This window comes from Vanessa cardui, chromosome 19, assembly GCF_905220365.1.
Source record: "Vanessa cardui chromosome 19, ilVanCard2.1, whole genome shotgun sequence".
Taxonomy (NCBI): Eukaryota; Metazoa; Arthropoda; class Insecta; order Lepidoptera; family Nymphalidae; genus Vanessa; species Vanessa cardui.
In genome coordinates this window covers 11,092,714-11,164,802 of record NC_061141.1, presented here as the reverse complement: position 1 = coordinate 11,164,802, position 72,089 = coordinate 11,092,714, and the positions used below count along the sequence as shown (strand labels likewise).

At 35.8% G+C, this 72,089-nt stretch overlaps 1 protein-coding gene across 1 annotated transcript; it reads left to right on the top strand.

The window, feature by feature from the left end:
* The first annotated feature begins 45,930 nt into the window (after positions 1 to 45,930).
* LOC124537769 lies at positions 45,931 to 48,907 on the top strand. The gene is made up of 3 exons (XM_047114658.1): positions 45,931 to 47,657; positions 48,317 to 48,648; positions 48,885 to 48,907. Exons 1-3 carry the CDS (start codon positions 45,931 to 45,933, stop codon positions 48,905 to 48,907), a joined length of 2,082 nt encoding a protein of 693 aa, XP_046970614.1.
* The last annotated feature ends 23,182 nt before the right edge of the window (positions 48,908 to 72,089 follow it).

Below are 72,089 nucleotides of genomic sequence, written 5' to 3'. Positions count from 1 at the left end.
TTAGTCGGACATCATTAACACATCACAACCACAAATGCCAAGCGATGTAGTTCACTGGCCTAAAGTGGAGCGTGAGCTTACAATTGCCGAGTTTAGATGACATTATAACTATGCAATTAGAACATAATATATGTTACAAGTCTAACGATTTTAAAATTTAAAACAAGAACAAATTCTTTTATAGAGCCATATTTGGATTTCTTCCGCCGGTTCATTTCAGGTCATTCATCGAACCAGTTGTAGTCTTACTAGACTATCAAAAAATTCGTGTTATGACTGTACATTGAACAAATGGCTTTCAATTAATTTAAATATCGAAATTTGAGTTCAATGAACTTTCACAGTATAATTTGGAATTACTATAAATCTGGCACCTATTTTGTCAGTATAGCAGTTTTGAAAGCATGGTCATAAGTTAGAATATCGTGAACTAAAATATTGCGATGAGGGCTTAGGCCGGCAAACAACAAAAGTGATTTAACTTTGTACGGAACCATGGCTCGTTCAGTTGTTTATTACGAGTTCTTGATAGAAGTTCTAAATCCTGGGAGCTTATTAAATATGGAAATATTCTGAGTGATATCTTAATATGTGATTTCTTATTAGACTTAAGACAAGAATCTCTTACATTACTACAAGCGACATTAATGACAGAAGTACCGCTGTGTTTTATATATTAAATGGTTTTTGGTGTAAATTTTATGTATATTAGCTTAGTCATTTTAACAGCATTGATAAAATTGAAATAGAAAAAAGAAAATGTTACTAGTAATACAGTACGAAGAATTATACTATAGAGCAGTTGCAACATAGAAATAAATTATAATATTCTTAGGGCAGAAGTGAAATACCAGTTAAAAACACTAATTACAATATTAAAAACTACTGATCCGACCTTGCTTCGCACGGGTGCAATGCTGATACAAAATATAGTAGATAATGTCTAAATTATCTGTGTTTCTTTATTATATTTTCCATATATTCTATACAAAAAACAAATGATACGAATTGATAAATTCCTCCCTTTTTGAAGTCCGTTGAAAACATTCCTCTCAAATCACTGTCTATTCAAAAAAAACAGCATCAAAATCCGTTGTTTAATTTTAAAGATCCAAGCATAAATAGAGACAGACAGCAGTAAGCGACTTTGTTTTATTACTTATGTAGACGACTTTGTTTTATTACGATTACTATTTATTCTTGACCTTGCAATAACTCGATCTAATATCTTCTGATATTTTTATTACCACTAGCTCTACCGACGTATCATCCATATTTTCATCGACTTTAGAAAAACACACACGAATCTATTAAAACAATTTAATTGATTAAAATAAAATTATTTCATAATCAAAATCGAATGAATGTTTAATAAATAATGAACTTCAAAATTTATGGAGCAAGATTTCAATTTCTAAATTTAATATTAAAACTTCCGACACATACACAGAAGTTAACTGCCACAGATTCAATATAAATAGTTCAATCTCGTACCGGCTTCAGTTAATCCCGAAGGAATAGTCGATAGCGGGAACAACTTGCAAAAGTTGCATCGACTTGCCCGAGTTCTTGCAAATGAGATCGATATTAAAACTTTTATTTCAATTTACTTATTAAAAATTTATATCTTATTTGATAATGGGTAACTATTACTTAATTTTAAATGCCTTTCTCTATTTTGTTCGATAGTGACAAATTATGACACCAACAAGGCAGTCAAAGTATTAGATTATCAGTACAGTACATCAAATATGGTTTATTGATATATTTGACGTATTATGTTTGTTTTTTATGTTCTTTTTATTTATTAAAATCGTCAATATAATGGGCCACGAGATTGTAAGTGGTACCGTAAATAATGCCGTAAGAAATTTTAACCGTTTGCCTTGCATCAAACTTGGAAACTAAGACGTTATATCCCTTATGCATAAGCTACATTAGGTCACACACTCTTCAAACAGAAGAAACCAATACTAAATAATGTTGTTAAAAAACGGGTAAATGACAAGTGGGTGATTCCTACTAAAACATTTCAAGATTAGTCATTGATTGTGACAAAAGTTATACTAAAAAGGTTGAAAAGAATTTGGCTTGAAATAATAGCGTTACGTATTTATTGCGTTACAAATTAATTATATTTTTTTAACACTTTCAAATATTCAGAGACGTGTGTTCGGACCTTTACTGTATCTTTTTTTTAATTGAGTTCAGTAGTAAGATTTGATCCGATTTTAACAAAACATTGTCTAATTTATATGATTAACGTACAAAAGAAATTATTGAGTGTAGAAGACTGAAAATTGGAACAAATGTTTATTTTATAGCGTCGGTTACGTTAGCTAAATAAGAATGTTTGGTAAATTTCTACTTTGGGAATTTGAGGAGTGACTTTGTGTGAATTACGCGTGTAAAAAGTACATATTTAGAATAATTCATCGTAATATAATAAATGTATTTCGTACACCTGTCCCCATTCTCAAGTATCATCCTAGCTGTGAATAAAATGAAAAAAATAGGTGTTGCGCTGAGGAAAAAAATACTAAAAACTTCGCCGAAAAAATACGAGGCGGTGTCGAGCATGCCTACAGTGCGGAATTTTGTTTTGCGTTTTTCCACTTTTATGCGAAAAGTCTGATATATTTACAGCTTTATTCGGTTCGTAAATTCATATTTCTTTCTAGACTTTTTGGATGATAACGTTACTAGGTCGTAAAGTTATTCTTTTTTTGCTGTTTTCCAATTTTTTGAAAGGTGCTTATTTTTTGAGTGATGCCGTACCTCAGAAGTGACCACGCATCGGCTGGTCTGACCGGTGTTCGGTTAATATTATGCAGCGAATTTTACCTCAACTTCCTTTTTGGACATTTGAGATAGAGAAACTTTTTATACGTAAGTGCATTGCTTACCGTACTTTTGGAATGAGTTTTCATATTTCGGTTTCGCAAATGCATACGACATTTTTGAAATTTTCCAGACTAAATATTAAATACCTTTTTTGATTACAAAAACCTGTTAAAAGTAACAAAATTAATTTATTACTAAGCGTGATATGCTCTAACGTAACTCTTTTTTTACTACCACAAAATTAACTGCCGAAGCGAATTAAGTTAAAACATTTTATTTTGAAACGATTTAAAAAAAATGCATTTATTTCTTATTTCAAGCCTGTTTAGCGTTATTCTGTAACACGAAACTCACAGCACAACACGAATGTGAAATATGAAAGAGTAATTATACAGTTTTTTGTTTATAATAAATTGGAACCTTGGCAAATGGTCACCTGATTATATAAAGACTCCATCGGCCATAGATATTGACACAATAATAAGTATCTAGTGGGTCTACCGTGAAACTTCACATTTATTTAACAGACAGACAATTTTCTTTAGAGTTTACGTTTCTCAATTTTTCTTATACTATTGTTGTAGTTCCGCTCTCTAGCCGGCCAGTAACTCTTTCCATTCTCTGATATTAATAAAACTTTGTTAAATCACAAAGATATAGCAATTCGCAATTAAGAATGTTTTATATTCTGCACATCTATGGCTACATCTCTTCAAAATGAGACCACAACTAATTTTCTGTGTGCAGCTATCGTCCTATAATCAGTAGGACAAATCGGCTTACGATATTAATATTTAATATTACCGTTTTTACACCAACGCGTTGTCTGTCTTCGTAACTAAAATACTATGACTCCTGTGACTCCTATGCTTCCAGTTGCACTGATTTATTCACCTTTAAATCTGGAACACGATAATACTAAGAATTACTTTTTAGCAGTAGGCTGGCTTGCAGAAGCCTTATATCAACGCAGAGTAAGATAATTAAAATAGCGTATTATTTCATAATTACAAAAAAAAACTAGCTGCGCCCGCGACCGCGTTTGATTTTAACAAAAAAAATAAATTATTGGTGCCTAAGTTACTACTTATTATATCAGTTATCTGCCAGTTAAAGTCTTGTCAAAATCAGTCCAGCCGTTCCAGAGATTAACCAGAACAAACTGACAGACAGACAGACAAAAATTCTAAAAAAAAAACGTGTATACATACATATTCATTGTGTAAAAAAGGCTATTTTAATATTACAAACAAACACTCCAAATTTGTTGTATACATAGATGTTTAGCAGATACATAGACACTACACTACAAATAAAAGATTTCACCCTTATCATGTCGAAATCCAAAGTGGATACAATAACGAACTTAATCTTTATTTAGAAATGCTGTTAGTCGATTTTAAATATTTCACGATTTCCAAATGAGTTCTCACAGAATAACGCCGCTGATTCAAGCGATGCGATTTGTTCCTGTCGCAAATTAGATTTAAAAAACCCAATAAAGTCGCATTACTCAAATATCGTTACGATTCGCTTTGCTCTCTCGAGCCGAACTCGCTTGAAAAATGTTTTGTATAAAGTAACCGCCTGTAAATGTCCCACTGCCGAGCTTAAATGTCCTCTCCTTTCGAGCTTTAGGATTATTCCACCACGCTGCTCTAATGCAAGTTGATGGATACAATTTGGCAGGTTTTCAAACACGTAAAGGTATCCTTCCAAAAGCATGTTCGATTTCAAAGCAATAATCATCACTTGAGATTAATCATTTCTAACTGGACCAATTCGGCTCAAATGCTTTGTAAACAGCTTCATCATTTTCTTTCAGAGACACATTTTATAATTAATATTGTAATTATAAATGTCATTTCGATGTTCATAATAATGATCTTTAGCCATATTGATTTATATGAAATACACAACGTATTTAAGGTGCTTTATTGAATAAGGATTAACAATGTATTGCTTAAAATTGCATCGTAAATAAGCCATTATTGCTCGTAAAAGAGAAGGATAAAAAATGGTTATTACTATTTATATATATATATATATATATATATATATATATATATATATATATATATATATATATATATATATATATATATATATATATACTAAGAAACAATTATATACTATCGTGGAGATTTTTGAGGTGTACAATACTGTACTACATTTTTTTGATCTTACTCGTAGGGTTACACTCGCGTCTGCAATGTAAACGCAAAAAATTAAAATTCAGATGTGTTTGCCTGGGTATTAACATGTTCATCAGTTAAGATGTACGCACTCTTACCACTGGGTCATCTCCGCTCTTAAGAATTCAATAACAGACAAATATTAATTCAATTATGTACGACTCATTGTAATTCTTAGGGTGTTGTACATGTTATTTTTTTTCATTGTCTCATTGTCAATGAAACATAAAATTTAAAATAACATTAAAATGTTACAGTTATTTAATATCGGATATTTACCATATTTTTTTATTTTTAGTCGGAGGAGCTCGATATTTCGACATTAAGTACAAATGTCTTGTTCACGACAAAAAAGAAACATTATAATTGTCCAAAAGATTCAATCGAATGTGAAACCAGGAAGCACTGTAGCTTGCGAAAAAACATCACAAATGGAGACACTTTTTTTTAAATTTGGTTACAGTAATTCCAGATCGTCAGTTTGACGATGATAACAAACTTCCTTCCTATTATATATTTTGGTATCTCAATTTAAAGTTACATTTCTCCTTATTCAAATTCTGATATTTATTCTCACAAACAACTGTGTTACTGCATACGTTCTTTGGAAATCCTGTTGCCTGAAGCGTTACTCTTTTCAGCTTTTAACCTCTGACAGTTTACAATAGAATTTATTTTCTGTAAAAAGAATAACTATAAATCATACTCCTGTAAACAATTTTGATGATCATTATGTATTTATTTTAAACAGGTATCATTTTGTTTTAAAATTTAAATTCTTGGCCTCTACAACTACATATACTTTACAGAAAAGAACGCCTGGTTTAGGCTCGGGTTCCGTTACAGGACAATTACTGTAAAAACAGCTTTGTAAATCTGTTCATTTGAAAAGAGCAACTATGCCATTTTGGTCGTTTCTTCTCACTGCAGGCTGCTTTCCAAAACGGTGGTGTTGTTTAAATATTGACGATTCAAAAATGCTTCATTAGGAAGTTTACTTGAATAAAACTAATTTGATTTATTTTATAAATAATGAAAAAAGTAAGTTGCAAATTCACTCGCAAATAAAATAAGACAATTTATAAATAACTTAACTATAACCTATTTGAGTGACCGGCACGTCAATCTTAATATAACCAGTGATCTTGAGGTTCCGAGTTCAAGCTCAAAAAACATAGGCTGTCGTGTTGAAAAAATCACAAACCGCAATCTCTCTTTCTCTTCACTTCTCTTTCCGAGGCCAGGAGTGTACTACCTGGCCTCGGAATAAAACCGTTCGTATTATGAAAATGAGAGAATAGAGTGCACTATAATTTGTTCTGTTGTTGACTGATTTCTCATGAGATGGGTCGTAACTAAAATTGGCCAGGACGACATCATCATCAACAAGATTATTGTATCATCATATTATTAACACTCATTCACCCATCTTAAAAAGGAATCTCGAATTATTAAATAAAATAAAATTCAATATTTCTCAACCAAGTCAATACTTGTTGAGTTAGCTATTAGAAAAATTATTAAAATCAATCTACGAGTAAGTACACGGGAAAATGTTCCATAATGCATTAAATATATTAGGTTCTTCAGCTTGATCTTGCTTGCATAAATTCAGCGTAAAATCGTGCACAATTTAAATCCACCCACATTAACCTTCCTGAAAATATTTCTGCATCTCAAGAGAGGTTCAACTTTCGGAACGCTTACCTTAGAGGCATTTTATCATACGAAGAGAATGGCACCACTAGGAACAGTTACTTTGATGTATGGAAACATTATTGCATGGACCGATGCCTTGCACTTTAATGGAATATCTTGAAGTTCCTTTCCTAATATAATGTAATTAATATTCTGATCGCATTCAAGAAATACGCTTCTTACTGTTAACATTCAGCTAAGTCATAAAATAATACTTTTAACCTAAGATGCACCAGAGAGTTACATTACAGTAAACGAAATAAAGTGAAATAAACAAGAAAACCACTTGAAAAATATCACACATGAAAATCTACAGATATATAATCACAAAAAAAAACTTAATAATAAACGTTCATGTCTTCACTTATGACATCTCTTACTGAATATGTATAATATGTATATTATATTGTTAAATGACGATTCAAAAGTGCTTGTAAAAGCCTACTTGAATAAAGTATATTTTGATTTACACTTTTTTGATTTGGAATTATTCGAATTGGAAGTAAGCTTAAGCAAATACACATTATAACTTTTTATATCTTGGTGGTACTCTGTACTAGCCCGTCTCGGTCGGAGACACACAGTCATCGTGACATATTCTACTACAAAAACTACCATATTTACCACTGCTGTATTCCTAAAGGAGAATGAACTGTACAATTACAGGCACAAAAGATTCAACAATTTAGTTCCTAAATTAAATTAATGGCGCTTTGACGGTGTAAGGACTGGTTGATATTTCTTACAGTACTATTGGCGATGGTGATGAAATTGTTCTTAAGCCCATCCACCTACATATTTAAAATATATACCATTATTCAAGACCAAGTATTAAAAACGTGGTAAATAAATCATTGATCAGAGTCGAGATGGCCCAGTGGTTAGAACGCATGCATCTTAACCGATGATAGCGGGTTCAAACCCAGGCAAGCACCTCTGATTCATGTGCTTAATTTGTCTTTATAATTCATCTCGTGCTCAGCGGTGAAGGAAAACATCGTGAGGAAACCTGTATGTGACAAATTTCATAGAAATTCTGCCACATGTATATTCCACCAACCCGCATTGGAACAGCGTGGTGGAATATGTTCCAAACCTTCTCTCAAAGGGAGAGGAGGCCTTTAGCCCAGCAGTGGGAATTCACAGGCTGTTGTTGTTGTTGTTGTAAATAAATCATTAAAAATATATTTTATTGAAGTAGACTTTTACAAGAACTTTTGAAACCTTTAACGACTATATTAAGTGAAGCTACAACCGGTACGAAATGAAGATTCTACCGAGAAATACCGCCAAGAAACTCATTTAAAAATACAAAATCTTGTTTCGGAATAGTTTATGAATGAGGCAGAAAAGCTGTCGCTATTACACGTGGTCATAATTTGCGCAATAGTTATTTGAATTATGCTTTAAATGTATTTATTTAAACAATTATAACTATATATAAATGTTATTAATAATTATTAATGTAACTGGACATAGTAACTTTATAATATTTACGCATATCTTCAGGAGGATACATTATTTTTTAAACCTTTTAGACCTCATATACTTAGTTTTTGTGCGATTTTGTTCCAGATTCAGTATTCATCAGACTGACGCAGAAGGCGATGATGGCAGTAGCCGGCAAGAAATCTAAAAGATTGTGTAGAACAAACAGATCGCGAGCGAATGCCTCAAGGAAGTGACTCCATTGACCCAGTGCGTCGGAGAATCCACGTGCTACAAACTATTGAATCCCACATAACAACACATGAGGGGGGGAAAACACCCCATCCTCCCTCGCCTAATATGGGGGAAATCTGCCGAAGCGCTTTTCCAACGTAAAAAAAAATCATTGATAAATGTATTAACGTTGTTAAAGTAACATAAGTCCTATACAATTTTATTAAAAAAATAAAGATCTTTCTTGGTATATATAAAATAATATAGCTTTTTAATAATATCACATATTAAAATATTTTATATATAATATATTTGTTTCAGTAAAAAGTTTTATGTAAACCCTTATTCCAGACGTGAGCAGCTGTAATGGATAGCTTGGGTAAAAAAAATGTAAATACAATAAAATTAAATTGAAACACAAATACATACAAGAAAAAGACTAAAAGGATAAGATAGAAAATTCTTTGACGCAATAAATTCCTAGATTGAAGCAATTTAATTTATATTCATTGAAATGTTACTAGTGAGACTCAATGGGATGATATACGATCTTGCAATAAAGTTGGTTCAATTGATTTAACTTTGTCTGGGTTGCAATTTTGTGAACATGGCTGTAATAATTTCCCGATTTAAATTGATAAGACAGTGAGTTCAGTTTCAAAAAGGCCTAAGTGCAAATAGATCACCTGCTTATAAGTCATTCTGATCTTAGACTATGGCATTGTAAAAAGCCTAGTTTATGAGTCTTTGTTCATCGCTTCTAAATTGATTAGTGTTGTACTGAAGATATTGTAATTTCTGATAGTGATACCTGTACGGATACTATATGGTTAAAGATTTAACCAAAATATATCATTATGTCTTGACCATTCCACTTGAATAACATTTTAAATAGTTAAAACGTGTGCATGTTAAATTATATATATGCTAGCAACACTGATTTTCCAAGTGCTCATTTTTTTAATAAGGACGCTTCATGTATCGTATGAAAATCTTCCCCGTGCGTAGATGAGGCCTTAGCAACGCAGTAGAACATTTACAAGCCGATACTTGTGAATTACAGTGGGTTCTATTAGCTTTGACAGTACTATTAACTGTTCGATCAAGTACTGAGACTCAACGCTCGGTAAGCTGAGCATCTAGACTTTAGCGGTCGGTCACATGTCACCGACTTTCTTAGAAAATGTCTTTAGTATATTACCATTAAAGCATTTATGCACTCCTTGCGTTTAACAGAGTCTTATTTGTAGCTCTATTCAATTCTACAAGACACTAAAGGACATAAACCCGCTTACGAATATAAACCTTGAAACCTAAGTGTGAAGAGTTAAAATCAATAATATCTACTTATTCACTCAAGTAGTTAAAATCAACTATCAGCAGAATTTTAAACAACAACAATCAATATCACTGGATATTCCAACCACGGTACAAAACTAACATAAATAGTTCCTTGCAGCGTCAGTGTTTCCCCTAGGATCGTGCGATAATAAGATCGAAACTTGCACAAGTTGCACGAACTTGCACAAACTTGCACGAATTTGTCCAATCCAATGACGTTGATGGATGACATCTTCTGCTTAATTTGAAATTTGTTTTAAGTTTACAATCTAAAAGGGAAATTTATTGCTGGCACGTATTTTTTAATAAAAATTGTAGGTGTTACTTTGCGAGAATTAATTGAAATAGGTTGTCTACTTGCACTGGCAGGTGAATGAGTCACCTGCTGGTAAGTGGTGTCTGTGAGGTATATTTATCATCAATTACACCGTCAAAGCGCTACCAACCTTGGGAGCTAATGTGGTATGTCTCATGTTATGGTAAAGTTAAGGTAATAAGCCAGTGTATCTATGGAGCGTATATATGGAGAGGGTTTGGAAAATATTCCACCACTATGTTTCAATGCGGGTTGGTGGAATGCACATGTGGAAGAATATCGATGAAATTAGAAACGTGCAGTATTCCTCAAGAAGTTTTCCTTCACCGCCGACCATGGGATAAATTATAAACACAAATTAAGCACATGTACATAGTTGAGCTTGCCTGGTGTGAACCCGCAATCATCGGTTAAAATGCACGCGAAACAAAACGATTCTAAGTAATGTTTGAGGCCTGAAAATGTAATAGAGAAGTGCATATCCAAGCAGTCCTGCCATCATCGTCTGCAGAGGTTTTATTTAAATTTTGGAATCATAAAAAAGTACGACGATCAATTCTATGGTATTGTATTATGAAGGAATACTATCTTGATAAAGTTATTACGTTGTTTTTTTTTTAATTTGAACGTGAAACTTCGATCTTAGGTAATATCTTAAAAATAAATTAGCTTTCAAAATATATGGCGTAAAATTCTTTACCTGTTCAACAAAGCTTATTCTAAAAATATTCCATTTTCACCGTATTTTCATGAATATGAAAATGTAATGTCAATTTTAGATCCTTTGCATGATTTTGTGAAAATTGATCTAATTGAGCAGTTTGAACCGGAAATATGAACGTACCTTTTTATTTGAATCAATTTAAAAGCTTCCATTTATGAAATTTTAAAATTACAGATTTAATATTATTCAATTTGTGACTTTTGGCATAATATTTAGTCTATTAATAAAATTTTATAAAATATTTATTATCTATGCTAATCTTGTTATATTAAGTACATTTGTTTTTTTTTTTTTAAATATTTTCCGTCTTAAATACTTTCAAAGATGAATGAACTATTCTTAATTTATTAAAATACTTTTGATAACTTTATTTACGCCTGACACTGACTTATGATGGCCCAAGAAAGTCTTTTGTCTCTAAAATTTTCCAAGGAAAGTAATATATTTGAACAAACAATGGCTTTCTCTGTAAGCCAGCAGCCTTTGTAGATTCGTATGCATCTCAACATACACCTGGATTTTATTCGAATATATTCCGAGACAAATTTTCACCGAACATATTTTGCGCAATAATAAAAATTTACTAAACATTTTAACATCTTCGAATAAATTGTTTGGATATTTTTATTAAATGTCTTAATCAACTAAACTGTACCAACGAAGTTGAGATCAGTATTTAGATTACATATTAACGAAGATTGCGGGTTAAAATCCAGGTAAACAACGCTTAGTTATAATAATTTCATTTGTATTTAAAAATATTATGTGGTCGGTGGTTCATTGTGAAGGAGCATGCATGTATCCACCACTCCATCACCACCTGCCATGGCAGATTTCATTTTTTCATATAAACGTTGGGTTATTTTTCTTTTCCTCAAGAGGAAATGAAAAAAGATTATGATCTTTACATAGGATTTATAAATCATCATATTTTTTCCTGCATATTTAAAGGACGAGAATAGATGGCACAGTGGTTAGAACGCGTGCAATTGATGATTGCGAGTTAAAACAGGCAAGCACCACTGAATTCATCTGCTTAATTTGTGTTATCATTTAACCCGTGCTCGGCAATGAAGGAAAATATCGTGAGAGAACCTGCACGTGACTAATTTCATAAAAATTGTGCCACATGTATTGGAACACCGTGGAATATGTTCCAAACCTTCTTCTCAAGGGGAAAGAAGACCTTAGTTCAGCAGTGACAAATTTACAGGCTGTTGTTATTGTTGTTTGTTTCACAGGATATAAGTAGTAAATACTTGTTGCCTTTGTATATAGCACGTCTTGTCATTGTCTATGGGTGGATACAAATTAAAAAAAAATATTAAATAAAAAAAGCAACTTCTACTGGTCTAATCGATTTGAAGTATATATAGTAAGAATACCTATATAACGATAAAATACCAAATATCATACCATAACAATATAATTATTTTTTCATCTCTCACGCTATATAAAAATTTCTAAAGGACTCGATCTTATATTATAATATTTACTTACGTATAGAATATAATATTACAAAGTATAAGGCTGATAAAAAATATCCAATACGTACCGTAATATAACTGTTCCTGAAGTTGCTACTTTAGATTCTGTCGTTCACAAGACTAATACCTCTAAATGCCAATATGCATAGAGAAGCTTACTTGAACTGACGTTACTTTGTTCAAAGGAAAAGACATAAATTAGAATTCCAGATTTAAATCTAGATCTTTCGTTTGCTTAGTGAACTTTATTTGGCGTCATATGTGATTGTAGATTGAACTGGCTGATTTAAAAATCGAATCCCAATCTAGCAAGGAAATATGAAATTAGCATTGTACAGTCACATTAAAAAAACCTTTTTCAGCTTTCAAATTAATTCCTTTGCCAAGTCTTAAACTCTCAGTACCTTTTGAATCTAAACATCAAATCATTGCGACGCAATATGTCATTCTCGATCGGTAAAGAAGATCTTAAGGTGATGATCCTTTTCTTACCCCGACTGTACATTCTAAAACGATATAGTTTATTTTGGGTACAGGAATATAACGCTTCGATTTTTGTTTTTGTTTTTGTTTTTATGGAATAGATTGGCGGACGAGCATATGGGCCACCTGATGGTAAGTGGTCACCATCACCCATAGACAATGACGCTGTAAGAAATATTTACTATTCCTTAAATCGTCAATGTGCCATCAACCTTGGGAACTAAGATGTTATGTCCCTTGTGCCTGTAGTTACACTGGCTCACTCACCCTTCAAACCGGAACACAACAATACTGAGTACTGTTATTTGGCGGTAGAATAACTGGTGAGTGGGTGGTACCTACCCAGACGGGCTTGCACCACCAAGTGAACGAACTTCGTTAGTCGAAGTTGACTATTGGAAAAACTCAAGCATTTGTCAATCTGACCCGTAATTTAAAGCATTGACCCCAAGTATTGTAAAGACTATTAGACAAGCTATTGAAACCAAGGCAGAGCTGCAACATGATGACTTATAATTTTCATTCTGATGCTGTACATTTTATGAGGTGGACAACAATACTTATATCATTAAAAAATCGCTTTTATCTACAATTGATTTTTATCAATTGTATTCCATGCAAGTTTCGGTATGAAAATAATCCGGTACACGTAATTGAACTGCCTAAATGTATCCAAATATCAAGCAAACTTCAACACCCTACTCAATAATCTCGAGTTTTTAAGGTTAACCGACCATTACAGCGACCTGACCTGAATGACTTGGATTTTAACGACTTTATTTCGATAGCTGTACCGCTAATCCATAAGCATTCTGTTACACTCTTTCAGATATGTGTCAATATATTTTATGTTACTTTATTTTTAAAATTTAAATATGAGAAAGTCAAGCCTTTTTAAACCTTTGTGGAACGTTCGGAAACAATAATACAAGCGCAGCCTCAGGACTAACACAGGTATATCTCCAAGAAGGATTTATCCTAAAGATCAAACTCCGGACGATATCCCAATACTGCACTTCAAAACTTCTTTTACGAGCTGTATACATTTTTGTTTTGTATATCTTGACCTCGTCTGTATATTTGTTATATAATATGAGATTTTAATTTATTGATAGGAAAATAAGAAAATTAAAAAATATGTATTATATCGATCGTGTATGAGTAAACATACAGATAACCACAAGTATTTTTCAACTTAAATTAATGTATTAAGCCCTTAGAGTAATGATGCAAAAAGCTTCACCAAAAGTATAACACCTCGCCTCATTACCTCCACTGGTGACACCAGGGGTGGTTCGTCTTTTTCCTTTGGATCGGAATTACGATTCAACGGGGAAATACTGCTAGCATCCTTGCCACCATTCCACGCGATCAAGATTCATACAGTAATTTAAGCATTTAATGTTTTTAATTCTCATGTTAATAAAGATTTAGTGTCAGGCTAAAATAAAAAACCTTAATTAGCAAGGCACCATTTTAGAGGAAGTTCTACGTCAATGGTGAAAAAAATTTAGTGAATATAATTAAATTTACAAAAACGCGTGATCGCGTAATGTAAGCTCCTGTATAATTTTGTGCCGACAGATATACCAGCGTACAGGTTCATTACCGCTGGTGATGACGCGACGTTGTGCGAATTGCGCGCGGATAATTTTATATTTATTTTATCCCGTCGTGTGATTTGAAACCCCGCATATGTTATATCACTCGATTTTAAAAATGGTGCTGAAAATGGAACCTGTAATTTTACGTCAACAAACACTTCGCTATAGTTGCGAATTATGTAACAAGTAACGCCAGATATATTATTTCATTAAGCATTTACAAGAATGTACAAAAGTTGTCATGTCACGCTGGTGACATAGCCGTTGGAACAGACGAGTCCAATAGTAAACTCCATGGACCAGCAAATACAGTGAAAGACACTCCCCAGCCATGTAGATCGATGACTTGACTCACATGACATCTATATCCAGCCGTTACTTGTGTTTGACTAATGATAAAAAGCTGAGGTGGCCAAGTTACAATTCGTAACACCTTAAACCAATGATTGTGAGTTCAAACCCAGTTTTGAATTCACCTCGAGCTCGTCGGCGAAAAAACATAGTGGATAATGTATGCGTCCAATTTTAACGAAAGTCTGCATGTGACTCCACCACACCCGTATTGGATCAGCGTGGTAGAATAAGCTGCTAACTTCACCTCAAGTGGACGAGGAGACCACTTGAGGTGAAGTTAGGAGCTAGGCAGATGTTGATGATGATTGAAAATTACTATCTACATATAAATTAAACTGAAGATGGATGAGAGTAGCCGGAGAAAGACCACAGTGGCGTGCACTTAGAGAGGCCTATGTACAGCAGTGGACAAAAATGGGCTGACGATGTGATGTGATGTGATGTGATAAATTAAACTGTCGTGAAATTCCATGAAATTTGTTCCTACAATCTAAAATGTTTATTGAATTTTAACCAACTTGCGACCTTGCCCTTATATATCTTCAGTAATATTGGTCATTGTATCGATAGTAAACCTTTCTGTCATTGGTTCATAATGCAAGATTTTGAAATAGTAGAACCATTTTCTGTACCTTTTTATTTCTGTAGTGTTAAACTAACATTATTGAAATCATATTTTTTAACAAATCGGGCCGAAAAGAACACACAAACAAATGTTAACCTTTAAATTGAACATTGTCTGTAATGATATTGGAAATAAAATTATGGAAAATATATTCATACTTTTTATTGGGGTGAAAATTAAATTTAAGGGTAAAAATCATCTATCCATAGATTTCTCTACTCCACATAGAATGCATAAAATAGAAAGAGAAAATTACAACGACGTCATCAAATCCAGGTGGTATTGCTTAAATTGTATTATAATTATATTGGGAGATCTCACAATGTTTTATTTGTCACAACATTTTTCAAATCTATGCCATTTCATAGTAGTTTCATTACATGTTCAAAGACATCACAATCTTCTAAAATTTTCTATAAACTTTACCACGTAAAGTAAAATCTAATACGAACTTCACCATTTGATCTGATAAATGGATAATAAAATATTTATAGTGATTCAGCCTTAATGCTGTGACCACGTTAAAGCTGGTGGAGAGCGTTATTTAATTCTGATCTCGAAGCAATCGATTATGTTAACAGTGTTATTATATCTCACTCGAACGGAGTAAGGAGAAAATTTTTATTTCCTCTTCTAGTAAAGAGGTTCCTTTACTAAGAAAATTAATAATTTTAAATTCTTATTCGTAGCTCTTAAGATCAGTATTTTCTTTAAATCGATTATATCTATTCGATGTCATTGTTTTGCCGTCATATTTTTTACTGATAAATAATGACATAATATGTAGGTATACATCGGCTCACTTTGTTAACTCCATTTTTTCAAATCACCACAACTGCATGGCTGCAGCACGAATCTTACTTCTGATATCGACTCAAGATACAACATTACACATGTAGTATCGTAACTCCGTTTGAGCGCTGACAAGACAGTGTCCCTAGTTTTTTTTATGTCTGTATGTAGTCGTGCTGTTGGTAGCACTGGCCTTTACATCGTCACCTGAGTCGAGAATCAGACTTGAAATTTGATCCCATTCGGGCTCGAGAGTGACGTTGATCCTCAGCGTTTCTTCTATGCGATCGCACTTCAACTTTTATACCGCCTATAGTCGTATTAGAGTGACTTATAAAACTCCTATACGAATTTAAGACAATATGACTTTTTCACGACATTTATACGACTGAATGTCTTATAAGAGTTTTAAAATACACTAAATATTACATACACCACCATTCATTTGCATCTTTGTAAAAATAATATTACATAGTTGAAATGGATAGAAAAAGCTGGGCAAATATGTAAAAAGTGGCCACTTTAAGAGGAAAGTTAAAAAAAAATTATGCATCATTTCTTAACTCCAATTGTATTAATATCGAATATAAGTACGCGACAAGTTACCTGTCGATCAATTCGAGATGGTTCCGTACAAAATTTAGAGAGTTCTGAGCAACGTAATATTAATCGAAGCGCAGGAAGTGCATCTAGTGGTTCGAAATAATAATATTTAGTACGGCTTTGATTTTTAAATACGTTTTTTTATTTCAAATAACATTTATTAGTATGATTATTGATTCGGTTATCGACACCGTATTGTGGGACTCCCGTCACTGCCTCTCGTGGCGTGGTGTGCCAAGCTGGTACTGCTGGTAACTGCCTGGCACGAGAAAAACAAAAGGCGGTTGATTTTGAACGGGGAGTGGGGAAGAAAGCTAGATTGTGTATTAGTGATAGTTCCGATTATGATAGCACAAATGAAGCCCATGAAAATGATATACTTCGTGATAATATAAATAAAATATTTTTTCTAAAAAATATTTTATTTTACTCTTTTTAGTGTTATTTTCTCAAAATAGAAATTAAAAGTCCTTATGTCACAAATGGTTATTTGTTGATTTTTTCAAAAAGCGCTGAACCTATTTCAATAAAACTTATGGGACCACTTCTGGAGCATTATATACCAAAAAATAACATAGCAAAAGAAATGTTTGTAATTGTTTTTGTTTGTTTGTAATTCATAAAAGCTACGAAGAGGAGTATAAATCCATATAGAACTATTTCCTAACTCCTAGTAATTGAGGACTTATACCTTCCATCATCAGCTCAGCAGTATAATATTATGATTGCCAGAAGCAAACGCTATAACTTCAGAAAATATGTAAAACACGGTACATGTGCCTAAAAAATTTGAGGGTTCCCCTCGATTTCTCCAGGATCACATCATCATGGTACCATTCCAGGAGTATCTTCTTTCTAACAAAAAAAAAATCATCAAAATCGGTTCATAAATGGCGAAGTAATCGGCGAAAAAGCATAAATATATATGTATATATATATACCGGTCGAATTGAGAACACTCCTTTTTTTTAAGTCGTTTCATAAAATCTGATCTATTATATCACGTATAATTTTTTTTTATCAAAGCTGAACCAATAAATACTCAATAGTTATATAAAATAACAAGGTTTTAAATACTTGACAAATACTAAACTGAACTCTAATTTCGTTTTCTATGGCGGAATATTTACAAATCTAATAATGACATAAATTGAAACGTCATTTAGAAGTTGTATAAAAGTCTTTTCCTGCACTTTAAGTCGTGTAAAGGTAATTTTTTTAACTTACTTAAAAAAATCTCAATAAAATATTATTTATTTAATGAATTACACTAGCCCGTTCATTACATAGTTAAAACTAGCGCATTATACTCGATCAAATTAATTTCCCATCAGATCAATATTCCTTGAACTTGAGTTTCGAAGTAAACACATTGATGAATAAATAAAAAATAATGTTCAATATCAATGAAGTTTGTTCGTGACAGCTTTCAAATTCAATTTACAATTAATATTTTATCCAGTCAATTTGACAACAAATATAGTCAGATAAGAAGCGTGTTGGATACTGCTATTCGATCAAATGTCGTAAAGCAGCGGTAATAAACACTATGAGTCTGCCTCACGACCTCTATACGACCACTATGCGACCACTATGCGACCAAAAAGTAACTTACGCGACCACTACATGACTCTTATAGGACAGTAAGTCGTATAAAATGGGCCTTTTCTTGGTGATGTCGACGTTATAGCGGCGTTACGGCGACCAGCTTATAGAACCAAAAGTTACTGGTGGCACGTTGTGGCGACCTTTTAAATGTTTGTTGGGATATGTCATTCTCGATCGGTAAAGAAGATCTTAAGGTGATGATCCTTTTCTTACCCCGACTGTACATTCTAAAACGATATAGTTTATTTTGGGTACAGGAATATAACGCTACGATTTTTGTTTTTGTTTTTGTTTTTATGGAATAGATTGGCGGACGAGCATATGGGCCACCTGATGGTAAGTGGTCACCATCACCCATAGACAATGACGCTGTAAGAAATATTTACTATTCCTTAAATCGTCAATGTGCCATCAACCTTGGGAACTAAGATGTTATGTCCCTTGTGCCTGTAGTTACACTGGCTCACTCACCCTTCAAACCGGAACACAACAATACTGAGTACTGTTATTTGGCGGTAGAATAACTGGTGAGTGGGTGGTACCTACCCAGACGGGCTTGCACCACCAAGTGAACGAACTTCGTAAGTCGAAGTTGACTATTGGAAAAACTCAAGCATTTGTCAATCTGACCCGTAATTTAAAGCATTGACCCCAAGTATTGTAAAGACTATTAGACAAGCTATTGAAACCAAGGCAGAGCTGCAACATGATGACTTATAATTTTCATTCTGATGCTGTACATTTTATGAGATGGACAACAATACTTATATCATTAAATAATCGCTTTTATCTACAATTGATTTTTATCAATTGTATTCCATACAAGTTTCGGTATGAAAATAATCCGGTACACGTAATTGAACTGCCTAAATGTATCCAAATATCAAGCAAACTTCAACACCCTACTCAATGATCTCGAGTTTTTAAGGTTAACCGACCATTACAGCGACCTGACCTGAATGACTTGGATTTTAACGACTTTATTTCGATAGCTGTATCGCTAATCCATAAGCATTCTGTTACACTCTTTCAGATATGTGTCAATATATTTTATGTTACTTTATTTTTAAAATTTAAATATGAGAAAGTCAAGCCTTTTTAAACCTTTGTGGAACGTTCGGAAGCAATAATACAAGCGCAGCCTCTGGACTAACACAGGTATAGCTCCAAGAAGGATTTATCCTAAAGATCAAACTCCGGACGATATCCCAATACTGCACTTCAAAACTTCTTTTACGAGCTGTATACATTTTTATTTTGTATATCTTGACCTCGTCTGTATATTTGTTATATAATATGAGATTTTAATTTATTGATAGGAAAATAAGAAAATTAAAAAATATGTATTATTTCGATCGTGTATGAATAAACATACAGATAACCACAAGTATTTTTCAACATAAATTTATGTATTAAGCCCTTAGAGTAATGACGCAAAAAGCTTCACCAAAGGTATAACACCTCGCCTCATTACCTCCACTGGTGACAGCAGGGGTGGTTCGTCTTTTTCCTTTGGATCGGAATTACGATTCAACGGGGAAATGCTGCTAGCATCCTTGCCACCATTCCACGCGATCAAGATTCATACAGTAATTTAAGCATTTAATGTTTTTAATTCTCGTGTTAATAAAGATTTAGTGTCAGGCTAAAATAAAAAACCTTAATTAGCAAGGCACCATTTTACAGGAAGTTCTACGTCAATGGTGAAAAAAATATGGTGAATATAATGAAATTTACAAAAACGCGTGATCGCGTAATGTAAGCTCCTGTATAATTTTGTGCCGACAGATATACCAGCGTACAGGTTCATTACCGCTGGTGATGACGCGACGTTGTGCGAATTGCGCGCGGATAATTTTATATTTATTTTATCCCGTCCTGTGATTTGAAACCCCGCATATGTTATATCACTCGATTTTAAAAATGGTGCTGAAAATGGAACCAGTAATTTTACGTCAACAAACACTTCGCTATAAGTTGCGAATTATATAACAAGTAACGCCAGATATATTATTTCATTAGGCATTTACAAGAATGTACAAAAGTTGTCATGTCACGCTGGTGACATAACAACTTTTGTTATGTCACCAGCGTTGGAACAGACGAGTCCAATAGTAAACTCCATGGACCAGCAAATACAGTGAAAGACACTCCCCAGCCATGTAGATCGATGACTTGACTGGATACATCTATATCCAGCCGTTAATTGTGTTTGACTAATGATAAAAAGCTGAGGTGGCCAAGTTACAATTCGTATACCTTAAACCAATGATTGTGAGTTCAAACCCAGTTTTGAATTAACCTCGAGCTCGTCGGCGAAAAAACATAGTGGATAAGCCTGTATGTGTCCAATTTTAACGAAAGTCTGCATGTGACTCCACCACATCCGTATTGGATCAGCGTGGTAGAATAAGCTCCTAACTTCACCTCAAGTGGGAAAGGAGACCACTTGAGGTGAAGTTAGGAGCTAGATAGATGTTGATTATGATTGAAAATTACTATCTACTATAAATTAAATTGGAGCTGGTGTGAGTAGCCGGAGAAAGACCACAGTGGCGTGCACTTAGAGATGCCTATGTCCAGCAGTGGACAAAAATGGGCCGATGATGTGATGTGATGTGGTGTGATAAATTAAACTATCGTGACATTCCATGAAATTTGTTTCTACTATCAAAAATGTTTATTCAATTTTAACCAACTTCGACCATACACTTATATATTATCTTCAGTAATATTTGTCATTGTATTGATAGTAAATCTTTCTGTCATTGGTTCATAATGCAAAATTTTGAAATAGAAGAACCATTTTCTGTAGCTTTTTATTTCTGTAGTGTTAAACGAACATTATTGAAATCATATTTTTTAACAAATCGGGCCGAAAAGAACACAGTTTTCAAACAAATGTTAACCTTTAAATTGAACATTGTCTGTAATGATATTGGAAATAAAATTATGGAAAATATATTCATACTTTTTATTGGGGTGAAAATTAAATTTAAGGGTAAAAATCATCTATCCATAGATTTCTCTACTCCACATAGAATGCATAAAATAGAAAGAGAAAATTACAACGACGTCATCAAATCCAGGTGGTATTGCTTAAATTGTATTATAATTATATTGGGAGATCTCACAATGTTTTATTTGTCACAACATTTTTCAAATCTATGCCATTTCATAGTAGTTTCATTACATGTTCAAAGACATCACAATCTTCTAAAATTTTCTATTAACTTTACCACGTAAAGTAAAATCTAATACGAACTTCACCATTTGATCTGATAAATGGATAATAAAATATTTATAGTGATTCAGCCTTAATGCTGTGACCACGTTAAAGCTGGTGGAGAGCGTTATTTAATTCTGATCTCGAAGCAATCGATTATGTTAACAGTGTTATTATATCTTACTCGAACGGAGTAAGGAGAAAATTTTTATTTCCTCTTCTAGTAAAGAGGTTCCTTTACTAAGAAAATAAATAATTTTAAATTCCTATTCGTAGCTCTTAAGATCAGTATTTTCTTTAAATCGATTATATCTATTCGATGTCATTGTTTTGCCGTCATATTTTTTACTGATAAATAATGACATAATATGTAGGTATACATCGGCTCACTTTGTTAACTCCATTTTTTCAAATCACCACAACTGCATGGCTGCAGCACGAATCTTACTTCTGATATCGACTCAAGATACAACATTACACATGTAGTATCGTAACTCCGTTTGAGCGCTGACAAGACAGTGTCCCTAGTTTTTTTTATGTCTGTATGTAGTCGTGCTGTTGGTAGCACTGGCCTTTACATCGTCACCTGAGTCGAGAATCAGACTTGAAATTTGATCCCATTCGGGCTCGAGAGTGACGTTGATCCTCAGCGTTTCTTCTATGCGATCGCACTTCAGCTCAGAATGTAATTGGTAGGATGGGGAGCACTTCTGCTAGGAGTACAGATCGAATTGATTCACATCACAACCGTTTCCTTCACTAACCTGATGACAACTAGGGGTAGTTGTCATGTTCTTTTTTTTATATTATCTGTGAATCAAGTGTCGGCCATTGCACGTACTTCTTAAAGAGGTCGCTATGTATCATGTGTGTTATTAACGCTACACAGATTTTAGGGTGATGTCATAACAGAATTTTTCCATTTTTAAATTAAAATTTCAACCACACTGCCTACTTTTTATGCAAACTTCTGTCGATCTACCATAAAAATATCCTAAGCACTAAACTGCATGAAGATTTTACGCAAAAATATGCAAATGCCTTAATCTAGAACATTCCCGTCAAATTTTAAGCCTCTGCGATAGGTAGGTAATAACAGGAGTGTTTTGAATATGAACTGTAGAGCTTCCTTTCTTTTGTCCTGTCGGAGATAGATAGATCGTCCGTTACAAGTTTCGATTTTGTGCGATTTATATCTGGGAGCTGGATTTTTGAAGTTATGGCGCGTTATGAAAAAACTAATAGTCACCCACGGCTTCGCTTACGTTTTAATACGTTGGTTGTTATGTGTTAGGCAAAAAAGTCTATGGTCTTTTTTATGGTATAGGTTGGCGGACGAGCATATGGGCCACCTGATGGTAAGTGGTCACCATCGCCCATAGACAATGACGCTGTAAGAAATACATATTAACTTACGTTACTTTCCTTACATTGTCAATGTGCCACCAACCTTGGGAACTAAGATGTTATGTCCCTTGTGCCTGTTGTTACACTGGCTCACTCAACCTTCAGACCGGAACACAACAATACTGAGTACTGTTATTTGGCGGTAGAATAACTGATGAGTGGGTGGTACCGACCCAGACGGGCTTGCACAAAACCCTACCACCAAGTAAAAGTTCAAGCTTGCTTCATACCAATTTGATGAAATTATCAATTTCGGTTCTGCAGTTTGATCGTGAAAGAGCGATAGATAGACAGACAGAGCTACTTTCACATTTATAATATTAATATGGATTACGAAAGTGATAATTTTATGATGCGCACGTACTCTTTAAATCTACGTGATGAATTTGTCCTCAAAACTTTGTATTAAGTATCATGGTGCCGGAAACAGACAATTGAATACCTGATCTTCTTTTATAGTTATGGTTTTTTATATTATTACAAATTTGTTTGATTTTTATAGTTGTAGTTAAAACAAAGAAATCATTTTTAATGAAATACATAATGTTATTTTATTATTGTCGATTATTATTAATTGATTGTAATTAATTATTCCAATTCGTCAATTATGCAAGTCCTGAGTAGACACCACTCACTCATGAGCTGATCTGCCACCAAACAATCATTATGGTTGTGTTTCTGTTTGAAATTCATATTCAGTCATCAATATTACAATCCAAATTTATTCTTCAAAAATTTTACATCTTTCGTGTTCAGAGTTACATTCCGAAATCTTGAAAGAATAGTATTTTTATTTCATGGCTATAAAAAGGAAAAATGACGTGCAGGATTAAAACACGCCACTAGCAAATGTGCCAAATATTTACTTTAGTATATTCTGAAATCATTTCTTAAATGTAGAAGTATGAACCATAGCAAAAGCTATATCATGCAAATATCTTAAATGAAAAGGACTGGCGAAAGGAACTGAGGAATTTTATTTTGTATAGTTTTGTAATGTCAATACCCAAACAGTATCGATATCTAACATAAAATAATGCTTGTCAAAAAGTTTAACATATATGAACGAATATTTTTTTTAAAAGACATATGCCTTTGAGTTATGGTTTCTAAGAGGACGAATAAGAAAACAAAGGTAGTTTTTTGTATATAAACGTATACAAAACACTACCACTACTACTACTACTTTTGTATATAAACATATACAAAAACTACCATTTTTAACGTTGGATATTTTTCGTTTTATGTAACATAATTTCGTTGTCGATTAGAATATTAAATTCTGAGGCTAAGCTTGTACTTACTTTAAGATATTGTGATTAGTGGTGTCTATAAAATATAAGTACTGTACATATTGTCAACACGACATCAAATTTGGGAACTTTAATTCCCATATGCATGGCACAATAGCAGATTTCAAACAGACCACAACAATTTTTAACATTGTTATCCCCATAGAAAGTACATATCATAAGTTTTGCTATTGGGCAGATCATATGATGGTTCAAAGCCAAGTAATACATTTAGAGGTTATTAAAAACCTAAAAAAAACCTGGCGCTTTGCTATGGAACTATACTAAGAAAGGATTATTAAAATGTAACTTACAAGGGAATTTAATTAAGGATGAAAGAATACATAGAAATACACTCTATTAAGTGTTAGAAATATAAACATGAAAGACAGTTGTTAAAATATTTTTGATTGAATGACTGATTATTCGAGAAGTTGAATATTTGTATTGAAAAAATATTCACCGAAAACCTTTAATTTTTTACCAAAATCGTTGTCTGTACTATGTTTTCGACAGTATATCGGATACATGGAAAAAAATATTAAATATTTTTATTCCCACGGAAGCCACCAGGTTAGCTAACACAATAATATAAAGAAATATAAAAGGACTTGGACTGAAGTGAAAAGCAATGCAAATCCGTGAACTGCGCCAAGTAACTTAAAGCCACTCCATCGACTTACGACTTGGCACCAGCTTAAGAGTTACACTACTGATAAAAATGAATCAGTAAGTTTTTGAAATGAAACAACGCAAGAGTTATATCATACTTTGTATGTGTCTGAGTTTTAAAATCTTTGTATTAAACTAGCCGAGATCTAGTGGTTAGAAAGCGTGCATCTTAATCGATGATTACGGTTTCAAAACCAGACAAGTACCACTGAATTTTCATGTGCTTAATTTGTGTTCGAAATCGTGTTCGGCGGTGAAGGAAAACATCGCCAGGCTTCTGTCTAATTTCCAAGAAATTCTGCCACATGTGTCCACCACCATTCACCAGCCCGCATTGAAGAAGGGTAGTAGAATATGCTCCAAACCTTCTCTTCGAAGGGATAGGAGATGAGAAGGATGATGATGATGATTAAAATAAGGAACATTATATTTGCTAAGGAGATTCGTAGTCTCAATTTAATGCAATATCGCGGAGTTAGTTTAATAATATTGTAATTATACTGGGCTTTAATAATGGCACTAATATATGGAGTAATCAATAGGCCAGCTGCCTTTGATGATGATTACAAAATGGCCCCCGATATGTCAATATGCAATTCAACGGGACCACTTTATAATCATATTTCGACGATATTTTTTATCCTAAAATAATTGATTTACACAAAGCACCGCTACCAATAAACAAGATAAATAATACTTCAAAAACAGTGAGCTGTAAGTTACTATAATTATTTTTAATCTATAATACTAAAGAATCGTCTGCTTGCACTTACTAAAACTTCCTTATGAAATTAAAATTTGACGTATATTTCACAAGAAAAATCATATGAATAAACAAATGACAAAAGTGCTTCAATCTGAAGCACACACGCACTCCCTCCCAAGTGTGTCTCAACCTTTACAATCTCAGTTGGACTTGCGCGATTTATCATTGTCCTAGTTTTTCGTACAATGCACGAACTATATCCACATCTACGAATCCGTCTTTGTTAAGCTTTTTCTCGCGGATTCATTTGTTTCGTTGTGACAGTTTTAATTAATATATGTGAGGGACAACAGGTAGTTTCTTTATTGTGTTGCACTTAAGAAAAATAAATTATTGTATTTTTGTATTATTATATCACGTTTTATACAGCGTTTTAATTCTGGCGTATTTTTATTTGTAAATCAATTCAATATATATAAAGAGGCGCTTGATGGTGTTCAACATTGCCCAGCAAAGATTGACCCGTAAGAACCGTAGGCCTTTCTCTAAATCGCCAATGTGCCTCTAGCCTTGGAATTAAAATGTTCGACATGTTATTTTATAAACATAGATTTACAAATAATAGATAAATTTCTTCGTGTGATAAATTTCACTGGTCACTATTTTCGCAAGATACTTTTCCTACTAACATAAGATCAATATCACAATACATTTAACAGATCAAATAACAGTGGTATTTGTAAAAAATGAACCCACAACTTATAGTTAACAGTCGTGTGTTGAAACTGGGCTATAGCAGTATTCGTAATGGTACAGTCAGGGTAAGAAAAGGTACGTCACCTTAAGATCAATTTTCGTGTGCTCTGTATGAGCGATAATCTGCTTTACCGATCGAGAATGACATATTGTTGCAATGATTTGATGTTTAGATTCAAGAGGTACTAAGAGTTTAAGACTTGATAAGGGAATAAATTTGAAAACTAACGAAGGTTTATTTACTCTGACTGTACATGGCGACTTTGAAGAAAACATAAAATAAAACTGACATTTATTAGTCCAATCATCACAAACGAAGTCACGCTTAGAAGATAATAAAAGTATAAACACACCCAATAAAAATGGTAAAATATGCATTTTATGTTTCTTTGTTTCAAATATAGCGTGACTGTTCATACCTTTCATTTTATTGTCGCGTGCCTTAACACCACTATCATTGTAACCATCGCCACTATCAGTAACAAGCCGTTAGTTTGTCTTTAAAAAATAAACCATATATAAATTAACAAGTTCATTACGAAGCCTCAAATTTGTTGGCCAATAACGAACTGTGTTGTTCGTTTTTTCCAAATTTTTAAACGAAACATTATTTGTACTTTCTTACTTGTAAAATTTACTGTGACTTAAATAAAAATTACGATTTTTTTAACCAAACAGGCAATTTTGTTTTCGAGCTGAAATGGCCCAGTGAGTTGAGATGGCCCATAGAATGTGTGCATCTTAACCGATGATTGCGGGTTCAAGGCAAGCATCAGCGTATATATATGTGCTTAATTTGTGTTTATAATTCATCTCGTCCTCGGCGATGAAGGAAAACATCGTGAGGAAATCTGCATGTGTCTAATTTCATCGAAATTCTGCCACATGTGCATTCCACCAACCAGCATTGGAACAGCGTGGTGGAATATATTCCAAACCCTCTCCTTAATGGAAGAGGAGGACTTATCCCAGCAGTGGGAAATTTACAGGCTGTTACTTTACTTTTTTTACAGATTTTTAGTAGTAGGTGTAGACACTAGACACTACACCGGTTTTCATGAGTACGCCACCATATCCCGGGTTCAATTCCCGACCGACTCGATATAGGAAAAAAATAATTATTTTCTATGTTGTCTTGGGTCTGCGGTACACTTCCAGTAATGTATGTGATGTTGTCCAATATTTATTATTTATTTATACAAACAAATAAAAATACAAATTCTTAATTGTATTGTGAACTTAAAATGTGAAGATTTTGTCTTTGAGATTACCAAAAGTTAGAGCAATTATAATAGCTTCAAAGGAAACATTATTGTAGTTAATTGATATAAAAACGAATAACATTTATATTGAAGAACTTTCCATATTTAAACTAAGTTAAGTATCAGAAAAACTGTTGGGCTAAAACTCCTTCTTTTCGAGGAGAAGTTTGGGAGCTTAGTTCTTATCTGGCTGCAATGGCATCCATCACGTGCAAGTTTTTTCCCAAAGTTCCCCGCATCGCTGAGTAGAGTAAGTTACACTGCACAAAAACTCAGTGTCATTTGAACTCACAATGTTCAATTGTACTCACACCCTGTTAGGTATTCCTCTGCTGGGCTAAGTACCCTCTCCTTTTTAAGGAGATAGTGGATACAAATAATGCAGAATTTGATATAAATTAAACCCATGCAGGTCATGGATTAGTGTCATGGTCATGGTCAGGCATTCCACGCGATATTTTTCTTCATCTTCATTTCGATACGAAATGTATCGATAAAATAAAATTGGAGTGTCTTTTTGTAATATTAAAATAATCACTTTTTACTAAATACGGCACATATAACAAAATTACAATTTTTGTCTGTCTGTCTTCCTGTCCAGCTAATCTCTTGAACGGCTGGACTGATTTTGCTTTTACTTGAGAATTATATTAAAATTAAAATTAAGTTACATTGCAATGTGCGATATTATATATGATTTAGTACAGCACGCAGGCCTCGCACATGCCACCACCAAACTAAATTCAAACGCGCGCGAAGTCGTGAGCACGTTGTTTATAAATACAAAGTAAGCACATAAAAAATCAGCGGTGCTTGCCTAGGTTCAAACCATTATCATTGGAAAATTGAAAATATATTTTCTTATCTTCAGTTAAGATTGTGTAGTACGAATCATTTCATAATAGTCAAGAAAAAGTCAGACAAATTTTTATATGAACATATGAATTTACTTGGTACTTTGGCTTTATACTTGGTGGTAGGGCTTTGTCACTTGATGGTAGGGCTTTGTACTTGGTGGTAGGGCTTTGTCACTTGGTGGTAGGGCTTTGTTCAAGCCCGTCCGGGTAGGTACCACCCATCATCATCATCATCATCATCAACAGCCTATTTTTGTCCACTGTTGGACATAGGCCTCTCCCAGTGCACGCCACTGTGGTCTTTCTCCGGCTACTCGCATCCAGCTCCTGCCTGCCGCCTTGCGTATATCGTCACTCCACCGTGCCTGAGGACGTCCTACACTACGTTTGCCGAGACGCGGTCTCCACTCTAGAACACGTTTTCCCCAACGGTTGTCGGTTCTACGACAAATATGACCAGCCCACTGCCACTTCAGCTTACTAATCCGGTGGGCTATGTCGATGACTTTGGTTCTTTGACGGATAACCTCATTTCTGATGCGATCCCTCAAAGAAACGCCGAGCATAGCCCTTTCCATAGCACGCTGAGCGACTTTAAGTTGGTGGACCAGCCTTGTCGTGAGTGTCCACGTTTCGGCTCCGTATGTCATGACGGGTAGGACGCACTGATTGAAGACTTTCGTCTTAAGGCACTGTGGGATCGACGATGTTAGGATTCGACGTAACTTCCCAAACGCTGCCCAACCCAGCTGAATTCTTCTATTCACCTCGTCCTCAAGGTTGTTTCTACCTAATCGCAGAGTCTGCCCGAGGTAGACATATTTTTGAACAACTTCGAGAACGGTACCGTGTATCGTAGTCGGTTCCGGTAGAACATGTTCATTGAACATGACCTTGGTTTTATCCAAGTTCATCCGTAGGCCGATACGCATAGAAGAATCAGCCAGCTCGTTCAGCATTTGTTGTAGGTCCTGCAGCGTTTCTGCCACGATGACGATGTCGTCTGCGAATCTCAAGTGAGAGATGTATTCGCCATTGATGTTAATGCCACGTCCTTTCCAGTTCAGCGTCTTGAACATATCCTCCATTGCATTAGTGAACAATTTGGGGGAAATAACGTCCCCTTGTCTCACTCCTCGATGCAATGGTATGGGATTTGTTTGCTGATTTTGTACTCGGACGGACATGGTGGCAGCTTCGTAGAGACATCTCATCACTTGGATGTATCGCCAATCAACTTGGCAACGCTGCAGGGACTCCAGAACAGCCCAGATTTCAACCGAGTCAAAGGCCTTCTCATAGTCCACGAATGCAAGACACAGGGGCCGATTATACTCATGGGACTTCTGTATAATCTGCCGCACTGTATGGATGTGGTCTATGGTGCCGTATCCGGTCCGAAACCCGGCCTGCTCCGGGGGTTGGAATTCGTCGAATCTTCGCGCAAGACGGTTCGTGATCACTCTTGAAAACAGCTTATAGACATGGCTCAGTAGGGATATGGGACGATAGTTCTTCAGCAGGGTTTTGTCTCCCTTTTTGAAGAACAGGACGACCACACTCCTACTCCACGCCTCCGGAGTTCTCCCTTCGAAGAGGACAGAGTTAAAAAGCGTCTGAAGTTCCCTAAGTACCGGTTTACCTCCCGCTTTTAATAGCTCTGTGGTAACGCCGTCCTCTCCAGGGGCTTTTCCATTTTTAAGCTGTCCAAGAGCAGTCTCGATTTCGCCAATACTGACTTCAGGCAGGTCTTCGGAGAAATGGCGTGTTAATGTAGCTCTAGGATCCTCATTTTCGGGATCAGGTCGAGATGCATGCGATGCGTATAACCGGCCGTAGAAGTCCTCTACTTCCGAAAGTACTGCCGGCTTAGAAGAAACGACTTCTCCACTTGCTGTGGTCAACTTCGTCAGGTGGCTCCTTCCAAGAGATTGTACGAACACCTTAGACCCCCGATTCTGCTCAATAGCTCTTTTTATTGCAAGAGTATTGGAGCACCGGAGGTCGTGTCGTACGCGCCTGCTGATCTCTTGGTTTAATTGCCGTTTCTCTGACGAAGTGACAGGTGGGTTTTCACGTCGTTTCTTCATGAGCCCCAAAGTCTCTTCCGAAAGGTTCGACTTCCTGCCCTTACGCTGCATGCCACAATATCTCGTGCCTTCTTCCCTGAGAATTCGAACTACATTTTCGAGGTTCTGGTTTACGTCCGTTGTGGTTTCCACGGCAGCGAATCGGTTCTCCAGGATTGACTGGAATGTTTCAGATCCCGCAATGGTTTGGAGCAGCTTTGGTCGGAGCGTGGACTTCATCAGACGGGCGCGCTCGGCCTTAAAATTGATATTCAGAGAGCCTCGGAGGAGTCGGTGATCACTACCGGTATTGAACCTGTTAATCACTGAGACGTCTCTGAATATATGCCTCTTGTCCGTCATTATGAAGTCGATCTCGTTTTTCGTCATAGTGTCGGGGCTTTGCCACGTCCACTTCCTTTGCGGCTGCTTCTTGAAGAAGGAGTTCATCAAGAAGAGCCCCTCCCGTTCGAGGAAGTTGACAAGCATTTGCCCCCTATGATTCCTGCTTCCAAGTCCATGGGGTCCTACTACCGATTCGCTGCAGTTCTGTACTCCCACTTTAGCGTTGAAGTCCCCCATGACAACGTTGTAGTGGGTTTTCGTGGTGAAGTGGAGGGCCCTCGATATGTCATCGAATAATTCTTCCACTTCATCGTCCGAGTGTGTCGAGGTCGGTGCGTACGCTTGCACCACCTTGAGGCTGTACCTCTCGGTGAGCTTTATAATGAGGTACGCTACCCTGTTCGACACACTGGAGATTTCCACCACGTTGTCAACTAGGGACTTATTTACTAGAAACCCAACGCCACCTTGGGATTGTTGGTCACCCTCTCGGAAGTACATTAGGTGGCCTGATTCGAGGGTTACGGTGTCCTCTCCCTCTCTACGGACTTCACATAGCCCTAATATGTGCCACCTAATTTTCCCAAGTTCTACCTCAAGTTGCGCTAGATGCGAGTCAAGCCGTAGCGTGCGTCCGTTGTACGTCGCAAGGGTCAGTCGGTTGTGGTGGCCTCCCGTAGCCCGGTGATTCTTAGCACCCCCCGTCCCGCCGTTACCATCGTCGCCACCATGACGAGGAATAGCGGGGCTGCCGGGAACTGGGGGCCGTGGCTTGCGTGTGTGCTGTATATGGAGGTTGTGCCCATAATCGCCACGCTGGGCAGGCGGGTTGGCGATCGCAGGGCGTAGCTTCTCGCACCGGTGACGCTGCTGCCCGTCACCGGCCTGTGGTATTTAGCTACGCCTATTATGTTTATGGTTATACCGCCATCAGTCGGTCGCCAGAGCCTCGTTTGCTGGTCGGCAGGATGCACCACGGGCAGGTGAGGTTGGCTTGGGGCACTAAGGTGTAGTTTGCGCCCCCTTACATCCCTTACATCCCTTTAGGTACCACCCACTCATCAGTTATTCTACCGCCAAGTAGCAGTACTCAGTATTGTTGTATTCCGGTCTGAAGGGTGAGTGAGCCAGTGTAACTACAGGCACAAGGGACTTAACATCTTAGTTCCCAAGGTTGGTGGCTAATTGACGATGTAAGGAATAGTTAATATTTCTTACAGCGTCATTGTCTATGGGCGATGGTGACCACTAACCATCAGGTGGCCCAAATGCTCGTCCGCCAACCTACATAAAAAAATATGATCAGAATATCTTAACTTTCGATTCTCATGTTACCTCATGTTGTTAATAAACTGATGGATACAAACCGCATTAACATATTGGATTACACTGAGTGTGTAAACACTACGCTTTTAGTGACATTAATTCAACTCTACTATAACAAGACGTTTTAGTCGCTAATATTAATGTACGAAATTTCAACCTGGTTTACGGTGACTTTGTTGATCGTGAATACTCTGTATTGATGTATACTTGTTTTAAAGATTACTGTACGAGATTACATTTGGAAAAATAGCTTAATTTGTTCTGAGTTTAAACTAAGAAACTTACCAGATTGCTTATTACATCGTATTCACATTTAAAATCATTTTTAATAAAAATGTCTCTACTGCACAAATTTGACATCATTAAGAAATTTCTCAACCAATCCAAAAGAAACAGAAATTCTCGAAGCAAATTTAATCATTAAAAAAAAGTATATTTTTTACAACTATCTGTTCACTACTATTCATTACTCCGTAATCATTGAATAGATTAAAGAAACCTAACGTAGTGATTGCTTATAATATAGGTCAATGAATAGTAAATTTTTCTATATGTTTGTTATTTGAAATTTAAATATCGAATATTTTGTAGAAAAATATAGAAACCTCTTTTCGTACCATTTTTCCTCCTCTGGTGACATAAAAAAATTAGAAGTGAAAATTTAAAAAAGGGTCGCTGTGTGATGAGTGAGATAGAAGGAGCCTGACTACCGCTGCCACACGACTAAGAGAATTGGAAGCCAGACAGACTAACCGTGACGCGTTACGTAACAAAGCGGTTTACCCTCCCATAAGAAGTTATCACATCGAAAACATCATTTCAAAAAAAATCTTAACTGCAAATCTTTCTGGACAGATAACACCGACTCATCATATATTCTACCACCTAACACAGCAATAATTCATATAATGTACTCCAGTTTGGGCGCTAATAAAACCAATGTAATGATAATAAATAATAAAATGAAGGGCATAAGAGAAATAGGCGATGTAAGGAATGGTTAAACAAATTCACTACTCCAGCGTCTTTTGTCCGTCAGTCTAGACACATGCAGGTATGCTCACGATGTTTTTTCTTCACCGCCGAGCACGAGACGAATTATAATCACAAATTAAACACATGAATATTCAGTGGCGCTTGCCTGGATTTGAATCAGCAATCATCGGTTAAGATGCACGCGTTCTAACCACTGGGCAATCTCGGCTCTCATATACTGTACTGATTGAACAAATTAAAAAGTAAACAGTCTGAGTTGCTTAGTTCGTCATCGTAAGCACATCCATGCGGTATTTAGTGTTTGTATAACCGGGGATTCAACGACAAAGTAGACTTAAGGATACGAAGGGACTCACAAACATAAATGGAATTGTATGTAAATGTTATTATTACCCCAGTTATGTTAACTAGAACGACATAGCGTGTTGAATGTTTCAACCAAGATTGTAAGATAACATAAGTATTTAATTTGGTTATCTTTGTTTTAATATGGAGACACGGTATTGCCCAACAAGACAAATCAAACGAAGGTCAAGGATTCTACTTAACTTTTCTGGAAGCTTGGGTTTTGATTCCAATCCAAATCTAAGTTACGAAAATTCAGAATAACAAATTTTCAAAATATGTTACAATGAGAACTATTTTTATATATAACAGAAAAGTAATGAACAGTGGATACATTTTGAACGAAATGTCCAAGCCGCATATTTTGACTACGGTGTTCGTGAAATAAAGCCTTGTGGAGTTAGGACGTGAATAGTGAGAAACTTGGCTCTACATGAGTTCTGATAACTTTTTGACAGTTTAATCTTGGCAACATTTTACTTGGAAATATTTTGGTGGGTATCTTACACAAAAAGGTAGTAGAATTCAGAAGCTGATATTTATAGTCTGTATATTGCTATTGAGCTTTGTGTTGGTATTGATTTTATAATAATAATAATAATAAATATGAGACAACATCACATACATTACTCTGATCCCAATGTAAATAACTAAAATTGTGTCGTGGAAAATCAGAAGTAACGACGGTACCACAAATACTCAGACCCAAGACAACATAGAAAACTAATCATAATCTACATCGACTCGGCTGGGAATCGAACCCGAGATCTCGGAGTGGCGTACCCATGAAAACCGATGTTCATACCACTCGACCACAGAGGTCGTCTTTTATTCGGGATTTTAGTCCCAAGATTGATCAATAAGTCACCCTTGGTCTTTAAATTTTAATAATAATAAATTTGATTAGTTTGAATACTAAATAGGTAATTCTATATTTATTTATAAGGCATAAAATCTATGAGATTACTTTTATTACCTTATAGGTAGGTACCACCCACTCATTAGTTATTCTACCGACAAATAACAGTACTCAGTATTGTTGTGTTCCGTTTTGAAGGGTGATTGAGTCAGTGTAACTACAGGCACAAGGGACATAACATCTTATTTCCCAAGGTTGTTGGCAGATTGACGATGTAAGGAATTGTTAATATTTCTTACAGCGTCATTATCTATGGTAGACGGTGACCACTTACCATCAGGTGACCCATATGCACGTCCGCCAACCTATACCATAAAAAAATAAAATTTAATCAAGATATAATATTAATCATTCATTGATGATAGATTGATTGGTTTTGATCAAGATAGATTACCAAAACAACTGAACCATAATCGTAAATGTGTTGATTATTTTGAAGAACGTTCTTAAACTTTTGAGCATGTTTATCGAGATCACAGAAGTTTTATTCAATAATTTTAAAACTTTTTAAATAATTGATCAAGCTGTTTGCGTCTGTCTGTCGATTGGATTATCTTAGATTTTCTATTTATAATGTAATCTGCCTCTATTTTATAACAATATTTTAACAGTGATTTTTTCATACTGAGCTGAGATGGCCCAGTGGTTAGAACGCGTGCATCTTAACCGATGATTGCGGGTTCAAACCCGGGCAAGTACCGCTGATTCATATGCTTAATTTGTCTTTATAATTAATCTCGTGCTTAGCGGTGAAGGAAAACATCGTGAGGAAACCTGCATGTGAGAAAAGGGAGAGGAGGCCTTTAGCCCAGCAGAGGGAATTTACAGGCTGTTGTTATTGTATTTCATACTTATTTATACTTCTATACTAATATTATAATTGAGAAAGTGGCTCTGTCTGTCTGTCGCTCTTTCATTACCAAACCGCTGAACCGAATTAGATGAAGTTTGGTGTGAAGCAAACTTAAACTGTAAGAATAAGGACATAGGCTACTTTTTTGCTTAACACATGACAACACACTAACAGGCGAGCGAAGCCGCGGACTACTACTAGTGTGTTATTAAAGTAAATTAGCAGTCCTACTACTGGCCTCTACATCTCAGATCTTATATATAAAGGCATTTATATTATTTTACAAGCTGTGCGCACCTACTACGCGATTGAATTTAACAAAAAAAGTATTATTGTAGCCTAAGTTACTCTTTATTACATTAGTTATCTGCCAGTGAAAGTCCTGTCAAATCGGTACAGCCGTTCCAGAGATTAGCCGGAACAAACAGATAGGTAGACAGACGGACAGAATATGTAAAAAAAAATATTTTGGTATATGTATCGTTTATACATACATATTCATTGAGTAAAAAGGGCTTTTTTTAAAATTACAAACAGACACTCCAAACTAATTATATGTATAGATATATAATTAAATATATAGGTACATACGATCGGAATTCTATTTATTTAACGAAATAAATAAAATCTAATTCGTCAAATAAAAGTTTTAACAATATTAAAAAATATTCAAATCAGATCATTTTTTATGGCATCGGTCGGTGGATTGGCAAATGAGTACTAAGAATCTAAATACATTATAGAAAGCCTTAAACTCAAAAGTTCAACGCACAAAATAATCCAAATTCAAAACAATCCCAATTACTAAAAGAAAATACAACAATAAGTAACATACATTTATAAAAAAACGCCTTAACAAATCACAACCACATACATATGTAATATACATAATAAAGCAAGCCTATTTATCTGTAAAACCTCGGTACCTCAAATAAGAGTGGCCATAATAAAAATTTATAGCCAATTTGCGAAAGAAATACTACCACGGTACTTCGTAGTCTTTTGTGTTTTACTAATGAAAGTTTCTTTGGACGAACGTTGAAGTAGATTTAATCCATGGTTCCGTTGAATAAACTTACTTGCATAATGCTTTAAATACATTTAGAAACGTTTTTTACTGCCGTACTATAACTCTAATGCCGATAGCGTGATCAACTTTTAATTTTTATGGCGTATTAATAAGAAAAATATTCTCTATCGACATTTGCGGTGTTTTGATATCTTGTATCTAATTTAATTATTTTCAACCGACTTCAAAAAGGAGGAGGTTATCAATTTGTCTGTATTTTTTTTATGTTTGATACCTCTTTAATAACTTTTCACTGGGTGAAGCGATTTTGATATATTCTTTTTTTTGTTTGAAAAGTAGTGCCTCGATTGGATCTAATATTTTTCATTTCGTTTTACTGAGGAGGACTCTAAAAAATATGTTGAATAAGCAATTATTTTTATTACTTTTTAGTGCATATTCATTTGTTTTAAAATAGTGTTTTATTTGAAGTCGGTGTTTCTTTTTGTTAAGATTTTTATTTATAACATCATTGAGCTACAGAGATTTACATTTTTACCGAGCTTTTTTTCTCATAATTAATCATAATTGAATTTAGGTAGAAAACGGCATTGACATTTGTGATTATATGTAACTACATTTATAAGGTGGTACTATTTGGTATCGTTTTTTCATATAAATATAATTAATTATAAAAACAGTATAATAATAAATATTATAAACTTAATATAATACAAAATAATTGAATAGTTAACTGATTCACTCGATCTTTGCTCTTTCATTTCATCATTAAAACTGAAAAAATAAGATAAGATTTATCTTCAATAAATTGAAGTATTTGACACTCAATTTCCTTTTTCCACCATTTTCAAATCATTCGAATAACTTAATCGTAATAATATGTAATAGTTAATATTTACTAGTTGTTATTATCATTAATTATAATTAGTATTACAATGACGCACTTAGGATGCTGCTGGGGTTGCCTCGTTTCTGTAGTGAGTCGGGTATACCCGTGACCACGAACGCTGTAAAGTGAAATGAAACGTCGGGATGATAAAAAAAAAAAAAACAAAAAAAATTAATATACGTGTTAAAATCCGTTAAAACTAGTTTTATTTTAATGCGTCGGGTATGTTCGCAACGACGCAAGTCAACTGTTTCTTAACTACTATGCGTAAACGATGTGACTCTTTAGTACAAAGAGTACGTGGTAGCACCAACAACATCTTAGGTATGGTCTGTAATAGACTGGATTGTGTATATGTCATTGCTGTGCCATTTCAAGTGGCTTAGAAAAATAATTAAAATACTAACGTATGAAATAAGATTTTATTGTTACTAACAAAATGAGTCGTTAGTTGATAAAAATATAAATAAAATAATATACATATTAAATAACGTATTAAAAGTATGATGGAGATTTCAATGAGCTTATTATTATTACGAGCTCCGGAGTTATATTTGTTCATCAAAGTAATATAAAACACAAAACAATTCTAATCCAGGTATAAGTTTGACCATTTATCCGAACTTCCCTCGTTATGTCCTGACCATCTCGTGGGCGTCATTTGTTACAGTTAGCTATTATAACGTCTTATTCACGAAACTATTGTTGCATTTAGACGGGATATCGTTGTGATAAATCATTATCTATAGTTATATTGTTTTGCTGTAAAAATGATATAATGTTTCTTATAAAGTACTCGAGCACGGGTGCAGTACTGATACTTAATATAGTAACAGAACTTGTATATTTCACAATTATTAGAAACATCTAAAATTATCAGTTTTTTATACTATACTAGCGGGTGCCTCGTCTTCGCTTAGCACATTGCAAACTTCTAAAATTAATAATGTTTCTTTACTATATTGTCCATGTATTATATAGAAAAACCTTCCTCTCGAATCACTCTATCTATTAAAATAATCCACATCAAATTCAATTGTTTAGTTTTAAAGATTTAAGGGTACACAGGGACATAGGGACAGAGAAAGCGACTTTGTTTTATACTATGTAAAGCCTATATTGTCCAAGTATTATATACAAAAACTTCCTCTTGAATTACTCTGTCTATTAAGAAAAACTGCATCATAAACCGTTGCGTAATTTTAAAGATCCAAGCCTATATAGGGACAAACAACGGTAAGCGACTTTGTTTTATAGTATGTAATCTATATTTCGACAATATGGACTGAGTAATGAACTCAACTGAATTACTGACATATTTTAATTAAAATTTAAAAGAGTAACTACTGAGTTTTTTCCAGTTCTTTGTACTTTTCTTTCCGGGACTACCGGAGTGGCTAATTCAACTCTGTAAGGTTGACATAAAAGTGCTTTTATAAGCCAAACTAAGCAAAGAATATTTTGATTTTGATTCTAACACATAGTCTTGACTTACAAATATTATAAGTGCAAATGTATGGATGGATGCTTGTTACATAATCACGCTAGATCGATTCAACGAATCTGAATAAAATTTGCCATAAAGATAGATTGAAAAGGAAGGATTGATAAATCGCGGTTTGAATCCAGGCAATCAGCCTGAGTATATATGTGCTCATTTTTATTTATAATTCATCTCTTGCGTCGTGAAGTAAATATTGTGTGTTGTAATATTTATTAAAAGAACCCGAATAAATAAGCCTTTAGCCTAACATATATTCATTTAAAATATTAACAATCTACAAATTTAATAGTAAATAAGAAAAATATGGACTTCAATATTCACAGATAGAAATACTTCCTCAGTATTGTTGTGTTCCAGGTTAAAGGGTGAGTGATCCAGTGTCACATGCACAAGGGATCTTAGTTCGCAAGGTTGATGGCGCATTGACGATGTAAGGAATGAAACAACGTGCTGGTCGGTGGTGACCACTTACCACCAGGTGACTTATTGGATCATTCGACATTTAATAATTAAAAAATGTACTAAAAAATCATGAATTTTACTATAATAAACTAATATTGGATTATTTTATAACTATGCACATAATACACAAATAAAGAAAGACATTACTCGAATAAATTAACTTTGTTTAAAGCTGTTCTATGTAGACGGTTAAATTAAACGACAATAAAACATGTATACATGTGTGTGTATAAATGGCACACATATACAAACGCTATAACATCGAGATTGTTGTTGTCACTGCAGAATTCCTAATCGAATCAAGGAAGTAAGGAATATGAATATCTCTTACACTTATTACATTTTGTTATTGTTATGTTATGTCGTTTATTATTATATTTACGTGTGTATATATTTATTATATTTTTATTTATGTTCTTTAGGCACGTGTATATTGCGTTACCGGTTTATAAATATTATGCCCATAACCAAATATTGTCTGTATTGAATCGCTTTTATAGGCGCTTATAAAACCGTTCATTGTACATAGATTAATTATAATTTTCTTAAAAAAAATGTGTTCTTTTTTAGCCATTTAAATTTTCTAAAATTAAAATTCTGCACAATAATGTAGTGGACTTAACATTTGATTTAAAATGTAAAATTTGACAAGAACATCCAAGAAAAACAAACAAAACAAACGTATCAAACAATTATTAATTATTAAAGTAAATATCGTTGACTGCATTTTTTTGTAAAAAAAAACAATTATTAATAAGCATTTCCTCCAAAAAAATCGAACTATCCACGCAAAAATTCAATGCATAATGTCTCAACGTATTGTTTTTATGGATTTAACGAAGATAATAAGGCCATTCGCATGCATTCGTATCGCATCGCATCGCACAAGTACGATGGGAAACGGTAAATGGGTTACTTATAATACCGATTATGTAATAAAATCTGATCTTACATTCACCTGAATGCTTAAACGTTTTCAGACTCTACAACAGATTCTTGGCATGTTAAAGAACCTCATGTTATCGATAAACATAAAATAAAATCACAAAAAGGGCATTCATTAATTTTATATATCATATATTCGGAAGATCAGTCGAGTCATAAAAAAATGCATATGTCAGGTCTATTTTCTCACATTAACAATCCAATGTAACTACAAATCCGACGCTAAAAAAAGCTTTACGTGCTGTCTATGATTAAAAATGCTTAACCATTGCTGACTTCCAGAATCCGAACTGCAACTGATAATTTACCTATTAGGTATGTTTAATCCAAAATAAATTTTATACCTTAATTTGAATAAATTACTAGTAAAACAATGGTACAAAAAATTAAATATTATAAATATATATATAGTAAATAAAATATTAATATTATAAATGTAAAAGTAACTCTATCTGCGTGACTGTCGCTCTTTCACGACCAATTAGCTGAACCGAATTTGATGGAATTTGGTATGAAACAAACTTAAATTCCAAGACAGAACATACGCTACTTTTTTATCTAACATGACAACTAACACCCTTAAACGCCAGCGCAGCCGCGGGCGACTACTACTAACTTATACGTATGTTACATTGAATACTTCCAGAATCTATCAGATTCTGTAAAGTAAAGTATAGTAACACCCTGTACATTTCCCAATGCTGAGATAAGGCCTCCTCTTCCATTAAGGAGAGGGTTTGGAACATATTCCACCACGCTGTTCCAATGCGGGTTGGTGGAATGTACATGTGGCAGAATTTCTTTGAACTTAGACACATGCAGGTTTCCTCACGATGTTTTCCTTCACCGCCGAGCACGAGATGAATTATAAACACAAATTAAGCACATATAGTGATGCTTGCTAGGATTTGAACCCGCAATCATCGTTTAAAATTCACGAGTTCTAACCACTGGGTCACCTCTGATTCTGAGAATTCAATAAAACAACCTGATATGTTTTATTTGCTTGACGATAAACACAAAACTATATGTGACCTAAACGACACCTTGAGAAACACTTTTCAATTACATTGAAATGGCTAACATAACTTCCGAATACGTTTCCATTCAAAACTCTCGTATTAAGACTAATAACAGCAGGACTGTACCTAAAGCAACATATTCCTTTACCGTAAAATAGCCATCTAAACCTTTTCCCTTTATTATCCGTTTTTTCCCTCATTGTACTTTTATGGTCGGTTGCTACACTTAAATTGGAGAGGAAGGGTCTTTGTCCTCCTTTCGGCGCTTGCTGATAGTGTTAATGTATTGAACAGATGGACGTTTAATGATGTGTGAATTGTAATCTATCCGTCTTCGTTGGAACAATATTATCTAGAAATTTTCTATGTTTTAATTCAAAAAAGCTCTTCAGCAACAATTTTCAAATCCATAAACCATAATTGTGTGATTGTATCTGGAAATAGTTAAGACATTTCAACTCGAATCTGAATACCTGAATCGAAAGTAAATATAATTATATAGCTCCTAAAAATAAGTAGTTATATTTACCAATGACTATGATAAGTTTTTTGGAGGAGGTTTATTTACAGCTTATTTCACTGCTTCAATCAAATGTCTCATTTTTTCGCCTTGAAAAAAACGAGACAAAAAATAATTTGTAAAAAATACTAAATATAAAATATTAGAGGTGTTGAACGGATTTGAATCTGCAATCTTCGATTTAAGATTAACATAGTTCGTATCAAAAATATTTAACGAGATTCTCATATCTGTTTAATCAAGTATGTTTTGATATATAAATTTATTGGTAGCTTACGAAATACGACCCTCTTCCTATGTATTAAGTGCTTCAGAAATTACAAGTGATATTTGCCGTGTGGTTTCGGCAACATAGAATAGAACCCCATCTTCACCCATGGGAGTCGTTAACGCTTCTTCGAGAAAATAATTTCCAGGAGATACTCGGAGTCAAACCCTTTCTACACGCCGTATGCACACTGCTTCAAGTCGAAATAAATCGTTTCAAGGAAAACGATTATATAATTTACTAATATTATAGATATGGAAGTAACTCTATCTATCTCTAAATTGCGAAAGAAACCACGAGCGAATTAAGCTACCTATGTATGACAATCCAAACAAAAAAATCCAAAATACCTTTAATTACATACCAAGACGTTAATTTATCAACCTTGTTTAGAAACATGAACTTAACTGCGATTTACATTCGAAACTTCGCTACCAACAGTTCTGAATGACAATCGATGTGAGACGAATCGACAAGAAACTTAATACTGTAAAAAAACATTCTATAAATTATGCCGAACCGAGATGGCCCAGTGGTTAGAGCAATTACAACCGATGATTGCAGGTTCAAACCCAAACCTACATAAAGAAATAAATAAATATTATAAATTTTGGACAACATCACATACAATACTCTGATCCCAATGTAAGTAACTAAAGCACTTGTGTTATGGAAAATCAGAAGTAACGACGGTACCACAAACATCTAGACCCAAGACAACATAGAAAACTAATGAATTTTTTTCATTGACTCGGCCGGAAATCGAACCCTGGACCTCAGAGTGGCGTACCCATGAAAACCGGTGTACACACTACTCGACCACGGAGGTCGTACACGTTAGGCAGAATTTCGATGAAATTAGACACAAAACACACATGTGTCTAATTTCATCGAAATTCTGCCTAACGTAAGTCCACGAACACGTATTGGAGCAGCGTGGTGGAATATGTTCTAAACCTTCTCCATTAGGGAGAGGAGGTCTTAGCCCAGCAGTGGGAAATTTACATGTTTTTGTTGTTGTTGTGGTAAACAGAAATTTCCATGTATTATTTGACTTAAATAAGATCATTCTTTAAAAAAATATATTTACTTAGTTAATATAAACCCTTTTATCTGGAAATACATTGAAAATCCTCATATAATATTTTATGGAAAACGAACCAATAAAAGCGATCACTGCGGAATAATTCACCAATCATTCGTCCCACAGAATCCATCTCAAAGTCCTAGTATTAACCTAGACAGGAATGCCGCTAGAGATCAGCCGTAAGCACCCAAAGCTCCAGACCGATCGCGTGCTGAGAGAAAAAATATTCAAATAAATATATTCAAAATATTATCAGACTTTGAATACAAGAATTTATCGCAATATTGTTTTTTCTCTATAATATAAATTATTATTGGTAAATGGTCACCACTGCTATCGTATTGCACCAGTACAAAGCCGGGGCGGGTCGCTTGTAGAAATTAAACCTGTAAGAAATTCTACCTCTTCCTTAAGTGACCAATGTACCACCAAACTTGGGAACTTAGATGCTATGTCCCCTCTGCTTATAGTTACTGACCTCGTCCTTTACACCGGAACACATTAGTACCAAGAATTACTATTAGATGATAGGTTATCTGATGAATCGTTTCCTATCTAGACGTGTATTTAATAACTAACATCTAATAAAATAGAACTTAAGTAATTGACTAATAAGGATATCAAACTTATTTTTTATATATTCAGTGGATATGGAATTAACAACTAAGTCTTACTTGCTCTTCTCGGTAGATACATATACTGTGTTGTTACATATAAAGGTCTTAATCTGTAACGGCTTAGAAACCAAAATCCAGTTACTTAGAAAGTAGTAAATTGTTAAAATATTACAAACAAATTAAACTAATACTAAGAATACGAATGAATGTATGTATGTGTGTGGGTGATTACATACACACTTCGAATAAAGCGTATTTTATTTTGATTAAAATCCTATTCCTCGCTTTAATTTATCTTACATAGCAACATCTTGAAAAGTTTTAATCATCCATACTGAAATATTCGAGAATGAAGCATCGTTTTAAGCCCCGTATGTTTATCTAAGAATGGGTTCGAAAGGGGTAAATTTTAGCTAATTTATTGTCACCGAATCTCGGGAGTTTGAATATTTTCCCAGATAGCTCGACTTAATGACGCGTAAAACTTGTAAACTTCAGCGGAGCGTTAAGTTTATTAAGTTACAGAATTCAGGCGAATAAGTGATGATTCACTTTAGAAATTCGTCACTTGAAAGTGATTTTAGGTAAATCGGATTGAGTGGTATACTCTCTCAACGAATTATTTTTAGAAAAATGATTTGAAGTCTAATCTGTTGCTGCAATTTTGTTTAGCAGATTATCAACTCATCTGGTCGAAATAGATAGTCTGGTCCACTCAAAGAAATCTACCTTTAGTTGGATATTTTTCGGCGTTTTTATCGACCATCATTCATCGTCTTCATCATATCTGTTGAAGAAGAATAACTGCAGAGTTTCTTGATGGTTCTTCTCGGTAGAATCTACATTCCGAGCTGGTGGTAGCTTCACTCAAACAAATCTGAATTTAGCTGGATATTTTTATGGCGTTGCTGTTTTTATCGAACATCATTCATCGTCTTCATCATATCTGTTGAAGAAGAATAACTGCAGAGTTTCTTGATGGTTCTTCTCGGTTGAATCTACATTCCGAACTGGTGGTAGCTTAACTTAATATAGTTTGTTAAATGTCGATTCAAAAACCTACTTGAATCAAGTACATTTCGATTTGATTTGATTTGATATCATAACATTATCACCATTATCAGTCATTCGCAATACACTTCTGGTCATACGTATAGTTCTACTAAATACTACTTCTAGTCATAGCTTCAATAAGCTACTGGAACTTTTATTCTTTTTTTTAAATTTATTTTACATCCTTTGTTAGGCAGTAAACCGCTCATCACTCAATACTCAAACACATAGACCCTACAATTTAAATTAGTTTACTTCCGAGCCTAAAGATCCAGAAACATAAAACTCGGATCAAATTTTATTTCAAAGAGTTTAATCTATTAATGGAATTGTTCCTTCAACGGTGTGATTGATGCCAGTTGAAAGGGTACTCTTAAAAGTAACGAAGAATAATGCTTTAACAATTCACAGGTGCTATTTCCTTAAATGCTTTTTTAATTCAATTGATTTAAGAACTGCGATCTTCTATCCCGCTATACTTAGTGGACGTTTCGAATTTCTATTTCAAAGTTCTTCAACAAGAAATTGACCTAGAAAAATATTATTATATTGCTACAAGCGACCCGCCCCGACTTCGCACCCGTGCAATATTTATAGTAAATATACTACAGAATTTGTTTATTAACGACATCACATTGCAAACTTCTAAAATGATCAGTGTTTCTTTTCTATATTGTACATTATTACGTACAAAAACCTTCCTTTCAAATCACTCTATCGATTAAAAACAACTGCATCAATATCCGTTGCATAGTTTTAAAGATTTAAGCATACAAAGGGACATAGGACCAGAAAAGCGACTTTGTTTTAAACTACGTAGTCATCTACTGAACTTTTTTTTTTTTAAATCAACTTTCAGGTATTCACTATTTGATTCAACGTTCGGACGTCTTCGACGGAGGTTGTGTTGGATACTGCGACTAAATATTACGACTTGAGGAATTTAAACGACATCTGGCTTTGAAACTGGTTTTCGTTATCTCTGACGTCACATCTCAACTATTTGCTTTGTTTATCGGACACTTGTTTTGCTTACGGATTGGTTTTGTTGTTGTGAATTGGTCTTTTTAGATCTTATTTATTGTTTCAGTTTTATGTATTTATATTAATATAAATACATATATTGTTTGTTTGGTTGTTTATTTTTATGTTGTTTGTTCTCGACGATGGAAGTCGACACCGAATTATCGTCGGATGCCCTAATTCGGCGAAAAAGGCCGTACGAGGGCCTCACTATTTTTAACTCCGATTCCGAGACGGAGACGGAGACGAGGATAGCTGCAAAAAGTAAGCCTGCTCTTCGCGGCAAAACCACCAAAGGTCGTGGAAGTGGTCTCGCTCGGGCTAAGGCCGAGCTGAAGGCCAAGGCCAGTGAGGCTAGAGAGGAGGCCTTCGAACGATCGCTTCGTAGTCGAGCGTTTCGAAAGGAACCTCCTCAGACTGTTTTGGACTCCGAAGAATCTTCTTTCTCGGATGTCCAAACCAAGGATCCCGCAAAAATGGGCGCGGAAGAACTTCGCGCACAGGCTGGTCGTAGCGCAGCCCTCATTTTGGAGGTGGCACAAAAGTCCTCCAACTTAAAGGGAGGGTTTGGCAAGAAGCTGAGGGAGTCGGCTGCTGCACTACAGGCAATCGTAGATGCTTTAGCGTCTCGGACGGAAGCCGAGGAGACTCGAAAGCTCCGTGCCGATAATGGACGCCTGCGCAAAGAGGTGGACAGCCTCAAGGCCGAGGTGAAGGCTCACCGCCGCGATTTTGCGGAGATACGGTCCAAGGTCGCTGTGGTAAATGAGGCGTCCACCAGCTCCACACAGGATGCTCGGATGGTGGACAGTATAAAAGCCTCAATTATCTCAACGATAGGAGTTATGCTCAACGCCCGATTTGCGGAATTGGAGGAACGCCTCCCTCCTGCAAAAATACAGCGCCCTCCATTAGCTGCGGATAAGAGGCGGGAATCAGCGCAGCAAATCGCTGTGTCCCAAGCGCAGGCAGTCCATTCGGCTCCACCGCTGAATTCCGCACCCCTACATAAGCGGGTGTCACCAGCTGCCCCGCCGGCACCTGTTGCTGGCTGTTCAAGCGCCGTGTCAGAGACAACTCCGCCTCAAGTGGTCCAGGGGATGTCCTGGTCCACCGTAGTTAAAAAAGGAAAAAAGGGGAAACAGCCTTCAGCTGGAACGATTGCCACGGAGGCGCACACGGTGCCCAAAGCACCCCAAGCGGTTAAGCCTAAGTTGACTGCTCCTCGTACAGCTGCAGTAGTGGTTACGCTGCAGCCGGAAGCGGAGCAGAAAGGCGTAACATATGCCCAGGTCTTGGAGCGAGCTGAGCAAGGCATAAAACTGCAGGAACTCGGGATCAACGGAGGTTTAAAAGTCCGACGTTCCGCGACGGGAGCCAGAGTGCTGGAGCTGCCGAGAGCACAGTCGGACCAGGCAGACAAACTAGCCGACAAGCTCCGCACAGTATTAGATGGGGTGGCCAGCGTCGTTCACCCCGTAAGAAAGGTGGACATTAAGGTGACGGGGCTAGATGACTCCGTCACCAAAGATAAGATAATCGCCGCAGTCGCTCGCGAGGGAAATTGTCCCTCTGAAGTTGTTAGATGTGGAGAGATTTCACGTGGACCCGGTTACATGGGTATGGTCCGCGTGACATGTCCAGTAGCTGCGGCGAAGAAGCTGTCTGACGCCGGACGTCTCTTGGTTGGGTGGAGCTCGGCTAGGGTATACGTGCTGGAGCAGCGCCCTCTGCGCTGCTACAAGTGCATGGGTCTTGGCCATACGAGGATACTATGCCCATTCAGTGCGGATCGAGGGAGCCTATGCTTTCGGTGCGGCGTTAATGGCCACAAATCGGCTGAATGCACCGGGAAGCTGCGCTGCGCGGTGTGCGCAGACGCCGGCAAGCCCTCCGGGCACGTGATGGGGTCAAAGGAATGTAACCCCCCCATCACGAAAGGTAAGGTGGTCCTCACTACCCAGACCAACAACAACGTCGGACAGCGCCAGGCCGAGGAGGAAGCTGCAATGTCAACATGAGCGCAGACTTCAGCTTCCTTCAGACGAATCTCAACCACTGCGCCGGGGCTCAGGATCTACTGCTGCAGTCCATGGCGGAGTGGGGGATCGACCTGGCTGTGGCCTGCGAGCCCTATTACGTTCCTCCCTTAACTCCGTACTTCTCCCCTAACCGCAGCCTGGCTGAGTTCGAGACCTATCTCGGCTTAGTCAGAGCTGCGGTGGCCAGGCAGTCGCCGAAACCGATATTGGTTCTCGGCGACTTAAATGCGAAGTCGCGTGCCTGGGGCAACCCCGCCACGAATCCGCGAGGGAGGGCCGTTCAAGTGTGGGCCCTACTCTCCGACCTGTCACTTCTCAACAGGGGGCAGGTTCATACCTGCGTGCGCCAGCAGGGGGGTTCCGTGGTGGACGTTTCGTTCGCCTCCCCTGTCGTAGCACGCAGAGTGGTCGACTGGAGAGTGGAGGAGGAGGTGGAGACTCTATCGGATCACCGTTATATCCGATTCGAGATCTCTACCTCGCGGAGGCCGGCGGAACCACAGAGGGTGTCGACCACGCTGCCGAGGTGGTCACTCGGTCAAGCCGACCGAGATATGGTCAAGGAGGCCGCCATTGTGCAGCGGTGGGGTTCCGCAGGGAGGAGGGAGGGTGACAGCTCAGAGGAGCTGGCGGGCCGCATGCGCAGTTCGCTCAAGAAAATCTGCGATGCGGCCATGCCTCGGACCCGGCGCAGGTTACCGCGCCGGCATGTCTATTGGTGGTCGCCTGAAATCGCTGTCCTTAGGGCGACTTGCTGCCGGGCGCGTAGGGCCTACGTCCGTTGTCGAAGGCGCAACGGCCTCGACACGGTTCTGGAGGGTCAGATGCTGGACTCATATCGCCAGCTGAAAAAAGATCTGCAGCTGGCGATAAGGAAGGCTAAGGAGAAGGCCAGGGAGGAGCTTCTGGAGGGTCTCAACCGAGGCCCGTACCGCGGTGTGCGTGGGAAGTTCCGCACCCAAGGTGCCCCCGTCACCGAGACGCTGCCGCCGGAACTCCTCCTGCGCCTGGTCGGAGAACTCTTCCCCCATCCAGGCGAGCATGTCCCTCCGCAGATGGCCTCTCGCTCCGTGATTGAAACAGCAGTGGCTCCACCACTGATCACGGAGCGGGAGATGGAGATGGCCCTCGGCCGCTTGAGGGCCAAGAAGACAGCGCCGGGTCCGGACGGGGTTCCAGGGCCTGTTCTGTGCGTTGCCCTGGAATACCTAGACGCAAGGCTTCGGGAGCTGTTCGACGAATGTCTGCGCAGCGGGCAGTTTCCGAAGCCTTGGAAGGAAGGAAAATTGGTGCTGTTGCCGAAGGAAGGTCGGCCGATGGACTCTTCTTCGGCATACAGGCCAATTGTGCTGCTGAACGAGACGGGAAAACTCTTCGAGAAGATCCTCGCAGCTCGTCTCGTTCAACACCTCGAGGAAGTCGGTCCGGGTCTTTCAGAGGCTCAGTACGGATTCAGGGCAGGCCGGTCGACGGTCGATGCCCTGGACGCCCTGAAGACTCGGACGACGGAGGCGGTGGCCCGGGGACAAGTCGTCCTGGCAGTGTCGCTCGATGTGGCGAACGCCTTCAACAGTCTTCCCTTTGAGACAATACGGGAGGCACTCCGATATCATGGGGTGCCATCCTATCTCAGGAGACTGCTGGAGGCGTACCTCCAAGACAGGGAAATCCTCTGGGCGGGGGTCGATGGGAGGCTCGTCCGGTATCGGGTGGGCTGTGGCGTTCCACAGGGGTCGATTCTCGGCCCAATTCTGTGGAACGTCGGTTTCGACTGGCTCCTGCGGGCTCCCGTCCTTCCCGGGATGGGGGTGTTGTGTTACGCTGACGACACCCTCGTCACGGCGATTGGGCGGGACTTCCAGGAGGCGGCTCGCCTCGCCGAAGTCGGAACGGCTCTCACCGTGGACCGCATGGGAATGCTGGGCTTGAGGGTCTCCATATCCAAAACGGAGGCCCTCCTCTTCCACGGTCCACGGAAAGGACCCCCACGAGGGGCGAGAATCACCGTCCAGGGGACGGCGATCAAGGTGCAGGCCCAGATGAGGTATCTGGGCCTGATTCTGGACGGACGATGGAGCTTCGGGCAGCATTTTGTCCATCTCGGCCCGAGGCTCATCAACGCCGCTGCCGCTCTCGGTCGCCTCCTTCCGAATGTGGGGGGGCCGGGATCCCTATGTCGGCGTCTATATTCCGGCGTAGTGAGGTCGATGGCGCTGTACGGTGCCCCGATCTGGATAGACGCCCTCACCGCTAAAAATCGGGCCCTACTGCGAAAGCCGCAGAGGGTCATAGCGGTGAGAGGCATCAGAGGGTACCGTACGGTTTCGTGGACTGCGGCGACACTTCTCGCGGGCGATCCGCCCTGGGAGCTCCAGGCGGAGGTGCTCGCGGAAGTGTACCGGTTCCGGGTCGAGGCGAGGGACCGCGGCGACCGTCCAGGGTCAACGGAGATCGGGCGGATCAGGACTCTAGCCCAGCAAGCCCTGATCGTCCGATGGCAGGAGGATCTGGGGTCACCCACAGCAGGCCTGGCGACAGTGGAGGCGATCCGTCCCCACTTGAGTCGCTGGGTTGAAAGGAAGCACGGCACACTGTCGTACAGAATGACGCAGGTACTTACCGGGCACGGATGCTTCGGTAAGTACCTGCACGCGATAGCGCGGCGGGAGGAAACACCCTCCTGCCACGAGTGTGGTGCGCCAGTGGACACGGCGTACCACACCCTGTACGAGTGTGCTGCGTGGGGACCCCAGAGGCACATCCTTGCGGCGACTATGGGTGGAGACCTCTCGCTACCGAGCGTTATCAACGCCATGCTCAGTAGCGAGATGTGCTGGTCAGAGATGCGCTCCTTCTGCGAAAGTGTCATGTCGCAGAAGGAAGCCGCGGAGCGGGAGCGGGAAAATAATGCCGCCGCCGACTCGCTCCGCAGAAGACGACCGGGGAGGAGGAAAAGGCGCTACGCGCACCTTCTCCCCCCGCCTCAATAGGCGCCGCAGGGACCAGGGGGGGTCCCAGTACCCCGGGAATTCCCCGTAGGAGTTGGAGGCCCGCATAGGCGGGCCAACCGTCAGGCCGTCACGGTAGCATGCGTAAGCGATCCCGTGGCGTCCGCCGAAAGACGGAGAGGGTACCGCTGGTTTTTTAGTGGGTAAACCCGGCGTACTTGGGCGCACGAGGCGTCCAGGGCTCCGGGGAGTACCACCCCCCCCCCACTTTCCATCACGTGGGGGAAGCGCGTAAAGCGTTTTTCCAGCGAGAAAAAAAAAAAAAAAAAAAAAAAAAAAAAAAAAAAAAAAAAAAAAAAAAAGGTATTCACTATTTACCACCACCCAAAGACTTGTAAGAATGATAACAATTCCTTACATTAAAATTCCCTACCGACCATGAAAATTTAGATATTATGTCCTTTGTTTCGGTTACACTGGTTGATTCTTTAAGCGGGAATACTATAATAAGCATTGCTGTTTCCCAGTGATGATTTTATGAACGGGATAATTTCGGTTTCATGAAATATTGCACATATTATATTGGTTGGGCTGAGACGGCTCAGTACTTGTGCATCCCTATTGATGATTGCCGGTACAAACATTACTGAATTTCCATGTACTTGATTTGTTTTTAATTCAGGATTCAGGAAGAAATCGTATTAAAACCTACATATGTCTACTATTAATTATATTGTGTATCTGCCAACCCGCTTTGGGGTAACCTAGTGGAATAAACTCCAAATCTTCTACTCAGAAAGGAGATCTTAGCCGGAGGGGACACTTATAGGCTTTACTTTTTACTTTTATCAGTATATGACAACGTCTAATTAAACATCTCATGCTGAGTAATATATAAACTATAATATATATATATATATATGTAAATGTAAACTATATACATAATATGTATATGTAAACTAGTAATACAACAATCAAACACGTTATTAAACACATTCCTTTTCAAATTTCGAATAATTTTTTTTTAGTCACCGGCCAGTACTGAAATGGTGAAATGTTTTCAATTTCGAATCGAATTAAACGTCCAATGTTTGCGTGTAAACAGACCATTGTAGATAGACCACAAACATATTGCCGGTTATTAAACAATGGTTCCGGTCTACGTGATCTCGAAGGCGTTGCTCGGATTAAACTTAAGATGGCGGCAATAATGCGTACATTAGTTATTGTGATTTAGAAGAAAATTTAATATATTGTCCTGTTCCAAGTAGTTATCTTCTTATCTACATAGTATATAACAAAGTCTGTATACTGAGATGTTTAAAAATATACATTGGAATTTTATGCGATTTCCATCAATATACAGAGTGATTGATGAGAAATATTTATATGTATTAAACATGCATATTATAGGAGAGAAAAAGCAAAGAATTTTTGCTTTTAGTTTTGTTCTTTAATCTAAAAGTTATTTATATACACTTATTGTACCCGTGTGAAGTCGGTACAGATCGTTGTATTATAATTTACATCCATTTAAAAAATGTCTATTTTGTGTGTAACTCTTTAAGCTATCTTTTTTAAATAATACCTAATTATTTCGGTTTAATTAAATTATATTTGGGGGCATATTCTTTTTGTTTCAGGTATATTATGTATTCAAAGATATTCAAAGAACGATGGGAACAAAAAACTTTTTTTTTTTTTGACTTTTTGAGAAATATTTAGATTTTGTTTTGTTTATTTATTGTTTACTATCGGTATTTAAAACGTTTGATACTTGATTGGATTGTGCATCAACGTGGTAAAATAAGTATTAGTATAAAAACTAGTTAATTATAAAACATATTAACTATATACATAATACGTGTTTATGTTAATGAAATGTTATTTACTTTAAAATAAAGAACTATTTCACTAAAACAAGTTAATAAATATTTATAAAAAAAAGTATGTATGTCCGTTCGTATTGCATAAGCAATGAAAATACATTGACACATGTGTTGATTGTATTCGCTAGACCACTACGTGTAAATCCAGCCTTATGGCTCAGTGTATCAATTTTACGAGCAGCTCAACGTTCAATTTGAATTTAGAATTCAAATCCGCCATTGCTCTGTTCTGTTCGCTGATTGGCTATTTGACAATGACGCGGTATTTATTGGACATGACATAAATTAATATTTGATTGTGTACAAAAATAAAATTTTATATACCAGCGTAAGAGATAAGAGATATATTTATTGCTTATGGGCGAGTAATAAAAGGTTTTATTAATGTATTTATTTTATACTAATATTATAAAATACGAAAGTATCTTTGTCTGTCCGTTTCTTTTAAGGGCCATAACTGCTAATAAGGACTGAATCATCAAATTCATTTTGAACTGGACTCTTCAAGGAATGTCATAGGATAGTTTTTATTTCTAAAAATCTGTCAACTAACCGCCAAAACCTGAAGTTTAAAAAAAAGTAAAGTAACAGCCTATACATTTCCCTCTACTGAGATAAGGGCTCCTCTACCATTAAGGAGAGGGTTTGGAATATATTCCACCACGCTGTTCCAATGCGCAAAATATCAGCCGCACCATCACTATTAAATAGCGACGCGATTCTGTAAGACTTCAGTTCTCACTCGTGAAATGTTCTGATATTTCAAGCTTCGTGTGCTTCAGTGAGTTTCGAGTTTCCGCTTACAGAATGGCTCTAACTGTATACAAAAAATTGGAGTGTCTGTTTTTAATATTAAAATAATCGTTTTCTATTAAATGCATGGTACACATATCAAAATATATTTTTTTACAATTTTTGTCTATCTGTCAGTTTGTTCTGGCTAATCTCTGTACGAAAACGCTACGACAGGACCGATTTTGACGGCACTTTCACTGGCAGTTATCTGATTTAATAAGGAGTAACTTAGCCTACAGCAATAACTTTTTGGTTAAATTCAAACGCGCACGAATTCGCGGAGACAGCTTGTGTCAAATAAGGTTATGAATAAAAACATGTGTCTCTTAATCTTAGAGACTGCACAATGTTTTTTTTATTATTAATGATCTTCTACCACTACTACTGTGCCATATATCTAGTTGCCCAATCTTCTCATTATAAATACAATGTTTACATTAAAATGTAACTCAACTTTTAATAACATCAATAATAATAATGTTGGCACAACATTGTTTTATTGTCGTCTCGGTTGATTGACCTATAGCGAAGACTTGCAAACAATATCTATAGAAACTTTTGCTTATTTGGTCGATCATAGGGTAGTGATATCCTGACAGAAAGCATTTGCAGTCTCTTGATGTTACTCTTATAGTTAGGAAGATATTATTGTTCTATATTTAAATATTTTATAAACATAAATAAAACGAAAAATAATTAATTACATGCGATACAAATAATATATAATTTCCACCAACCCGCATTGGAATAGCGTGGTGGAATATGTTCCAGAACCTTCTCCTCCAAGGGAGAGGAGGTCTTAGGCCTCCTTAGGATACAAATAATATGTTATTAATATTTTTTTACCCTATTTTTAAACGAAAACCTTTTGACATATGAAATACTTACGTTCAATTAAGTTAAAGGCTAATCTTGCGTGTTAATGTTAAAACTGTTATGTTTTTAATGAAACGCTATACAATATTGTATGTACAATAAAGTATTACAATTCTGATAAAACGTAGAAGCACAATTATAGTTTCATCGTAGAATCACAGATGGGTTCAAACTAATTTAAGTTAGCCCAACGAAAACAGACCAAGCGTTAACGTCCAAGTGACGAAATATCTGTGAGAGCGATTTATATAAATATAACAATAATAAAGGAATTATTTATTAATATTTGAAAATGTCCCACTGTTGGACAAAACATCATATTATGTGTTTAATTCTGAAGTGTGAGTTTGTGTGTTTGTATTTATTTATTTTCCCTTTTTGTTTGGTGTAATTTGAAACCGATAATATGTAATTTTAAAACAGTAAGTATTCAGCAAGAAACAAGACAAATGTAAAAATACTTTGACGGCTACGATTTTAAATGAACAATAATTATATTAAGATAGCTGAGAATTGGTTGAACAGATGTTTTGTTAGAAACAAACGCACACATAGAGACGTAAACGCACTCACACACTCGCACTTGTAAAAAAACAGCTGAAGTTCTGAAGGTCATATACCGCTCAGAGCTCATAACAAAGACAGAACAAGCCACCAGTAACTTAAAACTCACTTATTCTAACTAAACTTTGACTTTCAGTATTGATTCACTTCAGCCAACTTTCTTTCAGTGTTAAAGGGGTGACTTTCAGCTAAATAATATCGAATATTAAAGCTATATCGTTTTATATTGTTTTCTTTTATAATTAAACATAATCTAAATATAGATATTAGCGTACTTTGAAAATGATATGATCGCCTCCAGGCCTATTTGATATATTATTATATCTATCGCCTCAGTAATTTTTTTTTTTTTATTAATTATTTTTTTATTAACATAAGAATTAACAACATTAAATGCTTAAATATATATATACAAATATGAACTAAAACTAGTTACTGTATAAATCTTGACCGCGTGGAATGGTAATTAAGTTTATATTCTTTACATAACAAGTTAAATTCATTACACAGGAATTATTTTACAATTTCTTGTAAATGTAAAGCTATCAATAATATATCCAAAGAATTGGTCATTGCTAAAGCAGGATTCGATAGGTTGAGCTAAAACCACGCCTTTAAAATCAAATATTCATGTCAAAATACTTACTTATATTCGTATTCGTAAAATAACTAATTCACGACCTGATCGGTTGTTACGGTCGAGTTATTAATAAATGATTATAAGTTTTTATTTAACTTGCAATGCTTGTATGTTTAGGTCGTTGCCGAAGTAGAACCAATAATTATTCTGCTCGTTGAAATTTTTAACATGTTCGTTAGCAAATCGCAGTGTATTTATTATAATATTCCACTTTACTCCACTCCATTCCACTCCACTCAACTTAACTCCACTCTGTTCCATTAAATTCCATTGCATTACATTAAATTCAATTCCATTCCATTCTTTTCAATTCCATTCCAATAAACTCTAATCAATTCCATGCCATTCAATTCTATTATATATTCTTCGTTTGGAACCCATGTACCCTACATTGTCTCGAAACGAAGATTTGTTATTAAATATCCCTTTATATAAATCAATTTTCGAAAGCGTAGATGTCACGTGCTTCGCTAGTATTGTTTTATAAACATGCATAAGTCCAGAAGTAAAACTGTATTGTTTTATTAAATTTCAAGTTTACGACATACTTTATAGGAACATATATTTCCAATTTTATGTTACGAGTCCGTAATAAAAGGGTGAAATATGGGATGAATGGATACGTTGTGGGATTTACGCTTTTCAATAAAAATTTGGTTTGCTTCCAACCTGTTGACGTTGATTCCCTTTTACTATTTATAGTGGTATTCCATTTTTGCTTAAGTACTTGCTATAACTGATAACATGGTATGAAGTAAAGATTGGGGTTTCGATGCCCAACAGACTACTGACTATAGCACGCTTTATTGTGTTCGTGTGCGTGTTCACTTATAATTAATGTCAGCAATCAATGGTAAGTGCAAGCCGGTCTGGGTAGCACATAGACATCATTTATATTCTGCCATCAAATAGCACTATTTGTGTCCTGCTTTGAAGAGTGAGAGATCCAAGTTTGGGTTTGGGAGTTCTGGGAAATGAATAATATTTTTTTTATGATATAATTGGCAAACGATCATGAGGTGGGCCTGATGTAAAGTGAAGTGAAGCTTGGGGCTGCGTTGCCGGCCTTTACGGAAAGAGTATGCTCTTTTTTTGATGGTCCCTAAGTCGTTTCGGTTCGGAAAAACCACCGGCAAAAGCTGGTTCCACAGAGTGGTTGTGAGAGGCAAATATCTAAATATATATTCCCATATTCATTTACCAGCACCTATATATATGAGCAGTAATGACCACTTACCATCCGATAGCTCATTTACCAGTCCATATAACAAACTAAAAAAGATAATTCAATACATACTTTTGAATAAAAACTTTCGAATTGTAACATCAGAAGTTAGGAGAATCGAGAAAAATCAGCAAGAATCTCGTAACAATAATGCTTCTAACAGTTAACTACTATCTCAATAGGAAATCGACTTCTAAATGTATTTAAAGTAAAGTAAAGTAAAGTAACAACCTGTACATTTCCCACTGCTGAGATAAGGCCTCCTCTTCCATTAAGGAGAGGGTTTTGGAACATATTCCACCACGCTGTTCCAGTGGCAGAATTTCGATGAAATTAGACACATGCAGGTTTCCTCACGATGTTTTCCTTCACCGCCGAGCATGAGATGAATTATAAACACAAATTAAGCACATATGTATAGTGGTGCTTGCCTGGGTTTGAACCCGCAATCATCGGTTAAGATGCACGCGTTCATAATCAAAAAAAAAAAAAACCACCAAAGGGCCACCTGATGTTAAATGATCATCATCACCCGTAGACAATGACACTGTAAGAAATATTGACTATTCGTCTATTCGACTATAAGTTATTTGGCGGTAGAGTAACTAATGAGTAGGTAGTACCTAACCAGACGGGCTTGCACGAAGTCCTACCACCAAGTAAGTCTTATCAAATGTTATTTGGTTGATCAATTATTCAATAGATACCATCGAGAGCACAGATACAGTAGAAAGCAGACTTCTATTTGAACAATGTATTGTCGTCAATGAGTCAAACTCCCAAAACGTACGTCGTCCAAATTACACACTTCGAACCAAAAGGAATTTCACTTTAAAAAAGTCTATACCATGTATGCATTGAAAACTACTGAAAAGGGAGGACGTAAAGACAGCTACAGTATCGTAAATTAGATTCCAATGTCGACCTCAGTCAAGGAAACTTGAAAAAATAGCTACTATCTGAACAAATTGGAAATCCACGTCTATCGACTGGTTTACTTTTAATTCACTAACAAACACCATTGGTCTTATTACTTCAGATAAGCAATTTAAATGATTCGTATAATAACTGTTTATTAACGGACTCCAAAGAAAGAAGGAGTTTATCATTTGCGCTGTATTTTTATGTCTTATTACCTAAACTTCACAGATAAACATTAATACTAGGGCTAGACTAACTTAAATCTAGACGGTAAAAATCTAAATAAATTCATTTATGGATTTTATTATTTTATTTGTTTTAAACTTTTAAACTTGGAACACTGTATTTTGGTAAGAAAAATGACTTTTTACAATAGTTTTGCTACATGTTTTCTATATAAAAACCATCGTTTATACATTAAATGACCTCCTGACCGAATAAGGTCAGTCTGCTATGAGGTGATTATCTACACAAGAATTCAAGCACAGGTCTAACAGAATTCCGAAGCGTGTAAGTATTAACATTGGAAACTTCCAAACCTCAAACCACTATTGACAGACGCTTCGTAATGGAATTTAAAACCAAGTCCTCGCAATCACATACAACTCTAGCCTAGCCTATACAACGAGCCAGTCAACAGGTCTTTGTCTCCAAAAAGTCCTACATATTGGACAACATTACATACATTACTCTTATCCCAATGTAAGTAGCTAAAGCACTTGCGTTATGGAAAAGCAGAAGTAAAGACGGTACCACAAATACCCAGACCCAAGACGACATAGAAAACTAATGAACTTTTACGACATCGATGCGGCCGGGAATCGAACCCGGGACCTCGGAGTGGTATACCCATGAAAACAGGTGTACACACTACTCGACCACGGTCATCATACAGGCTATTAATATACAAAATATAAAAAATAAACTTTTTTTAAAGGAAGTCGTATTGCGTCTTATTTCTTCGCGTGTGTATGGCATTTTACAAATAGCCTCACATAAATAAAGTATTCATTGCAGTAAAAAAATACCAAACCAAAATAAATCACCGTTCTAAGTACCTAAATGCATGTGACACGTATATATTTTTGGCGTGATTTTGAGAAATGACGCAAGACTGCCTCGCGGGGTCTGTTTTCATTGCTATTAAATGATTTTCCATTTGATAAATTAAAAAAAAATATATAATAATTTTGTTTTTTTTTTTGCGAAAGGTGACCGTAATTTCCTAAAAAATATGAGTGGCATTAATTAAACACAATTTAAATATTTCATAATTATATATATTTTTTTGCAGTCGAACAATTTATTTGGAAGGGAGTGACTTCATAAATGAATACTACGGAACTGAAACTAATTTATAAATCGACAATCTTTTGATTTCTATGTATATCTATAAATAAATATGAGACAACATCACATACATTACTCTGATCCCAATGTAAGTAGCTAAAGCACTTGTGTTATAGAAAATCAGAAGTAACGAAGGTACCACAAACACCCAGACCCAAGACAACATAGAAAACTTATGGTAATCTACATCGACTCGGCCGTACCCATGAAAACCGGTGTACACACCACTCGACCAGGGAGGTCGTCGATCTATATTGAATTCTTCATTATCCTTCCCTTATCCCAATTCTGCTTGGGGTCGCAGCATGTCTCCTTCTATACCTCTCTGTCTGACGTCATCACACAAGTAACATTATTTCTAACCATTTCGTTATTAAATAATCATTTTATTTAATATATTTTATTACTTTATTGAATTCTTATAATATGAAAATCTGTTAAATGAATCGTAATGTCGGATCCTACACAATGGACACAGTTAATAGGTCCACAACTTTACAAACGCTACCTGGTTACGACGTTTGATTGATAAACCGGCGCGAAAAATATTTCTTCCCTCGTTTTTGTGAGATTCTTTTCGTTTAATGAATACGATAACAGATCGTCTTAAATTCCAATTTTTTTTTGTATTGATTTTAATATAATTGTCAATCTGAATAAGCTAGGCATTCATTTAAGGATATGTAGAGTTATTATGGGGGCTTTCAAACATTGGGTATACAAATTCGACTCCTTACATAGGAGATGTTCGTGATGAGATGGTAGACGGTAACCAATTACCATCAGGTGAACCTTCTGCTCTTCTGCCACCTTTATTTACTAAAAAAATGTTATTAATAGTATATTTAAATTGCTGGCCAAAACGCTTTTATGTAATATACTTATTTATTGTTTATTATTGATTATGTATAACATATTATTTTAAGATAAACAAAAGTCAACGTGGGCCACATCTTCCAAGAAGACAACAAGCTCGAACTCCAGGGAAGATCTGCTGATGTTCAGTAAAAATATAAATAAGGCACGGCAATTGTGAGCCCGTATGTTGTATATTCAATTAAAAAAACGTATACATATTTTAAATATAATTGAGCGAATGAGGCAACTAACTTACCATAAGTGGCCCAAGTACCCTATTTATAGTAAATAAAAAATTAAACAAAAATGTTATACCGCGTACCACGTTTAACATGAGATATGATTGCACTGGCCTCAAGATGGTGGCCATTATACGAGCAATAATGGTCTGATGAAACCGTAATGCCGGTAATTTGCCTAACGCCGGCCATTTTAATTAGACGTTGAGGAAACCGCGAATCTAATACACAGAGATAATAAAAAACTGAATGTAATAATATTCGTTTCCTAAAGTTCAAATAGTCTAATAGAAACGAGGTCAACTAAGAAAGCCTAGTGAAAGAACGAGTAAATGTTTGTAAAATAATTTACAATTAAAAAAAACTATACAAGTATAAAGAGGTTTGAAGAATAAATGTAATTAAAAAAATACTCAATATTAGATTTGAAATTAACATGGTTATTTTTATTATCACAGTTATTAATTACGGGCTATTTACCATTCACGAAAGAACAAGACATTCGTAGATAATGTCGAAATATCGAGCCTCAACTGATAAAATTAAAAAAACATTCTAAACATCCCGTAATTAATAACTGTCATACTCAATATTATTTTGATTGACAGTTCCGGTCAAACAAATTAGAATTTTATCCAATTAAATCGACATATTTGAACATGCTTCTATGAAACTCTCATTTAATTATTATAAAATTAGTATTAAATTAAATCATAATTACATATTTGAAACGCAAGTGATATTGACACATCCAGTGTCGTTATATCTGCAAAAGGCATTCTTAAGTCAAAGGCAGTTTAATAAATTAGCTTTTTATTCCTGTACAATTAAAACCACGCTAATAATACCGGTTTTCGAGGAAGGAACGTTTTATGGACGTTTGTATGAAAAAAGATCGGTAATTTGTACAGGATCTCCCTTCAGGCTTGCGCTAAAAGGCCCACAATTTGCTTTGTGCCTGAAGCGGCCTTTTATTTATGTAAGAATATGCTTTGATTGATGGTAAAATTTTCTGCATTGTTATCTTATGTACTAGTCTTTATGCTCTTCTTTTGGAGGTGGTGCGTTAAAATAATTTATTATCCAGCACCAATACAGCAAAAACGTCTGCAAAAACAAATTAAAAACAATATTTCTTACAAGTCATGATACAGTAACAGCCTGTAAATTTCCCAGTGCTGGGTTAAATACTCGTTGGAGTATTTAACCCAGCACTGGGAAATTTTAATGCTCCTAACCTTCTCCTCAATGGGCAACCCCTTTGAGGAGAAGGTTAGGAGCATTAAAAGACCATACTGTTCCAATGCGGGTTGCTGAATCCATATGTGGCAAAATTTCGTTGAAATTAGAAAGACGTAGGTTTTCTCAAGATTTTATTTATTTTCTCCTTCAACGCCGTGCACGAGATGAATTATAAACACAAATGACAAAAAAATCAGTGATGCTTAGATTCGCCTGAACCGGCAATTATCGACTAGAAGGCATGCGTTTTAACCTCTGGGTTATCTCGCCTCTCATGTCAGTGGCTTAAGTCATGCTAAATAAATACTAATTAACCTGCTTCATTCACGGCGGAAATACAACTTACACTTAAACTTTTGAGCATAACGAAATTACAAACTTTTCTTTTCAAATGTTCTTAAAATATTAGAAAAAGATTTTTTTACATAAAGTTCCACAGAATATAATATATTTGAAAACTAATTATAGTTTAAATATAAATGAAAAAAGAGGGTATATATAATACATAACTATCGATGAATTTAGTACAATATTCACTTGAATCCTTTGTCCACAATTTACCACAATGTCTAGGTTTATTTCCAACGGTCGCTATAATTTTAGAATTAAATAGACATAAATACATGTAATACACTAAAATAAATAAAAATAATAATTTTTTAAACACTTAAAATCGTAATAAGTTAACTGTCCAAATATAATTAAATAAATAAAATATACCTACATTACATTAACTGTAAAATAAAGAGTTCAGCGGCAGCAGTGTGAATTGAAAACGGGAGTAAGCTACGAGATGATTTAGATCTTCTCAAATGGAGGACTTTATACCGGCAGTAAAATCAAAATCAAAATATACTTTATTCAAGTGGGCTTCTACAAGCACTTTTGAATCGGCATTTAACAATTAAGTGAAGCTACCACCGGTTCGGAAAGTAGATTCTACCGAGAAGAACCGGCAAGAAACTCAGTAGTTACTCTTCTTCAACATTTAAAAAAAAATACAGTCATGTTAGTTAATACAATTATTTAAATTAATATATCCTGCCTGGAAGTCAACAGGTATTAATTTCACGCTTTTTTATCATCTACAAAATCTTGTATCGAATAATACGCCTTTTTTAATAATAGTTACTGTTTTATTTATTAAACGTAATATTTACGTTTAATAAATAACACACACTGGATGAGGGACGCAGAGGACCCAGCAACGGGGCGCGCTCTGGGGGAGGCCTTTGTCCAGCAGTGGACAGCAGTGGGCTGATGATGACGATGATGAAATAACACACAAAACGATTTAATTATGTATCGTGTCATATTATGCATAAACATATAGCAATCGTTAATGGTGACACCAGATCCACGGTTCACGGTAATTCACGGTTGGTATTGATTGACTTGCTCCTAAGCAGAAAAATCGAACTAAATATTTTAAAAAAAGAATACAATTTTCTCTAACATAGAAAGCCTATTCAAAAAAGAAATAGCTAATATTTTTAACTAAATTTTTACGGAATAAGGTCACGTCTAGATCATTTAACTCGGGATTCTCTAATTTAGATGATTTTAATTAAAAAGAGACAAAAGAGATCCACGAATAAGTGCTTAGGAACATTTTCTGAAATGACAAATGTCATCTGCGAACAAACCTGACGCCAGTCTTGGGTACATCGATAAAATATCGAATTAAATATACTCTGTTGAACTAAAATGAATATTAAACTTTTTTGATTTCATGAAAACTAAAAAATATAAACAAAAAGAGTTTTTTTAACTTGTGCAATGAAGGTTTAAGGGTGCAAGTTTGCATACATAATTGTTTTTTTACAGTCGAGATCAATTGATGAAGAAACGGGAAGATAGTATTTATTGATTTCCACGATTGGAAAATATTAATTCAATTTGATTTAAATTTTTATCTAATAGAAGAATCACTAACTACTTAGTATCTGGACAGTCTTTTTTGGTGAAAAATATATTCCAAGTGATATTAAAAGTTCTAAACGAAATATATATATTTGAATTTCGATTACAAAAATAGTTTTGAATATGTATTTCAGATAAAATTCTATCTAAACATATATAACAATAAAATAAAAGTTTTCAATACCAGCACAATTGGATTATTACCACTATATATATATGTGCTTAATTTGTATTTCTGTGTCTAATTTCATCGAAATTCTACCACATGTGTTTTCCACCAACCCGCATTGGAACAGCATGTTGAAATATGTTCCAAACCCTCTGCTTAATGGAAGAGGAGGCCTTATCCCAGTAGCCGGAAATTTACAGGCTGTTACTTTACTTTTTACTTTAGATAATTTGGAAAAATTACATACTTTACTCTGCCAACAAGTTTTTGATTTTTCTTTTCAACTATCATCTATACTTAAAAAATTACATTTCCTGACAGATTGACTGACTGATTCATCATCGCCGAGCGTAAACTATCAATCTTAGGATCACGAAAATTGGTAAGTAGGATCGTTTTATTAAGAAGACACCTACTGAGGAGTGGATTTTGGAATTTCATCAACACCTATCCCCTAAGGAGGTCAAATAAGGGTTGAAACATGAATCTTTATTATCGGCTGCTAACTAACTAAAAATGAGTAGATGCGTATTTAAGCATTACTTTTACGGATTTTTATGGAATAGGTTGGCGGACGAGCATATGGGCCAGCTGATAGTAAGTGGTCACCATCACCCATAGACAATGACACATAAGAAATATTAACTATTCCTTACATCGTCAATGTGCCACCAACTAAGATGCAATGTCCCTTGTGCCTGTAGTTACACTGGCTCAGTCACCCTTCAAACCGGAACACAACAATACTGCGTACTGTTGTTTAGCGGTAGAATATCTGATGAGTGGGTGGTACCTACCCAGGCGGGCTTGCACAAAGCCCTACCACCAAGGAAAAACATATTAAATTGCAAATATGTACAAATATTATGCGAGAGAAGCCGCAGTCAACAGCTAGTAATTAATATTAATTCTTCTCACCAGTTCGAACTCTAGAGGGGCAGACAGGTAAAATTTATGTAGCTGAAATATCTTTGAATTCATCTCCAGGATAGTGGAGCCCTCGGCTTTCGAATCATATTTCTTAAAAAGGGACGAACAAACTTTACGTACCCTATAAATTCTATCTTTACCTTGAAACTTTTAATAATATACCTAAAACTATTCTAGCAATATACCTAAAGATATTTAATATCACGCCTATATATTCGTAAATCAAGAATACTTTTCAAGGATTTTAATACAAGGTTTCAACAAAGAGCTGAAACCGAGCTGTACGTATAGCTCAGATGGCCCAGTAGTTAGAACGCGTGCATCTTAACCAGCTATAATGTGCTTAATTTGTGTTTATATTTCATCTCGAGCTCTGCGGTGAATGAAAACATCGTGAGGAAACCTGCATGTGTCTAACTTCATCGAAATTCTGCCAAATGTGTATTCCACCAACCCGCTTTGGAACAGCGTGGTGGAATATGTTCCAAACCCTCTCCTTAGTGGGAGAAGAGGCCCAACAGTGGGTAATTTACAGGCTGTTACTTTTTCAACGAAATGGTTGATCCTTAGAAGAACCAATAAGGATCTGTTTAATCATTATTTGGTTTATACTTATAAACCAAATAATGATTAAACAGATCCTTATTGGTTCTTCTATATGGTATGGTGATATTATCTTTATATATATATATATATATATATATATATATATACATCCTACAACCTTTTTGGCGTCATGCACGTGGTGCATCATTACGACGTCCCCAAGTTCCCCACACTTTAATTAACATGTCTTAATGAATACTGCTTAATTTTTTGATTTCCAGGTCCTTGGGATACGTTGTTTTCCGATAAAAAAAAATACCACGATATTCGTCTTTCAGTCATGCCCAAACACTTTTGAACCCCTAACCATGATGATACATTTAAGGTATCCTAGATATATTGATCCTAATTTACCTACGGCATCGATTATTTTGCGTCCTCACAGGATGGACTGTATTTGGAAGTGCGACGTTGCCAGCTTTAGGTTTGTTGTCTCTTTCTTTTCCTATCGCTGTTCTGTTCAAACAGTTCAACGTTTATTTTGTTCCAATATTCGTAAGGCTTATACATATACGGATGTCCGATATGTTATAATGTGTAAATACGAATCTTTTGCTTCCTACCCATGATTACGCCGACGACTGTTATCCAGATCTCACGGAGGATCAGCGAAAAACTTGAGCGATTTCAAATTTTTTATATTAGATTCATATTTGGTTTGCGCAAATATGATCGTGTCTCTCATTTTCACTCTTAGCACAAGTGGATCTGCCCATAAAATTTCATTGGAATAATTATGACTTCTCTATCATATTACTTTGTTTTTGCATTTGTTATCGCCTGTGTTTTATTTTTCCTGTATGTCATAAAAATCTACCTACCAAATTTCATATTTACGATAATAAAATGATAGTATTTATAATAAAATGAAATTACTGGGAACAGTGCTTTCATTTTATAGTTGGTAGCATACAGCCACATAGTACCACCTAAAATACTAAATAATAGTACTGTATGCTTCAAGATCACGATCTATCGGCTATTGTACAAGGTTCAATTTTGGGTCCCTTTCTATTTCTGGTATATATAAATGATCCTTTTTATGTTAAAGGTATTTGTGATATTGTGTTGTTTGCTGACGATGTGAACGGTGCATTATCACAGATACACAATTGGTTTACAGTAAATAATTTAGTTTTAATTGCTCAAAAAACAAAATGTGTAGTTTTTACCCTACCCAATGTTAGAAAGCATGATTATAAGATATCTATAAACGGTGACCGTCTTGATGTAGCCGATACTACGGTGTTCTCAGGAATAGAATTGGATTCCAAACTTCAGTGGAGTCCTCATTTATCATCCCTAACAGGAAGACTCAGCTCTGCAATATACGCGTTCAGAAAAGTTAGACAACTAACTGAGGTTGATACCGCTCGTCTAGTATATTTTGGTTTTTTTCACAGTATTTGTCATATGGCATATTACTTTGAGGTAACGCTGTAGGTATTGAATCTGTCTTTATTTTACAAAAGAGAGCAATCCGGTTTATTTATAATCTTGGAGCTAGATACTCTCTTCGGGATGTTCTTAAAAAAGTAGGAATACTCACTGTTGCGTCTCAGTATATTTACAACGATATTATGTATACTCACAGTAACATTGATCACTTTGATAAAATCAGTGATCATCATTGTTTGTGCACTAAAAGTAAGGATAAGCTTATAACACCAAGTTTCCGACTCCGCAAAGTCAATAAATCCTTCTTGGGGCATGGTATCCGATTCTATAATAAAATTCGGCAGAAATTTTTAACTTTGCCATTTCGTAAATTCAAATCGTTTGTAAAAAATACAGTGGTAAAAAAGGCATATTATTCGAAACAAGATTTAATAGATGATAAAAAAGCGTAGAGGTATCTGTTGACTTCCAAGCTGAATATATTCATTTAAATAATTGTATTTAATTAACATGACTGTATTTTTTAAGTGTTGAAAAAGAGTAACTTTTTGGTTCTTCTCTGTAGAATCTACTTTCCCAACCGGTGGTAGCTTCATTGTAAAATGAAGATTCAAAAGTGCTTGTTAAAGCCTATTTGAATAAATTTTATTTTGATTTCTGTTTTTTTTTTTTGTTTGTGCGTCCATATGCAGCTATTAGGCGTCCGTATAAAGCTATTGGGCGTCCGTATACAGCTATTAGGCGTCCGTATACAGCTATTGGGCGTCCGTATACAGCTATTGGGCGTCCGTATACAGCTATTGGGCGTCCGTATATGGCTATTTGACCTCTGTACAAAGTTACTAAGCTTTACGCCGGTTTGTTTACACCGAATAATAAAAACTACCAATCACAGATAACAGAAGATTTAACAGTACAGATACCAATCACGATTGATATAGATGTTGTACAAACTTTCACCCCCTTTTATGGAAACTATCCTATCTTCATACCAAATTTAATTTAAATCAGTTTATCGGATATAGATTCCCTGTACAAACTTCTACGTTCCTTTTTTATCTCGTTAGGGTATAATTTTGGAGACAAAATTATCCTATGTTCTTTTCTACAAAGTCCCCATACTAAATTTCATCTAAATCGGTTCAGCAGCTTAAGCGTGTAAAGATAACAGACAGACAGACATACTTTATATTATTATTATGAATAATTAATATAAATATTAATTATTGTAAAATATTTAAAAAAAACTTCCACGAAGTCCTCGGGGATTCATATATTCATTATTAATATATTTTATAAACATTAAATGACTGATGTAAAACAAACAATAATCAAGCACCGAATAGGTATTATGTAACGCGTAAGTAATGAGCGAGATGGCAACGTCGCAATTTTGGACGCCAAATACGCGAATCCGTAGTCAGGAATTCCCCTCGATATACAGAGTGCGATATACGCGCTGCGGCAGCGCTTCACCTGCGCGGTGATTTCTTCGGGAACTTTTCAATATTTTATTGCAACTATTTAAAGCGATTTTTAGCTTCCGTCGATTTTTGTACTACGGCTAGCTAGGATGAATAGGACCTCAATGCCATCGGCTAAAAAAGTGGCGTCCGGTATACGGACGCCACAGGCAGGTGGACGCCAGTTTAAATGCATTTTTGCCTTCAGTGGACGGCCAATTGTTTGCGGGATAAATATATATATATATATATATATATATATATATATATATATATATAAAGATAATATCATAAGATACCAGTCGTGTTGAATTGGTGCCTCTTCATATTATAAAAATGGCTAAATATAGAGTGCCCCTAAATTAGCGGACAATACACTCAAAGTGGCTTTCTTATATTTAGTAAGGTTTTTTGAGGTCGACTCCTTAAGGCATCATTAGACAACATCCTAATAATGGCGATTCATAATCGAAATGACGTAAAGATGTACTATGTTAATAATAACCTAAATGGTTAATCACCCAAACGAACTCACTTGCAACAGCATCACACTCAGTGACATCACAGAACAGATTTGCTTAGCAGATTTGTATAGCTTTAGCGCCGATTGCAGAGACAAGTGAAAAAAAGAAAGACCACTGTCATAGAAAATCAATCAAGATCATGTCATCTTCATCAAGATATACCATTATTTTATACTAACTAAACGAAAGCGGGCGATATATTTGGAAGTGCTATATATGTTTTAAATATATAAACTATAAAAGAGAACTAACTCAGTTGACGGTTAGTGAATTTGCCGCTGAGTGCTTAGAGATAAGTGAATAAAATTGACAACCCACACATACAAGTAAAAGTGTCGAGGCAGTATAGCGAAGCGTAAGAAAATAAATCTATAAGATCGTTTGGTTGTTATTGATGCTAACATATGTTCGAGAGATTCCTGGTTTAGGATGCCTATAAAAATATTTAATATTTCATAAGTGTACTTATAAATGTGCTTAGTTTCACAATTTTTTACGAGCTGCTTTCCCAACTTTTTTCATAATTTGGCAATTCGTGTTATAATATGTTAAGAGTTATTTTTTACCACCTCGTTTAAAAAAATCCTCGAAAAATTATCAGTAACAGCGTCAGCCGTGAGTGTGGAAAATGTACATGTATGAGTGTGTACATAAGTATATGTTAAGAGTGCACCTGTATTGAGTTAGATGGTCTTCCTCGAGATTACACGCCTAGACCGAAATCGGTCAGGATGACGTCATAATCATAGGTATTTTGCATTATTCAACCGTTCCCCATAACCCCTTTTGGTTCCAGACATTTCAGTCTTCGATAAATTCTTACTTATGACATTAAGTAACTACATACCTACGTATGTTTTGCACAAACTGTAATAGGTTTAATAATCATTTGACTAATTTCTCTTAATACAGTCTTAAAACAAGACGATCTCAATCAGATTCGTCCTTGCTCAGGCTATAAATTGGATAGATATTTTGGTTTGACCTTCTACCACGCTACAATTTGACATCGGATCGAAGTAATCTGTAAGACAATTTACCACATTTATGAATTTTGGAGTTCTAGATTACTTCATAAAAATGTAAGAAGTATCCCATTAATTTTATGATGAATCAACTGTTTCTGCGATATACCTTTTTCGCTTTATATCGGCTTGTGATAATATTTGGTATGAAAGGGTTTTATTTCTTGCGATATTATACAATAAATTTCAGGGTTGCAAGGTATTCTTGATATAGTGTTGACCCATAATTCCTTAATCTGTTCTTCAAACTAATTCGACTTAACGGATTTGTGGCAAAATTTATAGAATTCAATAGTCAAATGGCATTTAAATATAGCCGAGATTTCATTAAACTACGCGTTCGGAAGCATGTATTTGTATGCCCTTAATCTTTAAGCAGGTCATGGCATATTATATTCCTAAACAGCAATACTAGAATATCACTAATCTCCGTTAAGCTAATCGGATTTCCACGACATTTTGAATTCATTTGATTTTAACATCAAATTACATGAAATCTATCCCTGAAATATATGCGTTTGTACTGTACCCATACTTAAAAGCAAGAGTCTATTCTAATACTATAAACGCGGAAGTAATTATATCTATATATATATTATATAGCCTATTCAAGACCAAATCTCGAAATGAACATGGAATTTTGGAATTAGCAAACTTGAAGTCAACAGATGGACAAAGACTGAGGAAAAACTTGATAAATCGCGAATGAAACCGCGACCTACATACAGCTAGCTAGTATGATATAAACAAGTAAAAAAAACTAGTCGTCACGTTTTTTTTTAATATCTTACGCAGCTTTTTGATTCTTTAATTTTATTAAATCTATTCATTTTTAAATATTTTTCCTGCTCTACATACTCTATATTACATTTTTCATGTTTGTCTAAAAGTAATTATATTAGATCATTTAACTGTGTTGGATTTAAAACATCCTGACTCGCATAGCGCTGTAAAACAGAGATAACTGTAATCTGAGTTCGTCCAGGGAGCTGTACCATCAATAGGCATGCTGTGATATCATGTTAGGACTAGACCAAACGCCATGTAAACAAGGGTTCCGAGTTTGCTAAAAATATTTTAGTAAAAGAATTTTATGGGGCTCATACGAAAAACGCCAAAAATTTTCAATTAAGTTTTGGCAAAATTGTCATAAGAAACGATAGTTCAGTGGATAATGGAACAAAATATCATCTTAGTTCAAAGACAAAATCAACACATACATTTAAAAGCAATCAGAAAACACATATAAAAACTTAGCGTAGTTAAACATAAAATTTCATTTAAGAACTTAAATTTTTCACTTACATCCACGAACTCAATATAGATAGTTCCGCATGTCGGAAATGATGAATGAATCCACCACGCTATGTAATTCAATACGAGATATGAAGTTTTAAAAGCCGGTTTAACCTTTACATTAGACGCGAAATGAAACTAACGGAAATAATTTGAAAGGAACTTGTATTTCCAGAGCATGATGTAGTGTTTTGATTGTGCTCAAAATCAATACATAAATATTTATACTATAAATTTCAAAACACATTATTTTATGAAGACAAATTTAAAATTGGAATGAATTGGATATATACAGTCAGAGTAAGAAAACCTTCGTCAGTTTTCAAATCAATTCCTTTATCAAGTCTTAAACTCTTAGTATCTTTTGAATCTAAACATTGCAATGCAATATATCATTCTCGATCGGTAAAGCTGATTATCGCGCATACAGAAAATATATCTTAAGGTGACGAACCTTTTCTTACCCCGACTGTACATTACACACTACTAATAACTACCAAGAGATTCTGTAGTTATTCTAATCTAAAAAAAAATAACATAAGTGTCTTAACAACACTTCCAGCTTAATTAAAAGCTAGTTTTCAAATTTTTAGTCCAGCTATTTGAGCGTATAATTCAATTTTGCAGCATTAAATCAGCACTAAATGGACACATATGTTCCACAAAATTTCAGTGATTCTGCTTAATTACCTTGTCAGTTTTATAGTGTTTACCTTACTGTAACAGAAAATTGAAATGTATATTTATTTAATTGAAAAAGTTATAGTGTGTACGATTACCAAAAGCAAATATTTGGAAAGTAAAAAAACATCGTTCGTTAAAAAGTACTTTACAAATGTACATGTATATTTTAATTTCATTTCCTTTTTAAAGGTATACTAAGTTAATCCTAGATAAGGAAGGTAATTTGCTTAAGTATCGACTAATGTTTAATAATCTGTATAAATTCTTCAAACGATGTGTTTTTAGGAATTAATATATTTCAAATAATTTACATAATCTCAAGCGTAGGATAGGTCTTCTGGAATCTAGTCCTTGGTCAGCCAAATTTAACTTTGAACAATTTATTCCATTGGTTAAGAACTAACATTTTACCTCTTTGAAATTTTGACAACGCATTCTTGTTGATTTGATGAAGTATTTGAGGCTATAACATACCCGCAATATAAAGGACGAAAATAAATAGACAGTACTCCGCTCAGATATCAACAATTTTCTGAGTCGTGTTATTTAAAAATGACATATGTGTGACGTAATAGGTAGCTATTTAAAATGGTCATAGCAACTGTCAAATCAACAAGCACGATTAAGTGAAGCTTTCTTTTAACACGATGTAAACAAATCCTTTATCATCGCTACAAAAGGGGAATCAAGTGTCA

Excerpts from the sequence above, each read along its gene's own strand:
- LOC124537769 (XM_047114658.1), top strand. The coding sequence starts at position 45,931 with ATGGAAGTCGACACCGAATTATCGTCGGATGCCCTAATTCGGCGAAAA. Across the intron at positions 47,658-48,316 it reads GGGAAGCTGCGCTGCGCGGT|GCCGGCGGAACCACAGAGGG; the intron begins GTGCGCAGACGC and ends TACCTCGCGGAG. Across the intron at positions 48,649-48,884 it reads CCTCGACACGGTTCTGGAGG|ATGGCCTCTCGCTCCGTGAT; the intron begins GTCAGATGCTGG and ends GTCCCTCCGCAG.